The sequence below is a fragment of the Puma concolor genome, chromosome D1 (assembly GCF_028749965.1).
Source record: "Puma concolor isolate L17-30 chromosome D1, mPumCon1.1.hap2, whole genome shotgun sequence".
In the NCBI taxonomy this organism is placed as follows: Eukaryota; Metazoa; Chordata; class Mammalia; order Carnivora; family Felidae; genus Puma; species Puma concolor.
In genome coordinates, this window is record NC_141676.1 from 53821229 (window position 1) to 53891371 (window position 70143).

At 39.4% G+C, this 70143-nt stretch overlaps 4 protein-coding genes and 1 pseudogene across 4 annotated transcripts; 1 reads left to right on the plus strand and 4 right to left on the minus strand.

Annotated features, from left to right (window-relative positions):
• Positions 1-18307: 18307 nt before the first annotated feature.
• Positions 18308-19242, plus strand: LOC112865687 (olfactory receptor 52P1-like; annotated as a pseudogene).
• Positions 19243-25811: 6569 nt separating this feature from the next.
• Positions 25812-26816, minus strand: LOC112866120 (olfactory receptor 52P1-like). Its single transcript, XM_025929158.2, has one exon. The coding sequence runs from the start codon at positions 26814-26816 to the stop codon at positions 25839-25841; it is 978 nt and encodes a 325-aa protein (XP_025784943.2). The 3' UTR covers positions 25812-25838.
• A 13590-nt stretch (positions 26817-40406) lies between these two features.
• On the minus strand, positions 40407-41428 carry LOC147576699 (olfactory receptor 52P1-like). The gene has a single exon (XM_086679414.1). It carries the CDS (start codon positions 41409-41411, stop codon positions 40434-40436), a length of 978 nt encoding a protein of 325 aa, XP_086535540.1. The 5' UTR covers positions 41412-41428; the 3' UTR covers positions 40407-40433.
• Positions 41429-51869: 10441 nt separating this feature from the next.
• LOC112865347 (olfactory receptor 52D1-like) lies at positions 51870-52826 on the minus strand. The gene has a single exon (XM_025928411.2). It carries the CDS (start codon positions 52818-52820, stop codon positions 51870-51872), a length of 951 nt encoding a protein of 316 aa, XP_025784196.2. The 5' UTR covers positions 52821-52826.
• Positions 52827-66349: 13523 nt separating this feature from the next.
• LOC112865119 (olfactory receptor 52H1-like) lies at positions 66350-67303 on the minus strand. Its single transcript, XM_025928161.2, has one exon. It carries the CDS (start codon positions 67295-67297, stop codon positions 66350-66352), a length of 948 nt encoding a protein of 315 aa, XP_025783946.1. The 5' UTR covers positions 67298-67303.
• Positions 67304-70143: the final 2840 nt, after the last annotated feature.

Here is a 70143-nt window from a genome sequence, read left to right on the forward strand (position 1 = left end):
GATACAGTGTCTATTTCACACACATTTCCCTCATATGCTTAGTGGGTAATTATTTCCTGTTAGTAATTTCAGGAATATCACAGTAAATGTCTTGAACTTTCTTCACAATGCCTCTCATTTCCCTGGTCTGGCTAACATATCACTTGCTTCTTCCTTCGCTGGCAGCTCCCCCACTCTGTTTCTCATTCCAGCTATTTGGCCTAATGCCAAACTAAAACTTCTGTTGTAGGAATCCCATTAACTGAATCTCTAAATCAGACCACACAAGGATGTTATTCAGCAAAATCCCCTTTCCCAGTCTCTAAATATTCTCCCTGCTTTGAAGCAAACTTCTCATCACCAGTTGTATAGATAAACTTCTCTTAAGGGCTAAGAAATGTCTTTTCTAGACTCTTTCCTTAGCCCAGACTCACATGACTCCAGGAGAGCTGAAATGAAAAGGTATTTGGAAGGTGGTTTGGAAGCATCCTCAGAAGATTTAAAGAACATTACTTGTCTCCCACCCTCAACTATCTGAATGCTGGGCTGAGAGGCTGTTATAATGATGAAACCTATCTTAAAGCACCCCCAGAGATTTCAGTAGCTTGCACTGGGTTTATGCCTGGAACCATCTAGGGAATTTCTATGTTCCATAGGAAATTGAGTATCTAAGCTTTTGTCTTTTGGTTGACCAGATGAGAATATGGAAGTGAAGGCAGAGGCTTTTGTTAAAGAGGCAAGGAAGGAGTATTTGTAGTCTACTCTCTTGGGATTCTTTCTCTATTTTTGTTTTGTTTTGGTTTTAATTCAACACATATTAGTGTTGGCACTATTTATCTAAGGGCACCTAACATTTTAGAGGCACTGAGGCTACAGGGACTGTGGGTATCTGATCTGGATCCCTCTCTGTTGCCAATGTGGACCCATTCCCCAAGGATCACAGGACATGCTTTTTTTCCTGTTCCCCTCAGTGATTATCCCTGGCCCATTCTCTATGTTTACTCCTTCCTGGGACTCCACTATCAGAAAAAGTTTACTGTGTATGTCGCAGACTAGCCATTGTCACACAGCTGCAAAGCAACTGGCTTTGTGAGATGTCTTGTCATATATATGTATATATATATATAAAACCCGTGCAAAATGTAGCAAGCTGGTAATGGAACTCAGTAGGAAATTACACTCATATGTAGAAGATATGAAGGCAGTTTCTTACCATATGAAGCGATTTTATTGAGAAGATTTATACATGAAACATTCCCAAACCTCTGTCTCCTGGTGTCCTTTGCTGAGAATCTACATTCATTGTGTTTATCTCAGTAAACTGTGTTGTCAAAGAGCTTCTTTGCATCAAATCCACAATCCAGTTTTCTCTGTGTCTAATTCATTCTTGGCCAGGACTTCCATACACAGTGAATTTATCTGCTATAGCCTCACCACTCATATACTTTACTCCATCGTGCCTCACAAACTTCTTTTAGATCATAAACAAGTGTCTTAAACTCCTCTATCCAGAAAACCAGCCCAGCCATCATTTAGGACTCCAAATTATGGAGGGAGACTTCCAAAAATTGTCTTTGCAAAATTATGGTCTCTGTCCACAATTTACTGCAGGACTTGGCCTCTTCTTCATCTTTCCAAATACTCCCCTGGTTATTTTCTCCTCTAACCACACCATATTTAAATGGATCTATCTTTCCTATGGGCAGTTCCCACAACTGGACCAGATTTAAATTCTGGCCAGCTGCATACTATTGATCCTACCTCCTAAGACTCTCTAAGTCAGAAGCATTTGAACTTTAGTGTGCTTCAAAATTACCTGTAGCTCTTATTAAAATACAAGTTGCTATCCCACATTCCCCAGAATTTCTGATTCAGTTAATTTGGAGCAGAGCCCCCAAATTTGCCTTTCCAATGGCTTCCCAATAAATGCTGATACAGCTGGCTAAGAGATTCCATTTTAAGAACCACTGATCTAAGAAAAAGAATATTTACATTTTTTAAAAAAATCTCAGTTGGGTTTTTCTCCCCAAGTTGCTATGTGGTCTGTACTCCTGATGAGTTCCATCAGACAATATAGCTACCACAAACATCTTTAAATAAATCACCTTAAAAACCTAAAGCAGAGCAGGCTTGCAGCAACTTTCCTTTTACAGAAACCTTTCCTGAAACATCTTATTTGTCTACAACTAAAAGTGCCTCCAAGAGGCCTTCAATTCATTACACTCCTATTAGTAAAAGGAAAATAAAAATAAAGGAAGAAATAAACATTTGTAATGTCTTTATCATTCCCTCAAAGAAGTCAGCAAGTTCTGAGGAAAGTCCTGGGTGGTGCATTCTGTAGAGGCTATGATAGATCTGTGGTATATCAACTTGGGTAGGCTAAACTAATTCCCCAGATTTCCCATTCTGACATGTTTCTAGATGGAGTGGGCCACTAGACCTAGTCTCTAGTGAGCATAAGAAGATGGAAGGGAAGCAGCAGCCATGGTGTATACATGCATGTCCTAGCTATTCAAACACTCATACAAGTGCTACTGCAATGGAATTTCATAGATGTAGTAATACACCCCAATAAGTTGACTTTAAGTTAGGGGAAATTATCCTGAGTGGGCTTTTCTTAACCACTTGGAAGGTCTTAAGGGGGCTTAGGCCTTTCTACAAGGAAGAGAGATTTGTACCGTGGAAAATAGTTTCAGTCCACGCCTGACCATCTGCTTTATGGATTTCAAACTTGCTGGGCCAGGCCAAGCACTGAATAAGCCATTCTCCTGAAAAGAACTATATCTGCATCTGTATCTATCTATATCTATATCTATATCTATATCTATATATCTATATATCTATATTTATAATCTTACTAGTGCTTTTTCCTTGTTGAAACTTGGCTGATACAGAAACCAATGTTTATTTCATTGTATTATTGATGTATGTCTTCCAGGAAGTTAGGGTTTGGGAAAAGGAAAAGGACAAATTAAATATGTGATTAAAAAGAACATCACACCATGATCTTGGATGAAAGACTTGATACCCTAAAGATGTTTAATCTCTTCAAATGAATCTATAAATTAGATGTAAGCCCAGTTAAAATTCCAAAAGAAATTCTGTAGAAATTGTCAAACGTTGACATTTATATTGAAAAATAAAAATATAATAGCCAAGTTTACAGTAGCAAGCTGAGGACACTTGTCCTGCTAGATATTAAGAATTATTAAATAACAATTATAAAATAATGAAAAGCCCAGAAACAGACCCACACATTTGTTTAACATTTATTCCATTAATAATCAGAAAGGATAAGATGTACTAATCAGTAGTTAGAGTTGGCTATTAATATATTTTAAAACATAATGAATATGACCATTTCATGACCCATAGACAACAAAAATTCTAGGTGGATTAAATTCTTAAAATATTGCAGGCTTATATTTTGATGACCCTGGGTATTAAGAACAGTAAGACAAAAATGTATATATCATAAATGACACTGCAGGAGAGGAAGAAATTCCTTTGTCTTTCAAGATTGTGCTAGCTGAACTAAGAATCAAATCAACATGAGACAGGTTAATAGGAGAAATCAAATTTCATTTTGTGTGTATGGGAAATAGACATGAAATACCAAAGACAGTCAGGCAAAATGAGGTATATGTGTCATCGTGAACTAGAAGAGGATAGTGGTCTGGGACTTAAAAAGCAAAAGAATGCAACAGGAAGATGGAAAGTAAATATTTGATAAACAAAGATTTGCTAGACCATTCAGAAACAGCAGGACATAGAGAAAACTTTGATCAAACAGGCCTGGCTAGATTCCTCCCCATCTACTACACCTAGTTCATATTATTATTTAATTATAATCTACAGTGATAACTCTCTCTGGAGCAGGTCCTCTACCTAAATTCTTTTAAGCAGTTGTGGGGGGAGGTCAAAGTTTCTTCTTGAGTTTGCCAGGCTTTCATCATTTTTAGTTCAACATAATCTGCATGCTGAAGTGATACATCTTGGGGGCAGACAACCTTGGCTCCTACTAAGCAATTGAGACCCTTCTTTTCATAATTTATGTTAGCACAATACGGAATAATAGAATTTAATAGGTTAGGAGAAAACTACTGAAACAGATAAAAGTGACAATATATTTATAAACTTAAAATAAAAATAACTCTAGAGAAGCCTGAGTGTCTCAGTTGATTGAGCACCTGACTCTTGATTTCAGCTCAGGTTGTGGTCTCATGGTTGTGAGATTGGGCCCTGCATCAGGCTCTATGCTGACAGCAAGGAGCCTGCTTGAGATTCTCTCTCTCCCTCTCTTCCTGCCCCTCCCCGGCTCACTCTTTTAAAATTTTTTTTTATGTTTATTCATTTTTGAAAGACAGAGAGAGATAGAGCACAAGCAGGGGTGGGGCGGAGAGAGAGGGGGACACAGAATCTGAGGCAAACTCCAGGCTCTGAGCTGTCAGCACAGAGCCCGATGAAGGGTTCGAACTCACGAAGAGCGAGATCATGACCTGAGAGGAAGTCAGATGCTTAACCGACTGAGCCACCCAGGCGCCCCACCCCTGCTCCTTCTTGCTTTCTCTCTCTCTCTCTCTCTCTCTCTCTCTTTCAAAATAAATAAATAAACTTAAAAAATAAGTATAACTCTACATCAACTTTTAGAGACTAATAACCATTTAAGAAAATAGGAAAAATACACAAAAAGAAAGTTCATATAGTTAATAAGTTTAGAAGGAAAATGCAACTGTAAATAATAAATAGATGCCATTTCATATGCATCAGATTAGCAAAAATAAGCCACACCAAGTGCTAGTAAGAATACAGGGAAATGAGCACTCTCAAATGTTGTGTGTGGATGTGCAAAATAACAGAAATATTTTGGAGAAAAATTTGACAATATGTAGTAAAGGTGAAAGTATGCATACGATTGAGTAAAGCAACTCTGTTTCTTTGTACATATTATATTGTAAAATATTTCAACATTGTAATACCGTAGAACTTCAAAGAAAAGTTACAGCACTTTGGTTTAAAGGAATGAGGCCCCTCATAATTGGAAGCAGCCCAGCCTCCATAATAGTGTTCCATTCCTACCTCTGCCCCATGCCTAACCTCCTCACCCCACCCCCACTCTCACCCCACTCTCATTCCCACCCTACTCCCACCTCTACCCAATTCCCAGCTTCCATCAGGACTGAGGAGATCAATAGCTTGGCGTACCTGTAACTCATTTATTATCACAAAAGGCATATTATGGCAGATCAATTAGGACACCAATGGAGAAAATCTCTTATAAAAGGAGACATAAAATGTATGTTTTTTTATCTGTGATAGCAAGAGTTAAAACATTCCCATGAAAATTTAAGACAATTGCATTACTTTAAAAGGATGGCATACTATTTTTCAATTTTATTTTTAATTTTTTTTATTTTTTTTTATTCTCAAGTTAGTTAGCATACAGTGTAGTATTGGCTTCAGGAGTAGAACCCAGTGATTCATCTCTTACATATGTCACCCAGTGTTCATCCTGAAAAGTGCCCTCCTTAATGCCCATCACCCATTTAACCCACCCTCCATTCCCCAACCCCCATAAACTCTGTTTGTTCTCTTTATTTAAGAGCCTTTTATGGTTTGCCTCCCTCTCTGTTTTTATCTTATTTTTCCTTCCTTTTCCCTATGTTCATCTGTTAAGTTTTTCAAATTCCATATATGAGTGAAATCATATGATACCTATCTTTTCCTGACTTATTTCATGTAGCATAATATGCTTCAGTTCCATCCACACTGTTGCAAATGGCAAGATTTCATTCTTTTTCATCCCAGAGTAGTATTGGATGGAATGGTATGTTACAGATAGAATACAGAGCTACATTATGCAAAATACTGCATGAAAAAGGTTATACAGTAAGCCTTCTATGTTTAAACACACTTACAAAGCCAGACAATACATTTTAACAGCTCAGTTCATAATTATTAAAGAAACAAAGTGTGTGAGGAGAAAATATGCTAAAATTACATCATTAATTGAGTCTCAGTTGAGAAAGAGGACTGAAAGCAGAGATGATGAAGTTCTAACAGTGAGAAACTATAAAAATCCCTTGATTATTATCTAGAACAAAATTTAAATACTAAACAAACTATATTAGCTTTGGATGTCTTTTGTCATGATAATGCCGCATAACAAAGCAACCCAAAACTCAATGGTTTATGTGGTAGGCAGAATAATGCCCCACACCCCTAAAAATGTCCAAGTCCTAATCCCTGGAATCAGTTAGACTACATGTTAAAGGACAATTAAGGTTGTAGGTGGAGTTAAGTTTGGTCAATAGCTGACCTGGAGATGAGGAGATTATCCTGGATTATCCAGGTGAGCCCAGTGTAATCAAAAGCATCTTTGTAAATTAGAAAGAAGCCAGAGAGAGAGAGAGAGAGAGAGAGAGAGAGAGAGAGAGAGAACCAGAGAAATTACATGGTGAGAAGGATCTACTCTTGCTGGCTTTGAAACTGGAGGAATCAAACCTTAAAGGCAACCAATGGAATCGGAAAAGATATTTGCAAATGACATATCGGACAAAGGGCTAGTATCCAAAATCTATAAAGAACTCACCAAACTCCACACCTGAAAAACAATCCAGTGAAGAAATGGGCAGAAGACATGAATAAACACTTCTCTAAAAAGACATCCAGATGGCCAACAGGCACATGAAAAGATGCTCAACGTCACTCCTCATCAGGGAAATACATATCAAAACCACACTTAGATACCACCTCACACCAGATAGAGTGGCTAAAATGAACAAATCAGGAGACTACAGATGCTGGAGAGGATGTGGAGAAATAGGAACCCTCTTGCACTGTTGGTGGAAATGCAAACTGTTGCAGCCATTCTGGAAAACAGTGTGGAGGTTCCTCAAAAAATTAAAAATAGATCTACCCTATGACCTAGCAATAACACTGCTAGGAATTTACCCAAGGGATACAGGAGTGCTGATGCATAGGGGCATTTGTACCCCAATGTTTATAGCAGCACTTTCAACAATAGTCAAATTATGGAAGGAGACTAAATGTCCATCAACTGATGAATGGATACAGAAATTGTGGTTTATATACACAATGGAATACTATGTGGCAATGAGAAAGAATGAAATATGGCCTTTTGTAGCAACGTGGATGGAACTGGAGAGTGTTATGCTAAGGGAAGTAAGTTATACAGAGAAAGACAGATACCATATGTTTTCACTCTTATGCGGATCCTGAGAAACTTAACAAAAGACTATGGGAGAGAGGAAGGAAAAAAAAAGTTAGGGAGGGAGCCAAACCATAAGAGACTCTTAAAAACAGAATAAACTGGGGCGCCTGGGTGGCTCAGTCGGTTAAGCATCCGACTTGGGCTCAGGTCGTGATCTCGCGGACCGTGAGTTCGAGCCCCGCGTCGGGCTCTGTGCTGACAGCCCAGAGCCTGGAGCCTGCTTCAGATTCTGTCTCCCTCCCTCTCTCTCTGCCCCTTCCCCCGTTCGCTCTCTGTCTCTCTCTGCCTTTCAAAAATGAATAAATGGTGTAAAAAAAAAACTGTTAAAAAAAAACAGAATAAACTGAGGGTTGATGGGGGGGGAGTGGGTGATGGGCATTGAGTTGCGCACCTCTTCCTTGGGATGTTGGGATGAGCACTGGCTGTTGTATGGAAACCAATTCGACAATAAATTTCATATTTAAAAAAAAAGAATGAAAATGGAGGAAGAAGACTAAAAATGAAGAAATGAGAATGCTATCTAGGACCTGGAGAAATCAAGGAAACAAACTCTTTCTTAGATCTTCCAGAACAAATATAGACCTGCTGACATCTTGATTTTCACCCAGTGAGATCCTTTCAGATTCTTGACTGCTAGAATTGTAAAGTAACAGATTTGTGTTGTCCTGACTCTACATGTGTGTGATAATTTGTTACAGTAGCCACAGGAAACTAATACAGTTTATAACAACATGAATTTTATCTCAGTCTACTTCAGTTAGGCAAATTCTTAACTGGGCACAGTTGGATGGCTCGGTACATGAGGCAGACTGTGTTAGCTTAGTTCCAGGATTTGAACTGAATCATGGCAAGTCATGACAACTCCAAGTGTTTTCATCCTAGAGCCCAGGCTAAGGAGAGAGAGGCCAACTGGGTCATGTTCTTCTCAGCATATATCGGTAGCACATAAAGAGCCAAGCCCAACAGCACAAACACACTTAGGGTCTCTGTTCATATCACATCTTCCAATATTTCAATGTTCAAAGCAAGTCACTGTCAAGTCTCATGTCAATGGCTTGGGAAAGTAAATTACATCCAAATGGGTAAAGGAGTCTTAACTGCTGGCTAATAGCCCACACTGTCATGCATGTTTTAAATATTCACCAAATTAGGAATGCCTGGGTAGCTCAGTGGGTTGATCATCTGACGTCAGCTCAGGCCATGGTCTCGTGGTCAGTAAGTTCGAAGCCGGCATCGGGGTCTGTGCTGACAGCTCAGAGCCTGAAGCCTGCTTCAGATTCTGTGTCTCCCTCTCTCTCTGCTCGTCCCCCACTCACGCTCGGTCTCTCCCTGTCTCTCAAAAATGAATAAACTGAAAAAAAATTTAAATACTCACCAAATTTTTCTAAGAAGTAATTAAAAATTGGTTCTACCTTAATTTATTTAGGACTTTGCCAAGAACCATAGTCACTGATGGTAATAAAGTATATTGTATTTGGGTTCATTACACTACTGACCTCTATCCATCTGCGTTTGCAACTAAAGGGGAACAGAATTTGTCATTCCAAAATATCTTTGTCTTAAGAATTATTTTAGCCTAAGTACTTTTAAGAAACAGCAGACAGAAGGAAAGCTCTGAAAATTGAATAAAAAGTACCCTTTTGTAAGAGACATTTACACTTGTAAGGCAAATCTCCATTTGTTCTGATATCTCCCTCTCCCTTCTTAGAAGAGAAGGAGGAGCCTCAATCACTAGCAATTCCTATTATTGGAGAAGACAATGATTTAAATCTTCATTAAAAACTGTACCCTCCTAAAAAAAAAAACAAAAAAACAAAAAAACTGTACCCTCCTTGTGGCACCTGGCTGGCTCAGTCAGTAGAGCATGTGACTCTTGATCTTGGGGTTGTTAGAGCACCATGTTGGGTGCAGAGTTTACTTAAAAAACAAAAATATCTTGGGGTGCCTGGGTGTCTCAGTCAGTTAAGCATCTGACTCTTAGTTTCTGCTCAGGTCACGATCTCACATTTTGTGAGTTCGAGCCCTGCATAGGGCTCTATGCTGACACCACAGAGGCTGCTTGGGATTCTCTATTTCCCTCTGTCTCTGCCCCTCCCTCTGCTTGTGCTGTCTCTCTCTCTCTCTCTCTCTCTCTCTCTCTCTACATTTATGATGTAAAAATAAGCATTTTTAAACAGACAACAAACAAAAACTTACCTGTGTTACTGTGCTTTTCCTAATAACCTCCCATTGTGGCTTCTCCTCTTCCTCCCAACATCTTTTGTCTTTAGTTGGAGCTGTTATTTTTTTTTTTAATTTTTTTTTTCAACGTTTATTTATTTTTGGGACAGAGAGAGACAGAGCATGAACGGGGGAGGGGTAGAGAGAGAGGGAGACACAGAATCCGAAACAGGCTCCAGGCTCTGAGCCATCAGCCCAGAGCCCGACGCGGGGCTCGAACTCACGGACCGCGAGATCGTGACCTGGCTGAAGTCGGACGCCTAACCGACTGCGCCACCCAGGCGCCCCTAGAGCTGTTATTTTAAGACAGTGAGTTGTTTGGGCCATTTCAGGGAGTTACTCAGTTTCCTCTGTCTTTCCCATGTATAGAGGAGATATGTATGTTATCAAACTTCTGTTTTTCTTGTGTTAGTCTTTTTATTTCAGAGGTGGCTCAACAAGAACCAAGTACAGTGAAGGGAAAATTATTTTTCTCCCTCACACAACTGTCCTATTTACAGAGACTAACTTCTAACTTCACAAGATTTCTATTTCTTGTTATGCTTGAATATTGCATATTAAAAGACATATTATTTATCTCCATTACATATAATGGATTATACACACATGTATGTATTATACATATACCTATCGCATATATGTATGTATCACATAATATGTATACAGTTGTTATACCTATTGCAAATTATTTTTAACTATTGTATTACAGTTGGGATATTATATAGATTTTAGTGCTTTTCAGTGTATGCAGGTAATTTCATAATTAAGAATTGCTTAAAGTAATGTTGGGTTTGAGAGGGATAGAACCACTACCCTAGAGCAAAGTACACATTAATACAAAAAGAGCAACATTTTCTCCTTGCCATCTAGATTTCCCAAAGAATTAAAACCATGCCATCAACATCTCAGAATGAAAACCAATATTACTTAGCATCTTTATCTAAAAGGGAGATAGTTTAATTGAAAAAATCTAATTTTTCTAAGGGATCTAGGTTTTTAGGGTAAAAGCATCTCCAAAAGCTTTTCCTATTTTGATAGAAGTGGGAAGAAACACAACTAAACAAATGTGAAGACTTACATTTTTTTTTAAATTTTTTTTTCAACGTTTTTTATTTTTATTTTTGGGACAGAGAGAGACAGAGCATGAACGGGGGAGGGGCAGAGAGAGAGGGAGACACGGAATCGGAAACAGGCTCCAGGCTCCGAGCCATCAGCCCAGAGCCCGACGCGGGGCTCGAACTCCCGGACCGCGAGATCGTGACCTGGCTGAAGTCGGACGCTTAACCGACTGCGCCACCCAGGCGCCCCGAAGATTTACATTTTTGAAACGTGAAATCTTGAGTTTGCAAGAGAATCTATGATTAGCTGCAACTAACCATGAACGTGTTATCAGATAAAATTCATAAATATTCCCCATGTGCAATTCCTGGAACACAACTGACCATACATTAACCCAGTGCTTCTCAAGGTAAGGTTCTCAGGACAGTAGTATCAATATTACCTGGGGACTTGCTAGACAGGCAAATTATTGGGTACCACCCTGGACCTACTAAATCAGAAATATTAGTGATGAAACTCAGCTATCTATATTTTTTAAAGCCCTTTGAAAGCTTGAGAACAATTGCTGTATTCTTTTCGATGGTAGTTATACAGAGAAATTTATTATAGAGGCATTTGAATATAAAATGACTCTCTTTGTGTCTTCCAAAGTTAGTGTCCATTTAGAGAGAATTCTGTTCTCTCTTTTTTTTTTAATTTTTTTTAAAGTTTATTTATTTTTGAGAGAGAGAGAGAGAGCACGTGTAAGCAGGGGAGATGAAGACAGAGAGGGAAACACAGAATCCCAAGCAGTCTCCAGGCTCTGAGCAGTCAGCACAGAACCTGATGCAGGGCTTGAACTCATGAACAGTGAGATCATGACCTGAGCTAAAGTTGGATCCTTAATCGACTGAGCCACCCAGGCACCCCTATTCTCTTTGGATAGGAAATTATCATTGGCTAAATCAGTACTTTGTGCTCCTCTTATAATGGCCCAGGGGTACCTGAGTATTAATTGTTTTGCATGAGGAGTATAGACTATTATCTATTTGAAGCATGACTTTATTCAAAAGTCCCCATGACAGGATTAAAGCTATATCTATAGGCATCCACCAAACAGAGGGATATCACATAATACCATTATTACATGAAAACTGGGAGTGATCAAAATTGTCCCTTTTCCTCTGAGAACCACTCTTTAGGTCCTGTTGTTCTTCAAGTACCAGGCCCAATGGGATCCCCTAATGAGTTACTTCTTTTTCCTTTTCCTTTTTCCTTGACTTCTGGAGAGTCATATTTGTGCCCTGAGTTTTTGGGTGATGAAATCACACAGTCGAAAACTTCCCTTATATAGTGTAAGAGTGTTGGTCCACTGCAACAAGAAAGCTTATATGTGTTTCCTGGGAATAATTTCAAGGAGAGCCAGTGGGGGCAGGGAGATCCTTGCTAGTAGCTAAAATCAGCTCAGCAAAAAAGCAAAAGTAGTGTGCCATAAAACATGAAATAGGCAGATTTAATTTGTGACTTCAAATAATGAGGCTCTGGTTATCAGAAGAGAAGAGGGGTAAGAAGAATGTAGTAGAGCATTTCTAGGTAGGTTCTGATTTTAATCCTTTAAAGGTATCCCACCTCTTCTTTCAGTTGGATTCTTTTCCCTAAATGCTTTCTATCTGTAGCCCCCACTAATTCTATTTAACTGGCATTAATTTGTTAGCCACACAGCAACTTCTACCTCAGATATCTGAAAATACTGCCTCATTTCTGCAAATTGAGCAAGTTTACAGAGGATGTAGAAGATGAGGTACTAAAGATTCAAGAATTAGATGGTTTTGAAATAATGCAGAAACATTGTCAGATATGACAAAATAGAGCTGATATACAAGTCCTGGTTCATAGTGAGTACTTAATAAATGCACGTTAAATGAGCGGAGTTGCTTAAGGAAAGGAAACTTAGCTGAAGTGCTATGCAATAGAACACAGACATAGGCAGATTCATGCCACGGGCAAGAGCAGAGAAGTGAAGATAGGTGTTTTGTCAAGCAAAGAAGAAAGCAATGTGGAAAACATTTCAAGCAAAAGGAACTGTTACTCATGGGTCCGCTTCTGACATTGTCTCCAGAATTCCATGCACTTGACATAAAGGTCACACTGAATTTCCTGCTATCACTTAAATATACCTAAGCTTTCTAACTATTGGAAAATCTTAAACTCCTCAGGTGTTTCTAATATGCAGCCAGGACTGTGAACTACTCTTTTGACTATGGAGTATGAAGGTATCAGGGGGAGAAAGAAAAACTGGCTGTTTCAGGTAGTGGTATGTGGTTTCGTATGATCAAAAATAGAAGCTTAAGAAGCAATTATATTTTCACAGACACACATAAAGTTAGGAAGTGGGTCATTTGAAGGTGCGTGGGGAGATGGAACAGCAAGGGGAAACGCTCTAAGGCAGAAGCAAACTCAGCATGCTTAAAGAAGAGCAAAATGGCCAAGAGTGATGTGAGCGAAGGGAGAGAGTGGTAGAAGCTTAAAGGTAAAGAGGTGATATGAGGCTGAAGGACACTTTGTATATCATGAGTGTCATGAATAAGGCACAAGGCATGATGGGAGTACTTCAGAGTGCCTTGTACATCATGGCAAAGACTTTTGATTTTATTCTTTATATAGTAGGATGCTCTTCAGAATTGTAATATCATGTTTATATATTTTTAAAGATAATAGGTCCACTCTCTTAGGCAATTTATTAAACAATAAACAATATGTAGGTGAAAGGGAAGCAGAAAGACCAGTGAGTAGGTTATTTAAGTGGTCCAAAGGAAAACAGAATGTGTATTGGCTACAATGGTGGTGGTGTAAATGACAATAGTCAGAAGTCTCACTAGAAAAAGGGAAAGTCCATTGCCCAAAAGAGGAGTACAGTTGCAGGAACAAGTTTTTGCATGAGGGAAAGGAAGTATGATTCAGTTCAGAAGCAGATGAGTAAACTCTAAATAGGAATGAGGCAGACATCCACTGTAATAGGAAGGCACAACCTATGGGTACAAATGCAGTCTATTTTGTGGTGGGAAGATGAGTAAAGTATCATTGGGTTTCTTGTTTTTCTTACAAAAAAAAAAGATCATCTTCTGAATTTTGAGGAAGGAGGTATGCATATTGGGAGATTAATAATAAAAGCAATAAAATGTCTAACGGGATGAAGTATGAATAGAAATACATTATGGCTGCCTGGCTATACTGAGAACTCATCTAAGGACTGTGTAAACCAGAATCAATGATCATGCTGTGTGTTTTTTGGAAGTCATGTTCAGCTGCTCAGGTATAGATATAAAACCAAGTTGGATTATTTTTTTAATTTTTTTTAATGTCTATTCATTTTTGACAGAGAGAGAGAGAGAGACAGAGCATGAGTGGGGGAGGGGCAGAGAGAGAGGGAGACACAGAATCTGAAGCTCCAGGCTCCTGGCTGTCAGCACAGAGCCCGATGTGGGGCTTGAACTCACAGACGGCGAGATCATGACCTGAGCCAAAGCTGGACGCTCAACCGACTGAGCCACCCAGATGCCCCCAAACCAAGTTGGATTTAACAAGGATTAGTCTTTTATTATATTAGTACAATTAGGGGAATAAGCGCAAAGATGTGGAATATAAGCACAAGGAAGTGAGTATAGTGATAGAAAGTGTTTTCTAACCTGTGAGGAGGTAAGATGGCAATAAGAAAACATGGTAGCTTTGATGGATTAGAAAGCCTAATATCAGAGGATTATAGAAGTGGAAGGCACTAGGGAGGGTCAACAGGAAAAATGTAAGCTTAGGTATAAGAGAATGGATCCTTAGAACAAGATTTTAAAGATGGCTATTCTTGGGGCAGCTGGGTGGTCAGTTGGTTAACTATCTGACTCTTGATTTTAGCTAAGGTCATGATCTCAGGGTCATGGGATCAAACCCTGTGTCAGGCTCTATTCTGAGCATGGGGCCTGCTTAGGATTCTCTCCCTCTCTCTCTCTGCCCCTCCCTGCTTGCTCTCTCTCTCTCTCTCCCTCTCAAAAAAAATTAAAATATTAAAGATGGCTATTCTAGTGCTCTATTTATGATATTGTGAATGGCTGAAGTAGTGTAGACAAAACAACCATTGAGAATTGAGATCAAGAAATAAAAGACTAAGCTTTTTATCAGCTTGTCTATATGAACCAATTATAGGCAATCATTATGGCAGAAGTAGTAACAGAGGGAAAGGCAGTAAGAAAGGTACAAAACATAACTTGATAGGGAAGGAGGCTGAAGGTATAATAGGTAATTGCTAAGAGAGTAGGGAAAGGTAGTAGGGAAAGGCAGCCTGAATTTCAAAGGGGCCTGTATTTTTCAAGTGGAAGGACAAAGATCTAGAAAGTACAATGAGGAATAATAGGGCTCTAACACATTCCTCATTTTCAGACTCTATAGTCTGTGAACAACAAAACTTATAAAAACAGCTTCCATTTGATGTGGCTGCACAGAATGTAATGTGCTCAGAACATAGTCTGGTTTCTGTTAGAAGAAGAAACTAAAGTGAATTTTCAAAAAAAGGGAAGTTTTTGACAATAATCTATAAATTCCAAAAAGTACAGTGTAAAGATTTGGGAAGTGATGAGTAGGTAGGGAGCTGAATATAATTAGGAGATGTCATAACTATTTGGTAATTGAAATTCTGATCAACTGCGAAGGCTAAGTTGGCTTAAGATGACAATAGAAAACAGGAATGGGAACTATGATGAGATTTGTTCTGAAGGTATCTGAGGGGGAAATGAATGTTCAGATAGAATTTAATTATTTTGTTCAGATCTAATTAATTGTTTTAATGTTCATTTTGAGAGAGAAAGAAAGAGAGAGTAGAGGAGGGGCAGAGAGAGAGGGAAAGAGAGAATCCCAAGCAGACTTTGTGCTGTCAGTACAGAACCTTGCACGGGGTTTGATCCCACAAACTGTGAGATCATGACCTGAGCTGAAATCAAGAGTCAGACACTGAACCGACTGAGCCACTCAGGTGCTTCAGATTCTTCTGTCTCTTTAATGGTACCTCTCACCTCTCTCTTCATATTTCCATTCTCATTCTGCCTCTGGGTCTTATTAGCTCTGGAATACATAGACACTAGTTAATGCCCTGTTATTCTCTCTTTTGAATACTTAGAAAACCAAACCTAGTCAAGTTTCAAGAATGTGGAAGAATCTAGCAACATAAATTTTGTGGAGTCTTTTTGTAGCAAATTTAACAAATTGATTTTGAGTGTCACATTTTAATTGAACTAAGTATGACTAAGAATAATTTGTAAAGGGTGTTGTTCTCTGAGTTTTAACTGTCAGATCATAAACATTTTAACTGTAGTAGTCAGTTAGGGTCAGATACCTATATGAAAAGCAAAGGAAATTTTTAATCTTTTGTATTTGTTTGTATGAACCAATTTATAAAATTGTATAAATGTATGCAACTTGTATAAATTTGATTGTATAAAAACAATAGTGATAATATGAATGAACCAAATCCTAGGAGGAGAGTTAGAATGAGGCATGCCTATAGTTTTTTAAATCATGCACAAAATTCTTAGTATAAGCAAATTTAATTGTGTTCCTACTACATTTAGGGAAGTCCTGACGGTCCTGGTTTGTGGTACAGAGCTTAAGTGCAGAGTGCATTTCAACAACACTGCAGATAACCTGAGACGTGTATTTCTGGAATCATATGTTCTAAAGGAGTACCTTAAGTATCCAGGCATTCCCCTGAATTGTGTAATAAAAATAATAACCTGTGATAGTATTAGTGACACAAATAATTCTCAGGATTTATCCTCTACCATGGACTTCCAACTAAGAAGCTCCTAGCCTTATGACTAGATAAATGTCTCTGTTTTCATCTTGACCTCTTCTCCTTGAATTGTACAGGATCTACAGACTCTCTTCAGCAAACCCCATCTGGGATGTTGCTTGATTGTATCAGAACTAGCTGTTGTCAGGGTCTGCGCAGGCAAGAGTGCAAAGTCCTTTTAAGTTACACCCTCTATCACTACTTTCCAAGGAGGACTATTCCATCTAGTACATTCTACAAAATGCTAGTGACAGTGTTAACTTTATTTGGGCAAAGATTCTTCACTTTGTGTTATTGGTCCCGGTTGTCTTCCCCTCCCCCCACCACACACACACCTCTATTATAAAAATTAGCTTCTGGAGAGCCTAGATGGTTCAGTCAGTTGAGCGTTCGACTCTTGATTTGGGCTCAGGTCGTGATCCCAGGGTCATGGGATAGAGCCCCACATCAAACTCTGTGCTGAGCATGGAGGCTGCTTAATAGTGTCTTTCTCTCCCTCTGCCCCTCTCCCCAGCCTGTGCTCTCTCTATATATATATCTCTCTCTCTCAAAATAAAATAAAACGGTTTTTAAAAGTTAGCTTCCTTTTAGAAGGCTAAGTTTAAGACAAATTTCCACCATAATGCAAACATATGCATACCTACTTCTTTTTTTTTTTTTTTTTAACGTTTATTTATTTTTGGGACAGAGAGAGACAGAGCATGAACGGGGGGGGGGGGGGCGCAGAGAGAGAGGGAGACACAGAATCGGAAACAGGCTCCAGGCTCTGAGCCATCAGCCCAGAGCCTGACGCGGGGCTCGAACTCACGGACCGCGAGATCGTGACCTGGCTGAAGTCAGACGCTTAACCGACTGCGCCACCCAGGCGCCCCCATACCTACTTCTTATAGGAATCATAAATCATCTCCATGAGTGAAACTGCTATGAGGACTTTCTAAATATATTTTACATGATAATATTAAGTTCCCTAAAATGTGGGACTATGAGTAGTGGCTATAGGCACAAATTGGATTTGCATGACCTGAAAAATATATGAAATGGAAAACATGTGGAAGATGAAAAAAAATAGATACAGTACAGGCAGGTATTTGTGAAAGGGGTTCTTGCTTTATTGCTTAGAGTGTCTATGGAAGGTCTTTGGAAGGAAAGAGAAATTCAGCTAATTCATGATAGGAACTGAAGAATGAAAGAGGACAGTGGGTTGATTTGAAGTAAATCCCTCATGGTTAAAGGCAATTCAATCTATACATGAATGAGGGCTAGTTGAAAAGAAATAAATATGCACAATTCATACAAAAAAACTGCAAAGGACTGTCCATCAAGTGCATTGATGGGAGCTAGTGGGAAGCAACCATCTGATGGTGTTCTTATTTGAACAATATATCTTTCACATGTCTGAAAAGCAAAGAGACCCAGAAGGAGAAACAGGATCATAACCAGAGAGTGGATTCCTGGAAGATGGACAACACGTGAAAGCAAAGAAACTCAAAGGAAATTTCCCCCAACAGCTAAGCCCTTTTACAACAAGGGGTGAGTAAGTATATTTCTTCTCTAACTAGGAAGCTTCCCAATGATATGATCATGGGTCTTGTATCAAAAATGTTCATCCTTTAATCAAGAATAAAAATATTTTCTCCTTTTCTAACTCAGAAGTCCAGAAAAATTGTTTGAAGTGTAGAGTTGCTGAACTGGGACAGGTGAGAGGAAAGGTCCACTACAACATCCTCTATCCAGAAAAGAAGCCTGAGGCTCACCTCACAAAGAAATGAGTGTGAAAACAATATAGATGTTTAGAGATAGATCTGAAGCCAGAATGAAGACTCCATTTCCCCAGAGAGGTATTTTTCCATTTTTCCCATCTCAGCAAGTCATTAAAAGCCAAACTGGTAAAAAAAAAAAAAAAAAAAAAACAAAAAACAAAAAACAAAAAACAAAACAACCACCATGCACGTCTCATTGACAGATGTCTAAATTTCACTTAACAACCACCAACAGTATCTAGGATGCTAATCTTCAACCATTCCAGCATCCCAAACTTCACTTTGATGGGCATACCAGGCTTAGAGTCACAGCACTTGTGGTTATTTATTCCTTTCTCCTCCATGTTCTTGGCTGTCCTCATTGTCAATGGTGCTATTCTCTTTCTGGTGGCCACAGAGCCCACATTTCACATCCCAATGTACCTGCTCCTGGCCTTGCTGATGGTAGCTGACCTCATATCTACTCTGGCTCTATTGCCCAAGTTCCTTTGCCTCTTCTGGTTCAATGATGGGGATATAGCTGCCAATGCCTGTTTCACCCAGATGTTTTTCATCCATGGAACATCTGTGGTATGATCAGCCTTACTTGTCGCAATGGCCTTTGACCGCTTTGTGGCTGTATGTGAGCCGTTATGCTACAACACAATTCTGAGCCATTCCTTAGTTGGATGCCTGGGACTGATGGCTCTGGCAAGGGTGTGATTCTTATCCTACCCATGCCACTTCTACTTCAAAGGTTGACATTCTGCCACATGGTCATTCCTCATACCTACTGTGACCACATGGCTTTGGTGAAAATGGCTTGTAACCATACCAGACCTAACCATATCTATGGGCTCTTTGTGATTCTGCTAGTGGTGGGACTTGATCTGCTGCTCATTGGCTTCTCTTATGGCTTCATTCTTCAGGCTGTGGTATGTCTCAACTCTCAAGATGCTACCTATAAAGCTCTCAACACCTGTTCAGCTCACCTCTTTGTCATTCTTGTCACTTATATTCCTGCACTCTTTTCATCTCTCATGCACCGCATTGGTCACAATATCCCACCTCATGCTCGTGTTCTCCTTGCCAATCTCTATCTTCTTCTACCCTCAGTGCTCAACCCCATCATCTATGGTATAAAAATGAAGGAAATATGGCACAAGGTGACCAAATGCCTTTGCAGAGGACCTGCATAGACTATGAGTGCTGACAATATACCTGTGAGTAAACAAACAGTGAGAACAACTGACAGTGCTTTGCCCAACCATCCAAGACCCAGTTATATCTTTAAATGGGCTGTGGAACAAATAGATCAGAAGGAACATTTGTGTGTGGTGGTTTCCCACATTCTGGCTTGTTTGTTTGTTTGTTTGCTTTGTTTTGTTTTGGCTTGCATGAAGAACCGATGTTTGTCCTTTCATTGAGCTATGAACTAAAAAAGGAAGAGGCCAAGATGGCTCTTTCTATGTCTGTTTAAACAGAAGCGCTCTTATGGCACAGGTCTCCTGATGACTTTCACATCTGTGTTCACGTTCATCAGCTACACACAAGATTTTTCTGTAGATGAGCCAAGATCATCTTTCCTTGTCTTGCTGGAAAGTTTATACTTACTTTGGCTTTCTATTTTCTAATTTTTAAATTCTGTGTCTGTTTCCAAAGAATGTCTTACTACTGAAAGCACCTAACATACTCACTATCTTTGGATACCACTTTAACACGGAAATTTGTCTTTTCACCAGGATTATTTCTAATGCAACAGCAGTGCAACATGTTCACGATATTAATTAGATGATTGTGACGATTATAACAAAAATGGATGAACTTGAAGATGACATATAGACACAGGTTGTGGGATTATTGAAATACATATCACAGGTTTCGTTGCAAGGGAAAACATGTGTCTAGATGCCTAATTCGAAAGACTTCTGTGACCAGGAAATTTACCTTAAAAAAAAAAAAGATATATGTTAACAGGAAGCTACCTGTTCCTTAAGTGATATTCCAGGGTAACTCGGATCATGAACAAAGACCAACTTATGTGATGAAGCTTTGCCACTTTGAAATATTTGAATCATTGTAGTGCTTTCTATCTAATCATTTTAAGTACATAGTCATCATAGGGTCAATTGCATAATGTAATAAGGCAAATACAAGATTGGATATTTAAGCAGAAATGGCTCCATTTCCAAAAAAAAATTTAATGAATCCATGAAATATAAGAACTACTAAAAAATAGGATAGTTACAGTTTTAAAGTTAAATAATTGTTATTATCGTAAACATAGGAAAAAGAATCCTAAATTTTTAAATCCTTTTTAAATCTCTATCCTGTGCTTGAGATTCTTAAAAAGATAATGACACTGTGAGAAGGAGTTGTGCATGTACTTTTTCTCCCTAGCCAGGACTTCTGACCAATCCTGACCTCCTCTCTACTCTGTTCAGCTCACCAGTCTATAAACCTTAAGAACATCCTCAATTCATGTGACTTTGACAGAGAGCCCTCTGTACTAAATACCCCTTTTCCTTCAGTTTCCACTGGTCTTGCCTAGCTTTCAGTGTAGGGGGATGCCTATAAAACGGGAGTGAATCATATTATCCACACAAGAAAAGAAAGAAACCATTATCTCTAGCCTGTTCTGCTATTTGTCTCTCTTAGTAAAAAAATATCCTAATTCATTCTTAACTATGAAAGTATTTTTTTGTATAGAGTGTGTTGGGGAAGTTTGGACTGAGGGGAAGGAAAAAGGGGAGGGTCAGGTAACTAATCTATAAAGGCTTCCCTGGCCTTTTTGTACTTCATAACCCAGATTTCCCATCGAAGGTTGGAGCATAGAGAGAGGATTTATGCCTGATACTGACTTTCAGCCACCATCATGGTCAACATGTCAGAGTTTTAAAAAAGCAAGAAAATAAAGGACTGAGTATTCTACTGTCACCAATATAATATCAGTGATGGAGAAGAATGATAACATTCAAACCTTGGATAAACATGTGAGGATACTGGGTAATAAGAAACCATAAAGTTCAGGGCAATAGCTAAGGTTGAGGTAGTTCCATCCTAGAATAGGAGTGAATGGAAGAGGCCTATCTTATGTTTCTCACATTCTATCAATTTCAGCAGAAATACCATCTGTTTAAGTGGCTCTGTGCCACTAGGCTAGTTATGCTGGGTTTTTTAATATATAATAGCTTAGGGAACCATTTCAACTTTAACTCGTTATGTAATAATATCCATTTTGCAGGTAAATTTACAGAAGTTCAATTTCTTTGTAATTTTCCCATAATTAAACAGGTAGTAAGTGATTGATTCTAAATTCTCTTTTTGATGATAAAATGTCTTCCCATGCTATTATGCCCATGTTGTCTCTTTAAAGATAACCAAGAAGTTGTGCAGCAAGACTAAGTGTAACATTGATCAAGAATGGTTAATCAGGGGCGCCTGGGTGGCGCAGTCGGTTAAGCGTCCGACTTCAGCTCAGGTCACGATCTCGCGGTCCGTGAGTTCGAGCCCCGCGTCAGGCTCTGGGCTGATGGCTCGGAGCCTGGAGCCTGTTTCTGATTCTGTGTCTCCCTCTCTCTCTGCGCCCCCCCCCCCCGTTCATGCTCTGTCTCTCTCTGTCCCAAAATAAATAAAAAAACATTGAAAAAAATTAAAAAAAAAAAAAGAATGGTTAATCATAAAAACATGGCAACTATTATGTGCCTACCTCATTCCTAATACTCATAATTAAGTAAGAGTATTTACGTTGTAGAATAAACAGTTGTCACTATTTGGAAAGCTGAAAATATCTTCCTCTTCTAGTTACACTGTTTTTAATGCCCCACCTCACCTCCATCCAATCTCCACTGTTATGATACACGTTGTACCCCTAGAAGTTGGCTTTGATGGGGTGCATCAGCCAGTCACCATGACACCTGCCTTCTTTTTGGGTTTGCCCAAGAGAACTATGTTAGTCTGGGTCCTCAGAGAAGGAGACTCTATGACAAAATTAAACATGGAAGAATTTTATTAGTGGAAATACCTGTGTGGATGAAGCTAGGGAGACAGGGGAGACTGGGAAAATCATCAGACTACAATCCAAGTTTGACCATGAGTGAAGGAGGGAGAAAATATTGAGTGAAAGCAATCTGGATTTCTGTGCAGCAAAATCACTGGGAAGTCTTGAAGCTAAAGTCAGAAGACTTTTTTTTTCTTAACCTTCCAGGTGTGGCTCTGCCCTTAGTATCTCCAGGGTCAGTCCTAATCATTGCCTGGAAGCAATCTCTGGTAGGCATGACTTTGGCAAGCAGAGGGGCCCTCATCTGGTTACTTTTTCTGTAGGATGAAGTCTGCAATCTACCTTCTCCTGGCTGCCATAATTTACCCTTTATACAGCTGAGCTCTACTCCCCACGGGTTCAAGAAGTTCCCTTCTCCCCGGAGGGGAAACTCAGAAGACAATAGTGGGATGAATTCTGCAGTTGATCTCAGGGTTGCAACTAATGCTCATCATTGCCTTCCTCCACTCTCCAATCTGGATTTCCCTCACCATTGGCTATCTCCAAGGCAGGTGTTGTGACTTACCTGTGTGGCCCCAAACTTCATTCTGAAAGTGTCTAAACACTTGAGGGTCATATCTCCTTTTTAGTTCAGGATGTTTTCACATGTTCATTTAGTCTTATGATAGGGCAAGGGAGTACCAGTATGTACCCAAGTAAATCACCTGGTTTCACATGATTCCTTCCTGCTGACTTGAGAAAGAAGCCATACCTCTTCTTGCTAAAGTGGAAGGAAGCCCTGAACCTTCAAAATTCTACTGGCAAGAAACAGGCTAAAAATTACTCAGCTGCAAACGTATGTAACCATTCACGAAAAAGTAAGGATCACTAAGGGTGAAACCATGAACCGAGAAGATAGGACTAAGTTCCCCACAGGGTGGAGCCAAGAGTCCTAGAGAATTAGCTGTAAAACATAAAACCTAGTCAAGGAACTCCAGCTAGAGTTTGCTTGCTCAGCTTCTTCTGCCCCAATACCTGAGACTCCATTCAGATGTGTTTCCTCCCTCATAGTTTATGAGAAAATTGTTTATTTATAAGACCATTATTTATACGAACATTAGCATAGTTATCTATAATTTGTTTTGAGAGACTTAGGACATCTCAAGACAAAAATTCCTCAGTGAAGATAATGAAAATGAAGAGGACTTGGCATTAAATTAGCCTCCAAAGACTTGAAAGCCAAGCAGAGAGTGATTAAAGCTTGACCAGGATATCAATCATATGAACATTGTTCTAATTTTTGCATGGCTAGAAACAATTCTATAGGCATGAAGGGTAAACTAGTCAGTTAACATATTTGTCATTAACAGCACTGCAACCGGTTTCAAGGGTTAATTGCTGCAAGCTAATGCACACCTTGTGTGCTGACATAAGTCCTTTGGTTGCAGCAGAACTCATTTGCTTTCCTTGACAACTGCAGACCACTAGCCTTGAGGAGTAAAGGGCCAGAAATTTCCCACATAAGGCCTAACTATACTCAAAACAGCCACCAGGGATGCCAGCAGGTCTGTTCAGGGTCATGTCTGCATACAACTAAATACCTGGGCACCTGTTTCTCTTGCACGTAACTCCCCTACCTGCCCTATGCCTTCCTTTAAATCCCTCTAGTTATGCCTGGACAGGAAAGACAGGCTCTGAGACATTAGTCCACCATCTTCCAGGGTTGCTTGCTTCTGGAATAAAGCAATCTTTCCTCACCCACCATCATTTATCTCTCCAGTGTTGATTTTTCAAGCAGCATGCAGCTGAACCGGAGTTCGGAACCAGTTCGTTGTCCAGTAATATCAACTGTCACATTTTCAGCAAGGCCACAGGAGAGAAGTCAAGGCCACAGGAGAGAAGTCATGCTGCAGTAAACACAATCAACCATAGATTAATAACACTTGTGAAGAAAGAAAAATACCAGTGAGAAAAGAAACACAGTCAGGCTTCCTTTCCATGCCTTCTCTGATTTTCAGTTTCCCAAGTTTTCACAGAACCAGGTGCTGCTGCCAATTTCCCAGTACATTTTCCCAAGGTGTGCTGTGTTCAGACCTTAATAAATCTTTAGCCCATAATTTCAGCAAAACAAAAACAAAAACAAAAACAAAACAAAATAAGGCTACTCATGTTTAAAGAATATCTCACCAAAACAGAACAAAAAAATATTTACAGCATGTGGATTCCCTTCTGTATCTCAAATCCTTTCAAATAAGATTAAAAGAAAATCACTCTCAGATCTCAACAAAAACTAAGCCTCCTGTTATCACAGCTCTTCAGGCTAATGAATGCCTCAGTCCCCTTCACTCCTGACATATATAGGTCATTTAAATCATAAGCCATTGAGCTGAATAGTTTGGCTTTGGTTTGAATTTGGTCTGTTTTGTGGAGGATTAACTATCTGACCTTGGTCCTCTAACCAGACAGGCAGGACTCTTCCTCAAACCTACTGCTCCTATTTCTTCCATTCATAGAAAAGGCACTTCCTGTTCAATCCTCATTTTTTTTCCGCCTCAAGCCTGTGCCCTTTATTTCAAGTTCTGAAATGTCCTAGCCCTTGGTATCCAACGGTTCAGCATACTGGAAACATTTGTTATTATTTCTTACCGCAGGCACAACACTCTGGAGAAGTTTCATTTCTTTCCCTCCTGGTAAACTATTGTAAGAGACTCACTTAAATGGTGGTCATGTGGCTTTAACCATAGGCATCATTTTTACTGAATTCTGCCTCATATATTAGTTATACAATATGATGAACAACACTAGAATCTTTCTGGTTTCAGCTTCATGAAATTTACAATATTCACCATTATATCTACAATAACCTTCTAGAATGACAAACGATATCCTCTGAATTAATGAATTCCCACACGTGGGCACAAGACCTGAACTGCACAGCTGCCATGAGTACCTGTTCAGGACGTCCTCCTGGGCACCCATAGAAATTGCCTTACAGAGGTCTGCATTCAAAGGTTTCCAGTACAAAATCAATTTTTGTAGCTATAACTATTAGCAGGGCATTCTCAGACATTTTCTTTGTGAGACATTCTTGTCAAACAGTGAATTCATTCAGAGGAGCAGAACAGTTGACTCTGGGAGTTTCTACAAGTAGGAAATTAGGTCCAATGCTTGTAAACCTTTACGGTCAGGAGCTTCTCCTTTTTCCTTTTCCTCTGAGAGCTGTCTGAGACTGGCAGCTCATGTCTCCTGTGCATATTCCTTTGTTCTTCATGGAAATAACCAGTCTCTTACCCAAACGTAGGGTGAACTAGCAGAGAAAATAAAGCAGTGACTGTACATGTTAATTTACTCTTCCTTGTCCTTTCTCATTGCCCCCAATCTCCACCCCCCCCGTTTCCCCTGAAGCAAACAAATACAAATGCATGCCCACACCCACATAATTCTTGCTCTCATATGGTAAAGTGGTGGGCCAGTTATTTTTGCTCAATGTTGTCTCCATATGGAAACATCCTAACTTATTTTCTATGCACTCTGTGTGTTTTGTTGAAAGTGCTTTTAAAAACATGATCAATATAACTTTCCCAACTGGCATGTCAAGAAAGGAGAGAATATGTCATTATTCTAACTTCATAGGCAACGATTCTTCCTTTAGACCTTTAGAGTTACTGAGAGCAAGGAGGTCTCCTGTGACATAGCCTCTCTGTCCAAGAGTGGGACAGTCAATCTGCCCAATACGACATATCTCATCACCAGTCAATACTCCCAGGAACTGCCTCCACTAAACATTTTTTCCTCATACCCACTACTGCTGGATGATCAGACAGGCTTCTGACCATGGGTTATGGTTCCAGGGTCCTTCTTCCAGCACCCGTATTTGGTCAATTTGTCCCGAAACTCTTTGGTTTTCACTGCATAAATAATAGGATTGAGCATTGGAGGAACAAGGAAGTAGAGGTTCCCAAGAATGGTGTGCACATGGGGTGCAATTCCCCTACCAAAGCGGTGAGTGAGAAAAGAGAACAGCGAGGGAGTGTATGAGATAAGCATGACACAAATGTGTGTGGTGCAGGTGTTGACTGCTTTGTGGTGGGCTTCCGTAGAAGATAGTCGCAGTACAGCCCGGATGATAAGCACATACGATGAAGCAATAGCTGAGATGTCCAGCCCAATAACCAACAAGGCCACCACGAGACCATATATCCTGTTGACTGTGGTGTCCACACACACCATCTTCACCACAGCCATGTGCTCACAGTAGGTGGTGGGGATGACGTGATTTACATGAAAGGGCATCTTCTGGAGGAGGACAGGCATGGGCAGAATGAAAAGGATGGCTCTCACTAAACTCACCAGGCCAATGAGCCCAATGCGACTATTGGAAAGGATGGTGGCATAACGCAGAGGTTCACAGATGGCTACATAGCGGTCAAAGGCCATGGTCATCAGGATGGCTGACTGCAACACAGATATGAAGTGGATGAAGAACATTTGGACCAGGCATCCCACATAGCTGATCTCACTGTGGCCAAACCAGAAGATGCACAGCACCTTAGGAATGGTGGTAGTGGACATGCCCAGGTCTGTGAGGGCCAACATGCAGAGGAGCAGGAACATGGGTTTGTGCAGGGAGCGCTCTGTGCAGATGGTGAAGATGATGGTGCAGTTCCCAAGGATGGTGATGAAGTACATGGAAGAGAAGGGGACAGAGATCCATCTGTGCTTGTCCTCCATCCCAGGAATGCCTTGGAAAATGAAGAAAGGTGGGTGACCCAGGGACGCATTGCAAACGGTCATGGTGATTCTTTGGGGAAATACCTGAGAAGAACAATAAAAAAAACTTCATGAGCCTCAAACTCCAAAAGAATCAATGTTTTCAAAATGGAAAACTAAAAAGGTGGAATGTGTAGACACTCAAAAATGATTCTGGAATCAAGCTAACATATGTCATGTAGTATAGTAGAATGCTGTCATGTTAGAGTTATAATAATGTGGTGTAACATCTGACAAATACATATTTCATTTTGAATGTGTTATTCATGATGAACTGAATCATTATTCACACAAGACATCATTTTCACAAAAATTATTATGTGTAATTTTGAATGTGTATCCATTTAGAGAATGTCACTTGAAGCCTGTGAGGCAAATGTGGATAGAAATACCAGCCACTGTGACAGAGTATTCAAAACCACTCTCAGTCCACTTAAGATGAAATAAGTCCACAAAAGAGCTGTTCAGTGAGGATCAAGAATGAAGCAAGTGACAGGGCTCTGGGAACCTGAGACCAGGATATCAGGATGGAAGTGCGAAGCCACCTCACCTGAACCACTTACCGGAATAGGAGGCAGGCAGAGTGTGGGAAGCTGGTCCTGGACACCTTCTTCAAATGTGTGTGTGTGAGTGTGTGTGGCTGTATGTTGCTATATCTACACATACACCCGTGTGGCTCATGGGGAACACACTCTGTGCCCGGCATGTCTCCACTCGTCACTCTCGGCACCCACAATCCATGGTATGGCCCTTTAAGTAACCTAAGCAAAGTCCCCCTAGGTGCCCAGAATTAGCTCTTTGCTACTCCCTCCTTCCCAAATGCATACTCTCAAGGCACCACTGCTATTTTGGATAAACTTGACCCTGGAGGTTTCCCTAAGCTCCCAGGGGATGAGGCTGGTTGACCCTAGCAGTTCTGGGCATGTTCCAGTCTTTGGCAGTCCTGGAGGAGCCTGAGAGGAGACAGTGAAATTAAAGCTAAATCTGGAAGTAGAGGAGTTCCTGGCCGCTTGTATTCCAAAGGCTCTCTTTCCCAGCTATGTATAAGTGTGGGAAGCCGGTAGGACCTTACTCCATGACTGGGGTAGTCATGCTCCTGAAGGCGTCAGAGATACAGCCCCTGTTGTTGGATACCCTGGTAAAATGTTGTTAGCAGCTCTAGCTCCATCTATCCTTATTGTCTTCCAGGTTTTTTACTCTAACGTGTTTCCTAGGCCAATGGCTTTACCATAGACGTTCCCTCAGGGTATGTTCTGCAATCCCACTTCTCATATCCCAGCATCCCCTCAGCTTCTGGGTCAAGATATAGCATATTTGTTTTTCGTTAGGTCAGAGGAAGAAAATTTGCCCAAAATAGTCTAGCACATCCATTGCATAATGCAAAGGACAGGTCCAACTACTCTCAAAATCATACAAAGACAATTCAGAAGTAAGACTCAAAGGGCTAGATTCTAAATTGTAATCTGTTGGGGCACCTGGCTGGCTCAGTCAGTTAAGCATTGGACTTCAGCTTAGCTCATGATCTCGTGGTTCATGAGTTTGATCCCCACATGGGGCTCAATGTTGGCAGTTCAGAGCCTAGAGACTGTTTGGATTCTGTGTCTCCCTCTCTCTCTGCCCCTCCCCTGCTCATGCAATTTTTCTCTCTCTCTCTCAAAAATAAATAACATTAAAATAGAATTTTAAATTGAGATATCTAAATTGTAGTGCAAGTTCTGCCTTAGCCTAGCCCTGTAGGGAAACTTGGTCAAAGTCAGGTGTCAGCAGGAGTAAAGCAGGGGCTGAGGGAAGGAGTGGCAGAATGAAGAGCCTGGAACAATCAATACATCAACAGAAAGAATCATCAACAAATGTAGATAAGCATGGGGTACCTGCTCATAGTCATATCCACACAGCCTTCCCTGCAGAAAGCTGTGCTCTGGTACCACATCAGAATCCTGCATCAGTCATTCTTTCTTCTCTGTCCCAGCGAGATCCTGATGGATGACAATGACAGGTAGCAACCAGAAAGAATCCTTTCTTCCTAGACTTGCTTTCTCACTTTTACATCCATGGTCCGGTGAATTCCCTGCATAGAACCTCTAAAGAATCTCTTCTTGTAGAGTGTCCCCAAAGTCCTATCAAGTGCTGACATAGTACTGCATCCTTGACCTCTCTTTCACAACTTTTAATCTTGTTCTTTGGATAATCACACTACCCAGGGAGAATAGCCCTGGTCTGATTTCTTCCAAAAACCTGTATCCCAGTCACTAGCATCATGCTTGGCATTAGTGGGCAGATTAGAAGAGTCAAATAAATGAGTAAGTTAGTGAATAAGAAAACAAAATAATTTATTTTAAATATGAACTAATTATGTGTCATAATTTATGAGATCTTACATGGTTTTGTTTTCTAGTGTCATAAAAACCAAAAACAGAACTATATTTGAAGGCTATGCCTTCTCCTTCAAATGAATTCATAAATCAGTGCCAATCCAAACAAATTTCAATTATTCACTTTCCTTGTAATCTTGACAAAATAATTCTGAAATCCAACTGGAATAACAAATATCTGAAAATAATAATGATATAACACAGGGACTATTGTCCTACTAGATATTAAAATGTATCATAACATGGTTGTACTTTAAATAATTTATGGTACAGGCAGCATACCATAAATAAGGTATGGTACAGGCACAGGCAGATTATTTGAGCAGAATAGCATCAATACAAATGCCTAAATCCATATACCATATGTTACATAATAAAGACAGTATCTCCAAACCATGGAGAAAATATGGATTATAGATAATATAACTATATAGAAATAACTCTGTATATTTCATATAACTCATGATATTTTCAAGCCTGTCAATGATAATATGGGTTACTCTTATTTTCATCTGTTAGAAACAGAAAGCTTATACAGAATAATATAGGATGTATCCATATATTCACAATACAGATTAAGAAATGTTACATGGCAACACAAACAGACACTCAGATCAATGGAACAGAGTAGACAACCCAGAAATGGACCCACAAAAGTATGGCCAACTAATCTTCGACAAAGCATGAAAGAATATCCAGTGGAATAAAGGTAGTCTCTTCAGCAAGTGGTGCTGGGAAAACTGGACAGCAACATGCAGAAGAATGAACCTAGACCACTTTCTCACACCATACACAAAAATAAACTCAAAATGGATAAAAGACCTAAATGCAAGACAAGAATCCATCAAAATCCTAGAGGAGAAAGCAGGTAAAAACCTCTTTGAATTTGACCACAGCAACTTCTTACTCAACACGTCTCTGGAAGCAAGGGAAACAAAGGCAAAAAGGAACTTTGGGGACGTCATCAAAATAAAAAGCTTCTGCACAGCAAAAGAAACAATCAACAAAACTAAAAGGCAACTGACAGCATGGGAGAAGATATTGCAAATGACATATCAGATAAAGGGTTAGTATCCAAAATCTATAAAGAACTTATCAAACTTATCAAACTCAACAACCAAAAAACAAATAATCCAGTGAAGAAATGGGCAAAAGAAATGAATAGACAGTTTTCCAAAGAAGACATCCAGATCGCAACAGACACATGAAAAAATTCTCAACGTCACTCATCATCAGGGAAATACAAATCAAAACCACAATGAGATACCACCTCACACCTGTTAGAATGGCTAACATTAACAACTCAGGCAACAACAGATGTTGGCAAGGATGTGGAGAAAGAGGATCTCTTTTGCACTGCTGGTGGGAATGCAAACTGGTGCAGCCTCTCTGGAAAACAGGATGGAGTTTCCTCAAAAAATTAAAAATAGAACTACCTTACAACCCAGCAATTGCAGTACTAGGTATTTATCTAAGGGATACAGGTATGCTGTTTTGAAGGGGCACATGCCCTCCAATGTTTATAGCAGCACTATCAACAAGAGCCAAAGTATGGAAAAAGTCCAAATGTCCATCGATGGAAGAATGGATAAAGATGTGATATATATATCTATATATATAATGAAGTATTACTTGGCAATCAAAAAGAATGAAATCTTGTCATTTGCAACTATGTGGATGGAACTAGAGTGAATTATGCTAAGCAAAATTAGTCAGAGAAAGACAAATACCATATGACTTTACTTACATGAGGAATTTAAGATACAACACAGATGAACATAAAAGAAAGGAAGCAAAAATAATATAAAAACAGGGAGGGGAACAACACATAAGAGTCTCTCAAATATAGAGAACAAACAGAGGGTTACTGAGGGGTTGTAGAAGGGGGGATGGGCATTAAAGAATCTACTCCCGAAATCATTGTTGCACTATATGCTAACTAACTTGGATGTAAATTAAACATTTAATTAATTAATTAATTTAAAAAATAAGAAATGTTACAAAAAGAGTAAGAGACTTGGGGCTCTTTACTTGTGGGGCAAGTAGTTTACTTGTGGAGTTTTTTTTTTTTTATCTTTGAAAGATGAATTGTATCATTATAACTCCTTCAACATTTTATACTTCTTAAAAATATTTTTACCACATAAATGTGAATCCTAATTTAATGAATAACATTGTAACATATATTTTTGGAACATATATTTTTAAGCTCTTTGTAAATGGTGTTATGCCATGCCAGTTTACAAATCTTTATTTTTCTCAACGTTATATTTATGAGATACACTCATGTTTTGCATGTAGGTCTGGTGAAGTACTTATTACTTCTAAAATTGTATATTTATTATTACTCAATAGAGGTACTATGAGACATATACATTTTAATGAGTGAAGATACCACAATTAATTAAATTATTTGAATGCAGATATTATACTTTATTCATTGATTCTTCTTTGCTGAATATTTAATTGGTTTACAATTATTTATAATTATGGTTTACAATTATTTATAATTATAATGTTGTTATTAATATTCTCATATAAACCTGTCTTCCTGCTTTATTGATTGGCCACATCCTTTAGTTGAATTATAAAACTTAGCCATCTCAGTCTATTTTGTCTGCTTTAAATTATGACCAGTCAGGCCAAGAGTATGAAGTCTCTAAGTGAAGCGTGCCATGGGAATAGAAGAAAGCCATAGATCAGGGGTTTACAAGTGAGTAAACCAGGGGAGATTTCTGGGAGTGACTGGGCCAGAGATTGAGATTATGCCAATAGCAAAAGAGAAAAGAGTAAAAGAGGCATCTCTTCCTGGAGCCATCTTACCTTGAGAGATCCTTATGAGTGAGGTCAGATTCATCATTCTTAACTTACTGAAGTCCAGTCTTGAGGACTCACAGACCCTCCTTTTTATTTATTTATTTTTTAATGTTTATTTATTTTTTTTTAAAGAGAGAGACAACGTGAGCAGGGAAGGAGCAGAGAGAGAGGGAGACACAGAATCCGAAGCAGCCTCTGAGCTGTCAGCACAAAGCCCAACGCAGGGCTTAAACTCATGAACAATGAGATCATGACCTTAGCCAAAGTCCGATGCTTTACTGACTGAGCCACACAGGTGCCCCACAGACCCTCCTTTTTAGAGGGGACTTGAAGTTCACCCAATTGTTCTCACTTCAAAAGAATTTTAGAATTCTTACCTGAGATAAGATCCAAAAGTTCTGTAAAAATTCTGTAAAGACACCTAAGAATCAACCCAACTAAAGAGGTTTACTCTGAAAACTATAGAACACTTATGAAAGAAATTAAAGAGGTCACAAAAAAAAAGGAAAAACATTTCATGCTCATGGATTAGAAGAACAAACATTGTTTAATGTCTATACTTCCCAAAACAACCTATACATTTAATGCAATCCCTATCAAAATACCACCAAGATTTTTCACAGGGCTAGAACAAATAATCCTAAAATTTGTATGGAACCACAAAAGATCCCAAACGCCCAAAGCAATCCTGAAAAAGAAAAAAGAAAACTGGAAGCATCAAGATTCCGAATTTTAAGCTATATTACAAAGATGTAATCACCAAGACAGTGTAGTACTGGCATAAAAACAGACACATAGATCAATGGAACAGAATAGAAAACCCAGAAATGGTCAACGCATCTTCAACAAAGCAGGAAAAAATATCCAATAGAGAAAAAACTGTTTCTTCAACAAATGGTATTGGGAAAACTGGATGGTGACATGGAGAAGAATGAAACTGCACCACTTTCTTACAGTGTACAGAAAAATAAATTCAAAATGGATGAAAGACCTAAATTTAAGACAGAAAATAATCAAAATCCTACAGAACAAAAGGAGCCATCTCTTTGACCTTGGTGGTAGCAACTTACTATTAGACACATCAAGGAAAGCAAAAGAAACAAAAGCAAACATCAACTATAAAGACCTCCTCAAGATAAAAACTTCTGCACAGGGAAGGAAACAATCAACAAAACTAAAAGACAGTCTACAGAATGGGAGAAGATATTTTCAAATGACATATCAGATAAAGGGTTACTATCAAAAATCTATAAAGAACTTATCAAACTCAATACCCCAAAAATAACCCAGTTAAGAAATGGGCAGAAGATATGAATAGACACTTTTCCAAAGAAGACATCCAGATGGCCAACAGACACATGAAAAATGCTCAACATCACTCGTCATCGGGGAAAAACAAATCGAAACCACAATGAGATACCACTTTACACCAGTCAGAATGTCTAAAATTAACAACACAAGAAACAACAGGTATTGGTGAGAATGCAGAGAAAGGGGAACCCTCTTGCACTGCTGGTGGGAATGCAAACTGGTGCAGCCACTCTGGAGAACAGTGTAGAGGCTCTGCAAGAAACTAAAACTAGAACTACCCTATCATCCAGGAATTGCACTACTAAGTATTTACCCAAAGGATACAACATTACAGATTTGAAGGGGTACAAGCACCCCAGTGTTTATAGTAGCATTATCAACAATAGCCAATCTCTCTCTATGAATATATATATATATACACATATGCACACATATATATGCATATATATAATATTCCATTATATATAATAGAATATTACTCAGCCATCAAAAGAATGAAATCTTGCCATTCACAATGACGTGGATGGAGTTAGAATGAATTATGCTAAGTGAAATAAGTCAATCAGAGAAACACAAATTCCATATAATTTCACTCATATGTAAAATGTAAGAGACAAAATAGATGAACACATGGAAAAGGGGGAAAAGACAAGAGAGAGAAACAAACCACAAGAGACTCTTAATGATGGAGAAAAAACTATGGGTTGATGAAAGGAGGTAGGTGGGAGATGGGCTACATGGGTGATGAGTATTAAGGAAGCACTTGCGATGAGCACTGTGTTTTGTATGTAAGTGATGAGCCACTGAATTCTACTCCTAAAACCAATATTGTACTGTATATTAACTAACTAAAAATTTAAAAACATATAAAAAGAAAAAAAAGAAAAGAAAAAATAAAATAGTCTGACAAGTGAATTCAGTAAGGTCATAGGCTACAAAATTAACGTTATAGAAATCTGTTGCATTTCTATACACAAATAATGAAGCAGCAGAAAAAGAATTTAAGAAAACAATCCCATTTACAGTTGCACCAAAAATAATAAAATACCTTGGAATAAACCTGACCAAGGAGATTAAAGACCTGTACTCCAAAAGTTATAAAACATTGGTGAAAGAAATTGAGGATGACACAAAAAATGGAAAGACATTCCATGTGCATGAATTGGAAGAATAATTGAGTTATTGAGTTCATAATGTTTGTGCTATTAAAATAATTTTAAAATAACCTTTTAGATTATCTAAATCCACAATTTATTGATTTTGCCCTAAATATTGGATTTAAGAAATTGGCAGACCCTTTGGCAGACCATTCAATAAAATGGGATCAAAGGAAGACTTGATACAAATTGAAATCATTTACTTGTCACCTGAAAAACATTGCTTAAACTTTCTCTCACCAAATTCTAGGCAGGTAGCTCTGTAATCCAAAGTGGAACTTCCCTGGAATCAGACCACTTCTGAGACAGCTCTGCTACACATGATGGGTACCAACAGCCCACAGTTCCCATCGAAATCTACTGAGGTCGGATGCAGTTTCCTTCCATTGCAGTCAGCATGGTTTTGCATGACCTGCTTGACTGTATTTCCATTCTTTTATTAACTATTTGAATGAATATTTAAATACTCAATGTCTGTCCTTTGTCCTGTACACATTTGACAAAGTATCAAATCCGTAGCTTCTTCCATAGAACAATAACATATAAGCGCTAAGAACTTCCTAATAATCCCTAAAACAGTAAAAGCACTTTTTTTTTTGGCATTGAGCTTTCTTAGTTTAAATAAACATGCAAGCAGTATCTGTCAAAAGCTGAAGAACTGACAACAGGAACACAAGACCCTCAGTTGGTGGCACATATTCAAGCTATTGTCTCAAATTTAAACACACACACACACACACACACGTGTGTGTGTGTGTGTGTGTATCTGTGTGCACATATATATAAATGTCTAAATCTCTTTCTCTGTCTCTGTCTGTCTCTCTCTCTCTCTCTCTCTCTCTCTATATATATATATATATACAGACATCATTGCCACAGAATCGAGTATTGACATGTTTGATACAGTTACTGGCATGTAAGACTCCAAGACCCAAGAACGTGATATTTTAAAAACACTAAGGCAAAATGCAACAAAGGATAATTAGTGAATAAGTATCTTTGGTTTGCCGATGTGAATTCAATAAAACTAAGAAGTTGTAAAGATGCTAGCATATTCTCAGGTGTATTGGTCTATTAAAACACCCACATGACTGAAGTTTTAAGAACAGAACCTCAAAGCAGTGGTATTTTAAGTAGAGGAAGAAAAAACACTCCTGAAAACCCATTTTAAACACTGATAGTAGGTATGTTTGGAAAAAGCATTTTCAGCCTCAGAGTACCGAATTTTGTATCACACAAGCAGAAAGAAACTATTTAAAAATACAAACTAAATAAGCTCACAAAGCCACATTTGGCACTACAGATAAGAAGAAAAGAATACCACCAAGTTCCCCCCAGTGTCCACTCTTGTGCACACATGCAAGACTCTGAGGAGAGGGGTGTGCTTTCACTTCTATCAAAATGGAGCATGAGCTCAACATGGGAAGTGTTCACAACCAAAGGAAAATGTAGAAAGCACTTTAGGAAAAGGAGTCTGCAGTGAGAGAAGAAACATGGTCTTTCCCAGAACTACAAGACAGTGACTTGGGGACATAGTGAGCAAAGGGAGGGACACCACCAGCTTCATTTGTCTCTATTTTTCACTTCTCCTAGGTCTGTTTTGTTACATTTGCATTGGAGAAGACTGCCCATGGGGAAGAAAGTGTGATTTACCAAAGAAATAAAGGAGAAACGTCCAGGACTGAATGAGTCAAAAAAGAAAATATGGGGAGCCTGGGTGGCTTGGTTGGTTGAGCGTCTGACTCTTGGTCTAGGCTCAGGTCATGAGTTTAAGTTGGTGGGTTCGAGCCTCACGACAGGCTCTGTGCTGAGAGCATGCAGCCTGCTTGGGATTCTGTCTCCCTCTCTCTCTCTGCCCCTCCCCTACTCATTCTCTCTCTCCCTCCCTCTCTCTCTGTCTCTTTCTCCCTGTCTATCTCTCAAAATAAATAAATAAACTTTAAAAATAATAATAAAAACAAAAGAAAAGAAAGAAAATGTCCCTTGGCCCATGTCAAGGAACAGGAAAGAGAATTCATAACTGGCAACAGGGAGAAATTAAGAAAAAAAATTGTTGCAAGTAAAAGATCAAAGCTAAATAAGTGTCTAGGAATATGGATAGGAGAGTACAAATTGTGAGAGAGGGACTTATACCCACATGTTTGTTTACATGCACTAATATTTTAAATATATAAGACAATTATGAGTACACCTAATACATGTTTAAGGGGTTGACTTCATGGACTGGGATCACTTAGAAGTAGAAAAACGATTTTTGTATATCCTACCACATTTGATTACTTTCCAAGTGCATGTATTATTTTAGCAGCAACAACAGAAAATACAATACCAAACATAAATAATATTCTCATTCACTTCTCTGTGAAAAAGAAAACTGAGAGAAAAATAAGGATGAAGGAGAACCATGCACATCTATAGGAGCTCTTTCTAGGAGCTCTTTTAAATATTTTTAATATTTTTATTTTTTATTTTATTCATTTTTAAGTTTTTATTTTAATTCCATTTAGTTAACATACATTTGAGAATATCTTTATTTTTTATTTTTTTTAATGCTTATTTATCTTTGAAAGAGAGAGAGAGCACGCGCGAGTGAGCATGTGTGGGGGAAGGGCAGAGAGAGAGAGGGAAACACAGAATCCGAAGCAGGCTCCAGGCTCTGAGCTGTCAGTGCAGAGCCCTACATGGGGATCGAACTCGTGACTGCAAGATCATGACCTGAGCTGAAGTCAGATGCTTAACTGACTGAGCTACTCAGGCACCCCGAGAATATTTTTAGACAATACCTGCCAAGGTTACCTGAGTTAGCTATAATTGTGGACATTGAATTATCATAATAAAGATAGAAAATTTTGTTATGAAAAGTTGGAAAATTAAAATAATAATTCTGTTGGATGGGCTCAAGGTATGAGCTCCCTGTTAATCTCAAAACAAGCCCACAGCCTACTGTGAGGCCTCTGTCATGTGGACTGTTTCAGTAGGTAATCCCATGCCACTTCCTAATGCCCTGGGTCACACTTTCAATTCAGGCACTGGTGCTGTGACCATTTCCAGGCGGGTGTAATCAGATAGTGGACATCAGGTCATACTCAATACCTGGAGCTCCTTGCCATGGGCTTCCCCAGCTTCATGGCATGGAACACCCAGGTACCAGCTATGCTGTCATGGGTACACAACCCAGAAGTAAAGGGGTTGAGGACAGGCACCCCACAGGAGCCACTGGGCAGAATCTTCTCTCTCAGGGAGGACACTTCTGAAATGCATTTTCTAAGGCTCTTCAACTGGTCCACACAGGGTGGAAACCAGTCTGTGCTAGCCCTGTACAACTGGATAGAAAATCCCTGTGCTGTCTTTTCTTCTTTCTTCGTTTTACTCCACCTGTTTTGTGCACGCAGTCCCTGTGATCACTTTTCTAAATAAACTCCAATATGCAAGCTTTTATCATAGGCCCTGCTTTCTGGGGACACCAGGGTTACCTTCCCCAATGCTGAAAATTCTTCTGCCCCAATATCTGAGACTCCACTCAGAGATATTGCCTCCCTCATAGTTTCGGAGATACATTTTATTTATAAAACCATTATATAATCATTCATACAAATATTTATAATTTATTTATTTGACAGGACATCTCAAACCTCATGTTCTCTAAAACTTGAGATAAGGATAGTTAAGTGAAGTGGCCTATATTCAAATTCCAAATGCCTGATAGAAAGAAGAAAATGCTTTATACTGAACTAACATATCAAACGTATAAACATTTTTCTAGTTTTTCATGACTAGGTATGATTCTATAGATGTGAAAGGAAAACTAGGCAATTAACAAGTGTGTCTCTGTCCCATTTACAGCAAGTCTACAAGAGACAAATCAAGGTCATCCTTCAGTAAAAACAATCAACCATAAATTAATACATTTGTGAAAAAGGAAAAAAGCCCAATGAGAAAGGCAGACACATTCAGGCATCCTTCTGGTGGCTTCTCTGACTTCCAGTTCCCCAAGTTTTCCTATTTTCAGCTGCTGCTGCCAGTGTCCCCTGCACATTCTCCCAAGATGTCTTGTGTTAAGGTGTTAGTAAATTTTTAGCCTATTATTTCATTAAAGAGACCACTCAGGGAACCTGAGTGGCTAAGTTGGTTAAGCAGCCAAATCTTAATTTTGGCTCACGTCATGATCTCACAGTTCATGAGACTGAGTTCCACATCAAGCTCTGTTCTGAGAATGTGGACCCTGCTTGGGATTCTCTCTCTCTCTCTCTCTCTCTCTCTCTCTCTCTCTCTCTCTCCTCTCTCTCTCTCTCTCTCAATAAATAAATAAACTAAAAAAAGTCTTTTCATGTTTACAGAACATTTCACCAAAACACAAAAGGAAAAATATTACATCATGTAGACACCTTTCTATACCTCACATCCATTCAAATCAGATTGAAGAAAATCAATCTCAGAACCCAGCAAAAACGAAGCCTCCTACTACCACAGCTCCTCAGGCTAATGGGCCCCTCGGACTTGTTCACTCTCTGCTACTTATTTGTCAGTTAGAATACTAATAATAAGACATTGTGCTGAGTCATTTAGTTTTGGTTTGAATTTTGTCTATGTTTTGTGGAGGATTAACTATCTGACCTTGGTCCTCTAACCAGACAGGCAGGACTCTTCCTCAAACCTACTGCTCCTATTTCTTCCATTCATAGAAAAGGCACTTCCTGTTCAATCCTCATTTTTTTTCCGCCTCAAGCCTGTGCCCTTTATTTCAAGTTCTGAAATGTCCTAGCCCTTGGTATCCAACGGTTCAGCATACTGGAAACATTTGTTATTATTTCTTACCGCAGGCACAACACTCTGGAGAAGGTTCATTTCTTTCCCTCCTGGTAAACTATTGTAAGAGACTCACTTAAATGGTGGTCATGTGGCTTTAACCATAGGCATCATTTTTACTGAATTCTGCCTCATATATTAGTTATACAATATGATGAACAACACTAGAATCTTTCTGGTTTCAGCTTCATGAAATTTACAATATTCACCATTATATCTACAATAACCTTCTAGAATGACAAACGATATCCTCTGAATTAATGAATTCCCACATGTGGGCACAAGACCTGAACTGCACAGCTGCCATGAGTACCTGTTCAGGACGTCCTCCTGGGCACCCATAGAAATTGCCTTACAGAGGTCTGCATTCAAAGGTTTCCAGTACAAAATCGATTTTTGTAGCTATAACTATTAGCAGGGCATTCTCAGACATTTTCTTTGTGAGACATTCTTGTCAAACAGTGAATTCATTCAGAGGAGCAGAACAGTTGACTCTGGGAGTTTCTACAAGTAGGAAATTAGGTCCAATGCTTGTAAACCTTTACGGTCAGGAGCTTCTCCTTTTTCCTTTTCCTCTGAGAGCTGTCTGAGACTGGCAGCTCATGTCTCCTGTGCATATTCCTTTGTTCTTCATGGAAATAACCAGTCTCTTACCCAAACGTAGGGTGAACTAGCAGAGAAAATAAAGCAGTGACTGTAAATGTTAATTTACTCTTCCTTGTCCTTTCTCATTGCCCCCTATCTCCACCCCCCCGTTTCCCCTGAAGCAAACAAATACAAATGCATGCCCACACCCACATAATTCTTGCTCTCATATGGTAAAGTGGTGGGCCAGTTATTTTTGCTCAATGTTGTCTCCATATGGAAACATCCTAACTTATTTTCTATGCACTCTGTGTGTTTTGTTGAAAGTGCTTTTAAAAACATGATCAATATAACTTTCCCAACTGGCATGTCAAGAAAGGAGAGAATATGTCATTATTCTAACTTCATAGGCAACGATTCTTCCTTTAGACCTTTAGAGTTACTGAGAGCAAGGAGGTCTCCTGTGACATAGCCTCTCTGTCCAAGAGTGGGACAGTCAATCTGCCCAATACGACATATCTCATCACCAGTCAATACTCCCAGGAACTGCCTCCACTAAACATTTTTTCCTCATACCCACTACTGCTGGATGATCAGACAGGCTTCTGACCATGGGTTATGGTTCCAGGGTCCTTCTTCCAGCACCCGTATTTGGTCAATTTGTCCCGAAACTCTTTGGTTTTCACTGCATAAATAATAGGATTGAGCATTGGAGGAACAAGGAAGTAGAGGTTCCCAAGAATGGTGTGCACATGGGGTGCAATTCCCCTACCAAAGCGGTGAGTGAGAAAAGAGAACAGCGAGGGAGTGTATGAGATAAGCATGACACAAATGTGTGTGGTGCAGGTGTTGACTGCTTTGTGGTGGGCTTCCTTAGAAGATAGTCGCAGTACAGCCCGGATGATAAGCACATATGATGAAGCAATAGCTGAGATGTCCAGCCCAGCAACCAACAAGGCCACCACGAGACCATATATCCTGTTGACTGTGGTGTCCACACACACCATCTTCACCACAGCCATGTGCTCACAGTAGGTGGTGGGGATGACGTGATTTACATGAAAGGGCATCTTCTGGAGGAGGACAGGCATGGGCAGAATGAAAAGAATGGCTCTCACTAAACTTACCAGGCCAATGAGCCCAATGCGACTATTGGAAAGGATGGTGGCATAACGCAGAGGTTCACAGATGGCTACATAGCGGTCAAAGGCCATGGTCATCAGGATGGCTGACTGCAACGCTGATATGGAGTGGATGAAGAACATTTGGACCAGGCATCCCACATAGCTGATCTCACTCTGGCCAAACCAGAAGATGCACAGCACCTTAGGAATGGTGGTAGTGGACATGCCCAGGTCTGTGAGGGCCAACATGCAGAGGAGCAGGAACATGGGTTTGTGCAGGGAGCGCTCTGTGCAGATGGTGAAGATGATGGTGCAGTTCCCAAGGATGGTGATGAAGTACATGGAAGAGAAGGGGACAGAGATCCATCTGTGCTTGTCCTCCATCCCAGGAATGCCTTGGAGAATGAAGAAAGGTGGGTGACCCAGGGACGCATTGCAAACGGTCATGGTGATTCTTTGGGGAAATACCTGAGAAGAACAATAAAAAAAACTTCATGAGCCTCAAATTTCAAAAGAATCAATGTTTTCAAAATGGAAAACTAAAAAGGTGGAATGTGTAGACACTCAAAAATGATTCTGGAATCAAGCTAACATATGTCATGTAGTATAGTAGAATGCTGTCATGTTAGAGTTATAATAATGTGGTGTAACATCTGACAAATACATATTTCATTTTGAATGTGTTATTCATGATGAACTGAGTCATTACTCACACAAGACATCATTTTCACAAAAATTATTATGTGTAATTTTGAATGTGTATCCATTTAGAGAATGTCACTTGAAGCCTGTGAGGCAAATGTGGATAGAAATACCAGCCACTGTGACAGAGTATTCAAAACCACTCTCAGTCCACTTAAGATGAAATAAGTCCACAAAAGAGCTGTTCAGTGAGGATCAAGAATGAAGCAAGTGACAGGGCTCTGGGAACCTGAGACCAGGATATCAGGATGGAAGTGCGAAGCCACCTCACCTGAACCACTTACCGGAATAGGAGGCAGGCAGAGTGTGGGAAGCTGGTCCTGGACACCTTCTTCAAATGTGTGTGTGTGAGTGTGTGTGGCTGTATGTTGCTATATCTACACATACACCCGTGTGGCTCATGGGGAACACACTCTGTGCCCGGCATGTCTCCACTCGTCACTCTCGGCACCCACAATCCATGGTATGGCCCTTTAAGTAACCTAAGGAAAGTCCCCCTAGGTGCCCAGAATTAGCTCTTTGCTACTCCCTCCTTCCCAAACGCATACTCTCAAGGCACCACTGCTATTTTGGATAAACTTGACCCTGGAGGTTTCCCTAAGCTCCCAGGGGATGAGGCTGGTTGACCCTAGCAGTTCTGGGCATGTTCCAGTCTTTGGCAGTCCTGGAGGAGCCTGAGAGGAGACAGTGAAATTAAAGCTAAATCTGGAAGTAGAGGAGTTCCTGGCCGCTTATATTCCAAAGGCTCTCTTTCCCAGCTATGTATAAGTGTGGGAAGCCGGTAGGACCTTACTCCATGACTGGGGTAGTCATGCTCCTGAAGGCGTCAGAGATACAGCCCCTGTTGTTGGATACCCTGGTAAAATGTTGTTAGCAGCTCTAGCTCCATCTATCCTTATTGTCTTCCAGGTTTTTTACTCTAACGTGTTTCCTAGGCCAATGGCTTTACCATAGACGTTCCCTCAGGGTATGTTCTGCAATCCCACTTCTCATATCCCAGCATCCCCTCAGCTTCTGGGTCAAGATATAGCATATTTGTTTTTCGTTAGGTCAGAGGAAGAAAATTTGCCCAAAATAGTCTAGCACATCCATTGCATAATGCAAAGGACAGGTCCAACTACTCTCAAAATCATACAAAGACAATTCAGAAGTAAGACTCAAAGGGCTAGATTCTAAATTGTAATCTGTTGGGACACCTGGCTGGCTCAGTCAGTTAAGCATTGGACTTCAGCTTAGCTCATGATCTCGTGGTTCATGAGTTTGATCCCCACATGGGGCTCAATGCTGGCAGTTCAGAGCCTAGAGACTGTTTGGATTCTGTGTCTCCCTCTCTCTCTGCCCCTCCCCTGCTCATGCAATTTTTCTCTCTCTCTCTCAAAAATAAATAAACATTAAAATAGAATTTTAAATTGAGATATCTAAATTGTAGTGCAAGTTCTGCCTTAGCCTAGCCCTGTAGGGAAACTTGGTCAAAGTCAGGTGTCAGCAGGAGTAAAGCAGGGGCTGAGGGAAGGAGTGGCAGAATGAAGAGCCTGGAACAATCAATACATCAACAGAAAGAATCATCAACAAATGTAGATAAGCATGGGGGTACCTGCTCATAGTCATATCCACACAGCCTTCCCTGCAGAAGCTGTGCTCTGGTACCACATCAGAATCCTGCATCAGTCATTCTTTTTTTTTCTGTCCCTGCGAGATCCTGATGGATGACAATGACAGGTAGCAACCAGAAAGAATCCTTTCTTCCTAGACTTGTTTTCTCACTTTTACATCTATGGTCCGGTGAATTCCCTGCATAGAACTTCTTTTTTTTTAATTATTATTTTTTTTAATTTTTTAAAATATTTATTTATTTTTGACAGAGAGAGAGAGACAGAGCATGATGGGGCAGGGGCAGAGAGAGAGAGAGGGAGACACAGATCTGAAGCAGGCTCCAGGCTGTGAGCTGTCAGCACAGAGCCTGAAATGGGGCTCAGACTCACAGACCATGAGATCATGACCTGAGCCGAAGTGGGACGCTCAACCCACTGAGCCACCCAGGCACCCTCTGCATAGAACTTCTAAAGAATCTCTTCTTGTAGAGTGTCCCCAAAGTCCTATCAAGTGCTGCCATAGTACTGCACAGAATCCTCGACCTATCACAACTTTTAAGCTTGTTGTTTGGCTAATCACACTACTCATGGAGAATGGTGCTGGTCGGAATTCTCCACAAATCCTGTATCCCGATCACTAGCACCATGTTTGGCATTAGTGGTCGGATTAGAAGAGTCAAATAAATGAATAAGTTAATGATAAATGAACCAAATAAGTTCTTTCTTGGGATTCCTGGGTGCTTTGTCGTTTCAGCATCCAACTTCAGTTCAGGTCATGATCTCACGGTTCATGAGTTCAAGCCCCCGCGTTGGGCCCTGTGCTGAGAGTCCAGAGTCTAGAGCCTGTTTCAGATTCTGTGTCTCCCTCTCTCTCTCTCTCTCTGCCCCTCCCCTGCTCATGCTCTCTCTCTCTGAAAAAAGGAATAAACAATAAAAAAAATTTTAAGTTCTTTTAAATAGGAACTAATTATGTATCCTAGCTTATGAGATCTTACATGGTTTTGCTTTCTTGCATTAATAAAAACCAATAACCAACAATATTTGAAGGCCATTCTTTTTCCATCAATGAATTCATAAAATCAAGGCCAATCCAAACAAATTTCAATGATTCATTATTAGAATCTTGACAAAATAATTCTGAAATTTAAGTGGAAGAACAAATCATTGAAAATGATATAACCAGGGACCCCTGCCCTACTAAAATTAAAATATATTATAAAATGTTGCAAAAAATGAAGCTAATTGCAGGAAAAGACAGCTTATTTGAGCAGAATAGCATCATTACAAATGCCCAAGTATATATGCCATATATTATACAATAAAGACAATAACTTAAAACAGTGGAGAAAAGAGAAATATTAAATAATTTAATTATACAAAAATAAATAAATCTATATCTCACGTCACTCAGGATGCATAATACATAACCAGAAGCCTTCAGTTCCTGGATGGTGATCTCTAGACCTCTGGAATGTCCTGTCTTACAAAATTGTCTCCAATTTGCCTGGTGGCTTTGGCCACTGGACAGTCTATCAGTATGATTTACGATGAGGGTTTTGGGTCACATCATATCAGTTCTGACCTCAACAATAGCTGAAGACTAGAGGTATAGCTTGACTTCCTGGAGGGACAGGAGAATAAAAGCCACCACATGAGCAATATGTAATCAAGCCCCAACAACAATTCTGGACACCAAATACTCAAATGAGCATCCCTGGTTGGCAGTAACACTGTGTAGTCACATATGGTGACCAAGAGGAGCTAACACCCATCCATGACTCCACAGGGAAAGGACAACCAGAAACTTCACACTTTGAACCCTTACTGGACTCTGCTCAATGCATCTCCTACTTCTGCTATTTTAATCTGTATCTTTTTGTTATAATAAAACTTTAATTCTGAGTATAGTGCTTTTCTGAATTTTGTAAATTTGTCTAATACATCATTGAACACAATGGTGATTGTGATGACCCCCCCAAGTTTATAGCCAGCTATAAAATGGTGGAGGTCCTGGGACCCCTGAGTTCATTGGAAGCATCTGAAGTAAGGGTGGTCTCCTGGGGACTTTTCTCTCAGACCTTACAGTTTGACCAACGGAAGGTAATTCTAAGCATTGGGTAGAGATGGATTTTCTGAGTTTTATTAGATTGCTATTAATCATATAGAAAATTAAGTTAGACATTGTTCCAGCTTGATTAGGCTGTTGTATAGCAAATCACTCCAGACTTAGTAGCTTAAACCAACATTATTTTGCTCACAAATGTGGAATTTTAGTCAGTGCTCAGTAAAGACAGCTTGTTTCTCTTCTTCTAGGAGCTGGTGAGGACATCTTGACTACTGGCTCTACTTAACATCAGAGAAGGGGCTGGAATCATCTGGTACTGGCTTACTCCAAGGTGTGGGGCTGGGCCAGGAGAATTTAATAGCTAAAGGCTGGAACAGCCAGGAATCCTCATTAATCTCTCTTCATCTCTAGATGATATCATGGCAATTTCAAGAAAATTGGAATACTTACATGTGAATGAAAGAAAAGAAATAACCAGAAGGAGGGGAGGAGGGCAAAGGTGAAAGGGCAGTGGAAAGGAGAGAGACAAGTCTGTATTTCTTTCCACAACCTGGCTTCAGAAGTAAGTCATATTCTATCACTTCCAACATATTCTTGTCACTGGAAGTGAGTCACTAAAGCCAGCTTTATGTGAAGGGAACATAGCTTGTATCTTTTATTGGAGTGTCAATATCATTTCATAAGAAGAGCATGCAGAATGGGATACATTGGTGTAATTATGTTTTTATCATATGCCATGGACATCATTAAATTTAAATTTTTTTTCTAAGGTGAATTGGATACATAGTTATGAATATTTAGATATATATACACAGAGATTATGATATTCCCAATCCTGATTCAAACCATCTCCCTGATTCTTTGGTTTATTAAAGTATAATTCACATAAAAAACTGAGGGTTGATGGGGGGGCCATGGGGGAGAAGGGAAAATGGGTGATGGGCTTTGAGGAGGTCACTTGTTGGGATTAGCAATGGGTATTGTATGCAAGCGATGAATCACAGTAATCCAAAACCAAGAGCACACTATATACACTGTATGCTAGCCAACTTGACAATAAATTATATTTTTTAAAAAGTATAACTAACATACAATGTTATATATATTCCTTTCAGGTGTACAATATAATGATTCAACAATTCTATATATTTCTCAGTGCTCATCAAGATAAGTGTACTCTTAATCCTCTTTAGCTGCTTCACCCTTCCCCCACCACCTCCCCTCTAGAAACCAGCAGGTTGTTCTCTGTATTTAAGAGCATGTTTTTTTTTATGTCACCTTGTTCATTTATTTTTGTTTCTTAAATTCCACATATGAATAAAACAATGTGGTATTTGTCTTTCTCTTATTGACTTATTTCATTTAACATAATACCCTCTAGGTCCATCCATGTTGTTGCAAATGGCAAGATTTCATTCTTTTTTATGACTGAGTAATATTTCATTATATACATATCTATATATATCTATATCTATCTATCTATCTGTCTATCTATATATACACACACACATCTTCTTTATCCATTCATCTATGGGTGGATATTTGGGTTGCTCCCATATCTTGGCTAAAGTAAATAATGTTGCAATAAACATTTTCAAATTACTGTGTCTGCTTTTTAGGGGGTAAGTATCCAATAGTAGAATTATTGAATTGTATAGTACTTCTATTTTTAATTTTTGAGGAATGTCTATACTGTATTCCACTGTGCTACACCAATTTGCATTCCCACCAATAGAGCAAGAGGGTTCTTTTTTGTCCACATCCTGGCCAAAACTTGATATTTCTTCTTCTTCTTTTTTTTTTTTTTTATTTTAGCCATTCTGACAGTTGTGAGCGAATATCTCATTGTAGCTTTGATTTGCATTTCCCTGATGATAGTGATGTTGAACATCTTTTCATGTATCTGTTTGCTATGTGGACGTCTTTGACAAAAGTCCTATTCAGGTCCTCTGCTTATTTTAATTGAATTATTTGCTTTTTTGGTATTGAGCTGTTGTGAGAAATAATCCTACTGGCCCAATGAAAGAAGGGATGAAGAAACTCCGAGCACAGTGAAGCGAGGCTCTAATTAACATTCTTGCAAGAGTGGGTGTCTGATGGAAAGGCACACTCAGGAAGGTTACAGCAGGCAATTAATCTTCTAGCGTGAAGTCCCTCCCCTGATTCCTCTTTGGCTGAGTACTACAGAGGTTACAGTGTTACTCAGAAGTCACCTATGCCCATGTATGGCCAAAAAGTAGTCTGATTGGAACAAATATACATTCCTTGAGGTGACACAGAGACTTCAGTTCTTTGGTGCATGCTCATTGCAAAGCCCACAAAAAGGAGAGGGGAAGAAGAATCAGGAAGTGAAGTGTCTAAAGGTTTGGGACTCCATTGTGGGAAGAGGAGGGGTTCATACGTATTTCCAATAGTTTGTAAACCTATTGTTAACTAGATAGCACAGCTTTTATTTGGTATTTCTGAGAATCATCTCACTTACTTTTCACAACTCTATAAGTTCTTTACATAATCAAGGAAGTGAAAGACCTTTCCTCTGAAAACTATAAAAAACTGATGAAAGGAATTGATAACACAAACAAATGGAAAAATATTCCATACTCATGGGTTAGAAGAATTAATATTGTTAAACTGTCCATAAGACCCCAAGCATTCTACAATTTAATGCAATCCATATCCAAACACCAACATTTTTTTCACAGAACTAGAATAAGTAATCCTAAAACTTGCATGGAACTACAAAAGACCCTAAATCACTAAAGCAATCTTTAAAAAGAACAAAAGCTGGAGGTATCACAATCCGATTTCAAGCTAGATTACAAATCTGTAGTAATCAAAACAGTATGGTACTGGCACAAAAACAGACATATAGATCAATAGAACATAAGAGAGAGTCCAGAAATAAACCCATGATTATATTGTGATAGAGGTAGAGCCCCTCCCTAAGGAATGTGATGGAGGCCTTCTCAGAACAAAGAAAGGCAAAGTGGCCCAATCAACTCCTATACACATATGCATAACTCTAACACAACTCTGTAACTTGGACTGTATTCAATCAGACTATATGTGTCACCATATATGGGAGACAAAGAAGTAGAAATTGCATAAAAGCCTATACCCTGCTCTGCTCAGCGCTCAGCCTTTTGAGTTTTAGCCCACTGAATCCCTGCTAGCGTGAATAAAGCTGCTTCCTGGGAAGAAAGGCCTCAATGTCCCGTCCCTCTGTGCGAGAATCCTTCTACAATATGGCCAATCTACAACAATGGAAGCAAGAATATACAATGGGTAAAGATGGTATCTTCAACAAATGTTGCTGGGAAAACTGGATAGCTACATGCAAAAGAATGAAACTAGGACCATCCTCTTACACCATAGACAAACTAAACTCAAGATGGTTTAAAGACCTAAATAGGAGACCTGAAACCATAAAACTCCTAGAAGATCACATATGATGAGGTTTTGGGGTGATGGTGAGGTTCATGGGTTTTGGAACTGATGGCCAAAAAAGAATTCTTGAAGACATCTTTGGTGCAAAAAGGTGATTTTATTAAAACACAGGGACAGGACCTAGGGCAGGAAGAGCTGCACTGGGGTTGTGCAGAATGACTGGTTATATACTCTGAACTTGGAGAGAAGTTTCCAAAGAGGCTTTTATATGCTAAAGACTCACAGATTACTGAAGGCCTGACTATTATCAAGCTAAGTTTGTTTTTCCCTCTAGCAAAGCATTAACATTAAGACAGTGGAGAGTTCCTGGAGAAATGTTAAACTCTGTATTTGCCTTAAGTATTTGTCAATGGGCTACAGGTTATAAGGAAATTTAATTTTACCTGCCATTTCCTTCTTGCCTTTGTTCCCCATATCACTATGGAGAGGTGATGTGGGGCTCCAGGAAATAGAGTCTATAGGTTTTTGGAGATTAGACTATTGATAAGATTTTCTTTTTCTTGTAATTTACTAAGATATTTGTAAACTGATGGAGACTCTATCAGTTTAACCATTTATTTTCTGTCCTTTCTTTTGTCCTTGGGCAGCCAGGAGTGCCTGAGGAATGTCACACATATCCCACACATATCCCACCTGGGATGGGGGGTATGCTAGGTTGTATTTTGCCCTCGGCTTGCCTTATGGTCCCCCATCACATCAGTAATTTCTCTGACATAGAGAGTAGAAACATTTTTCTAGACAGGTTTCCTCAGTCAAGGGAAGCAAATGCAAAAAAAAAAAAAAAAGTGGGACTTCTGTGGAGTTATTTCTAGAGAGTGTATTGTAAGCCCCTGGGAAGGAGAATGGGGTAATTGCTGAAACATCAGCCATGTTCTGGTCTCAAGGCTGTCGAATGTGATAGCATTATGAGAACAGAGCTCCATGATCCCCCGGGAGCCAGTTAAGAAACAGACCTGCCTGGTAGTCTTTGAAACTGCACATCTTCCCTCCACGCTTTCACGTAAACACCAGATGTGTGTCTGGTTGATATCTGGAGGCTCTTTGTGTTTTCTTTCCATGCTTTGACATTCTTTGATATCTATATCTTATGCAACATAAAATAAAGACTGTGCAGACCCCCGTTGCTGCTGCTCTGTTGCAGAGGCAGCCCTGTATGTCCGCTTAGTCTGGTGTCTGAGAACTTTTTCTTGAGCGCATGGCAACAGACGACATCAATCCAAAATCTTCTGCACAGCAAAGGAAACCATCAACAAAACAAAAAGGCAACCTGCTGAATAGGGGAAGATATTTGCAAATGATATACCCAGTAAGGAGTTAATACCCTTGATTCTTTTAAAAAATAATGTAACACAAGCATAATTTACAAACCCAATAAGAATTTGTGATGGTTAATTTTATATGTCAACTTGACTGGGATAAGGGATGCCTCAATAGCTAGTAAAACATTATCTGTGGGACGTCTGTGAGAGTGTTTCAGAGGTGGGGGTGAGATTATCATTTGAACCAGTGGACTAAGTAAGGATAATAGTCACCAATGTGGGTGGGTAACATCCAATCCATTGAGGGACTGAACAGAACAAAAAGTCAGAGAAAAGGTGAATTTGCTCTCTTTGCTTGAGTTTGGACATCGGTTTTCTTCCCTTGAACATCAGCATCCCTAGTTCTCAGGTCTCAGATCTCATACTGACCCTCACACCATTGGCTCCTTGGTTTTCAAGCCTTCATTCTCAGGCTGAATTACACCACTGGCTTTCCCAGGTCTCCACTTTACAGACAGAAGATTGTGGGACTTCACAGTCTCTAAAATTGTAGGAACAAATTTTTTTTAAGTAGACTTCATGCCCAGCATAGAACCTAACACAGGACTTGAACTTATGACCCCGAGATCAAGATCTGAGCTGAGGTCAAGAGTCAGATGCTCAACTGCCTGAATCACCCAGGTGCCCCAATTTTTTTTAACTTAACTTCTTCTCTCCCTACAGCATGAGTTTCCTAAAGTCACACACTGTGCCTTATTCGCCTGTGAAATTCAATGCCCATTATACCTAGTACATAATTTATTCCACAATAAATCTCCTCTTTTATCATCTATGTATCTATCTATGTATCTATGTATCTATCTATCTACCTCTGTTATCATCTATCATCTATCTACCTCCTATCAGTCCTATTTCCCTGGAAAACCTGACTAATACAAAATTCTGTAGAGAAGCCTTGCTCAATGCTCTAATATAAGCTGCACAAAAGTTAGCCATTGGAGGAAATTTTGATGTGCACAAGATTTTTCATTTATAATGCACCTTAAAAAAAAGGTAACAAACCTCAGCTCCTAGGGAAGGTAAGCCTGTGCTAGGGCATGAAGGCCAGCTATTTGGAGAAAGATACTTGTCAAGCCTGAGTAACCTGGGTTACCCTGGTGAGGATCAGCAGGAAACTCTGTGTCCTGGGAATTCGTATATACCCAAAGCATTATTGACTAAATGAGGTTAAACAAAAGGTCAGGCTACCTCTCCATAGTAGTCCACAAAATAATTTACATAGCAGTCATCTCCATCTGTTTAAATCTGATGCCAGATACAGAGGAACCTGGGCTACCATGGCCATCTTTGGTCTCGCATTGACACTCTAATTACAAACACTCTTGGTCTAAGAAAGTGCTGACAATCAATCAATTAATCAATCAGTGGTGTGTGTGTGTGTGTGTGTGATTCTCAATTTCTTGAAGCTATAAGTAAGTGGATCTTTTTTTATCACTTTTCCTCTTTCCAGCCCTGAGTTTTCTGTACATAGAGTAATTTACTGGTTCTTACTATCAAAAGTACTACAATGCTTCCTGACCTTTTCCTAGGAAGATTCAAAACCTACAGGCCAATTAGTGAGCCACATAATAGCCTTACAGGAAAATAGTCTTCTGTAGATTGAGCAAGTATAAATGTGTTGTTCTAAATACTTCAGAAACTTTCAGATAATACATGATACTGGTTTGCTAGAATTAGCAGAAACAGAAACCTCTAGTCCAAGGATAAGATGTACTAGAGAAGATGAAAGATTAATTATAAAACTTTTCCCATTGGTCCTTGGGGTATATAGAGAGTCTAGCTACCTCCTTCCCATAAAAAAGCCAAATATTCTTAGGCGGATTTGTTTGGTATTGATGCCATAGACCAGGGGGTTAAGAACAGGGGGCACGAGGAGATAGAGATTTGCAAGTACAATGTGGACATGAGGAGGTACTTGGTGGCCAAAGCGGTGGGTGAAAAATGAAAAGAAGGCAGGTACATAGAAAACCAGAATCACACAAATATGGGCTCCACAAGTGCTAAATGCTCGGAATTGGGCATCCTTGGAGGGCAGACGCAGCACTGCCCGCAGGATCAAGCCATAGGAGGTGGTGATGAGGACCACATCCATGCCAGTGACTGAAAGTGCCACAGTGAGTCCATAAATGGTGTTGGGCTTGATGCTGGCACAGGCGAGCTTGGCAATGCCCATGTGCTCACAGTAAGTGTGGGGGATGATGTGGTGTCCACAGAAGGGTAAACGTTTGATGAGGATGACAAAGGGGAAAACAAAGAGAAGGCCACGGACCACACATGCCAGACCAATCTTCCCAATCACTGTGGCATTGAGGATGGATGTATAATGAAGTGGATGGCAGATAGCCACATAGCGGTCAAAAGCCATGGCCAGTAGAACAGCCGACTCTGTGGCAAAAATAGTGTGAACAAAAAACATCTGGGTGAGGCAGCCATGGTAGGAAATTATGTGGGACTTAAACCAAAATATTGTTAACATTTTGGGCAATGTGGTCGAACAGAGAACCAGGTCAGTGATAGAAAGCAGGCACAGGAAGAGGTACATTGGCTCATGTAGAGTTCTATTTGTCATGACGATGTAGAGGATGGTGCCATTGCCAACCAGAGCAAGGATATACATGGAGCAGAAAGGGATGGCAGCCCACACATGCTGATCTTGCATTCCAGGGATTCCAAGTAGAATAAATGTGGAAGGATGAAAGGCAGTGTTATTGATGACAGATGTGGACAGCATAATGATGAAGAGAACACAAGGCTTTATCTTCCTAAAAGTGGTTAGAAAATGAAATCAAGTCATCTTCGATGTCATTTATTCCCCCCACATATCCATTCAGTTTCTTGCCTCTCTTTCATTCCTATCAATTCGACTCCACTTCATGCTTTTCTCATTTCTTTCCTGGGGTATTAAAATAGCTCTGTAACTAATATGCCTACTTCTAGAATTTGCATCTTCCAGTGAAACCTCTACATTGCTGTACAAATATTCTATCATGTGAAAATAATCAACAATAATACAAATATAACCTTTCTTAGTGTATGCTGTTCAGAATATCTTGTATTACCTTCCTCTGGTCTACCCTCCACCACTTTCCATCATATTCTTGTTCCTGGGACACTGGACTACATCCAGAGACTTCCCTGCTCTCTCACTTCTGGTTGGATTTGACTATAGGAAACAGCAACAAAAGATTAAAGGCAGGTCAGGACTTTTTTTTCCTTTAGCTCCCTCCCAGCAGGGTTGCTGCAAACTGGCTTTATCTCCCTCTGGATTTGGTTTCTTCTTCTAACCGTGTCCTCCTCTTAACCCTTCAGTACAAAGGACTGTAATAGTGCCCGTGGTCACTAATCCAGGACCTTCACAAGACTTTGTGATTTCCCTACACTTGCCCACATCTTTGAAAATGCCCACATATTTCACTGTCTTGAGATGTCCTAATGTAGGTGTGTGCTGCATTTCCTGCTAGGATCTTGATATGATGTGCTAAGCTCTTCTTCCGTTCTTGCTCTTGCTCACCTATCTCATATTATTTACCATCACACTCCATCACGTATTTCATGTTCCAGCCATATCTGAGTGTTTCGAAATGTCCAAAAGCATGCTTAATCACATCTGCATGCTTTTTCATACACTGCTTTCTTGGGGGCACAGAATAGTTATTCCCATTGGTCACCTGGAAAGCTACTAATAGTCATTCAAAACCCACATGAGGGGTCCCTGGATGGCTCAGTCATTTAAGCGTCCAACTTCGGCTCAGGTCAGGATCTCACGGATAATGAGTTCGAGCCCCACATCGGGCTCTGTGCTGACAGCTCAGAGCCTGAAGCCTGCTTTGGATTCCATGTCTCCCTCCCTCTCTCTGCGCCTTCCCCACTTGTGCTCTGTCTCTCTGTCTCTCTCTCTCAAAAATAAATATTGAAAAATTTTTTTAAAAAACATGATATGTTGAAGCCCTTCTAGGGTCCTTGCTGCTGTGTTAAGGGCATCATACATCTTCAGCATACCTCCCTTAGGAAATATAAACTGTTCTATAATTATGTGTATGTCTCTTGCCCCATTACGCTATGAAAATTGCATCTCATTTTTTCCTCTACAACCAGCATTAATGCTTTATATACACAGGACCAATAAATAATGTTTGATAGGCAAATAGATAAAGGATTAAACCCAGCCAATGAATTTTTTAACAGACTTTTATAAGTGACCATGTCTGAAGAATGGCATATCTTCTTGCAAGTCGTCCTTACGGATCAGACGAGATCTTCCCTCACCAGATCTATGATCCCCATCATGTTCTTTTCACTCAATATACTGCAAGACATGATCTTATTTAGCTCTTCAGTACATATGTAGTCTAACCTAATGTATCTATATAATAAATTTTTATCTCTTTTCTTGATTGGCCACGTGATTTAGTTGGATTATAAAATATATTGCCTTAGTCTGTTTTGTCTGCTTTACAGTATGAGCTCTGATATGATCAGTCAGACCAGAAGCACACAAGTATGTGTTCCCCTAAGTCTCCAAGTGAAGCATGCCATGGGAAGGGAAGTAGCAAGTCAGAGACCAGGGGTTTACAGGTGAGGTAAATCAGGGAAGGTTTCTGGCAGTGACTGGGCCATAGATTGAGATTATGCCAATAGGTAAGGAGAAAAGAGTAAAAGAGGCATCTTTCACTGGAGACATCTGACCATGAGAGATCCTTGTAGGTGAAGTCAAAGTCATCATTCTTACCTTATTGAATTCGAGTCTCAAAGACCCTCTTTTTTAGAAGGGACATTAACATTAATTTCATCCAATTGTTCTCACCTCAAAAGAATTTTAGAATGTGGAAACACCTAAGATAAGATAAAAAAGTTTTGTAATAATTAAAAAGAATATCCTTCCTTCAATCCCCTATTCACATCCACCTGTATTATTAAAAGACCAACTAATTTTGTTTGTTTTATTAATTGCAATATGCATTTCTCATATGCTACTGCAAGTTATTACTTCGTGCTAACAATTACTACAGCTATAAATTGTATAGGTTATGATGTTATTATAAGTTTTAATTACTAATGAAATTGTTATTTTGCTTAAATTTTTAAGCCATAAAAGAGAATTTACCACAATTCTATTGTAATTTTTTGTACCCTTAAAAATTCAATAATTGAGGGGCGCCTGGGTGGCGCAGTCGGTTAAGCGTCCGACTTCAGCCAGGTCACGATCTCGCGGTCCGGGAGTTCGAGCCCCGCGTCAGGCTCTGGGCTGATGGCTCGGCGCCTGGAGCCTGTTTCCGATTCTGTGTCTCCCTCTCTATCTGCCCCTCCCCCGTTCATGCTCTGTCTCTCTCTGTCCCAAAAATAAATAAACGTTGAAAAAAAAAAATTCAATAATCGAATTATAATGGCAAGTGACTATAAATATTTCAAAGTCCATCTTAGAAGGTATAAATATTTTATTTTTTTTACTTCTATCCTGGAAATACCTGTGGTTTTTAAACCATAGGAATATAATCTTATCATCTATTTGAGAAATTAGTTACAAAGCATGTATAATTTAATAATGCTATGATGCTTGGCTCCCAAATGTAATATCCTGAAATGTGGTCACTTAGAAGTGCTTGTCCAAGTCTAGTGACAGAAAGCCTATACTCTCTTGAGGAAACCATTTTCCATTTCAGACCTTCCAAGTCTGAGACTACTTATCCTTTCCTTAGGTCAATGTCTGTAAACACAATCCACATCACACAAGCGTTATTCCTCTGCAGTGTCTTAGGTTTTCAACTTTATGAAGTTAATATATCTTCTAAGTCTGCTCCTTCATCTTATTACTTTCTCAAAAAATACATTACTGACTGTCTGCTATGTACCAAGCCGTCATCTGGATGTCTTATATACACCAAAGAGTAAGAATATGCATGCTCCATGATATATGAAGCTAATGAGAAGTGCTAATGAAAAGACATGATCAATCAAATAACCTCCCATATATGTGTGGAAATGATATGTTGATGTATGCTATAAGGAAAAGGTATATAACCAGTTCTTACTCAGAGAGAGAGCTTTCCTAAGGAAATAAAATTTAGTTTCCAAATCTAAGTCTTCCTCAAATGCTCCAAACATCTCTTGTACAACTCACTTCCTAGGATTGTCACCTTCTCTGTGTGGTCTGGAAAGTAAGACATCAGAAACTAAATCAGACTGCCTGGGTTCCAAATCTGGCCTGATTGCAGTTACTTGCTAATTGTCTTATTCCTCTCTCCTCAGTTTCCTAATATAAGATTGATGATAATTCTTACTTTGTAAGGTTGTCAGAGAATTGAGAAAAATCATGCAAAGTACATAATACAGTCTCTGTAATTCAATAAGCATTGGTTACAATACTCACAGATATTTCTCATGCTTTTGCACATCTCTGAGTGCATTGAAATAACTAGGTACCTGCCTCTCAGAAGAGGAAACTTCATTTAATTAGTCAAGTTGAAAGACATATTGGCTTTTCCTGAGTCTGTAATCCAAGGGTGAAGGCACTGAGTTTCATCCACTTTGAAATCAAGAACTATCTTCAGAGTTATCCAAGACCACTTCTCAGTTAGCTAGGTTAGGTGGTGTCTCACGAGACCTGAGATGGAATGGCTCCTCAATGATCTCAGTCTCATTGATTTCCCCTCATTCATCTTCCTTGGGATTGAGAAACAGTTGTGATATGGGGAGTCCTTCAATACAACAGGAACGAGCTGCCACCAAGAGACAATAAAGATGAAGAAAAATGTGTATCTGATTTGAGTTAAAGGAAGAAATTTGATTAGGCTGTTCAATAAGACAGTCTCCTGATTCTTCCCCAGAAAAGATAACAAAACCTGGGGATACTGCAGCAGAGATTCATGGTTTAATGGGCTTCTAAGTTCCCTGCATATGAAATTACAGGACGGAATTAGAGAATTTGATTGGGATGGTGCCAGCTGTACTAGAACCCCAGTGAGATTGGAAATTAGATGAGTTTGTTGATCTCCTAGGTTTTCTGGGGTCACTGTGAGGGTTTTAGGTATGTAAGAACAGGGTGACACTCTAATATATATGTATGTATATATATATACACACACATATATACACACACATATATATATATACACACATATATATACATATATATATATACACACACACATACTTATCCACACACTTCTTTATTTCTGCTTTACTGCTGTGAGTGAGAACAAGACACAGCTATTGTCAAGAGATTCTGAATTCATCATTGCTTTAAGAAAGGCTATTCCTAGAGTTCTATCTGACTGGTTTGTCTTGAGGCCATAAAGAACAGAGCAAGAGACTGAAATGTCTAACTGCAACAGAAAGGACTGAGGTGCAAAGAAAAAGACTTACTGAAAATATGTTTTTTTTAAATTTTTTTTAACATTTACTTATTTTTGAGACAGAGAGAGACAGAGGATGAACGGGGGAGGGCCAGAGAGAGAGGGAGACACAGAATCTGAAGCGAGCTCCAGGCTCTGAGCTGTCAGCACAGAGCCTGACCCGGGGCTGGAACACACAGAGCGCGAGATCATGACCTGAGCCCAAGTCAGACGCTTAACTGACTGAGCTACCCAGGGGCCCCTGAAAATACGTTTTGATATGCAATAAGGCTACGCAAACATCGGAGGGATTCAAAGAACTGCACCTCTCATAATGGAGAAGGGGACAATCTGATATGAACTCAAGAGTGGCCAAATACGTCAATATCTTGGTATGATTGTCATCCCTCTGTATCTTCCCCTACTTCTGCCCCTGCCTTTATAGAACTGTCCTCAACCTTATTTTCTGTCCATGTCATCCATTTAACACTCACCCCCACTTCAGTCAGTAGTCAGCCATACTAGAGAAATCTTGATCCAGCATAAGTAGCATAACTCCTGTATCTATGATTTGGTCTCATTTATTTCCACCCTCTGAAGGCTTTTTTGACCCAGTGAGGCTATGGTGTGGCTCAGAGCACCAGTGGTCACAGCTGCTAAAAGGAAAAGTGAATTTGCAAATAAGATCCCTGAGGGGACACACCAGTCATATCAGAGTCTTCTCTTAAAGCCTAAAGATTTTTTTTAAGGCAGGAGAAGAGTCATCACTATTCTACAGTAAGTTACTGCCTGCTCATCTCTCAAGACAAAAAAATAAAATAAAATAAAATAAAATAAATGTAGCCAAACTGTGTCAAATAGTTAGGAAGAGAAATTCAGGGAAAAAGGTGACACGGAATGATAGACTGGGAAAAGATATACTTTGAGTTGGAATTTGCATGGCTTCCTTTGGTTGCCTAATTCAATACAATATATTACCTATTCTCAAGAAAATAATCTTTCTGCTTAATCTGAATTTCTGCACATTGACCTTGAGCTCAAGCCTTTATAGCCCTTTAACAGTCTGTGTCTTCATTAGGGTAATTCTTTGTCTTTTTTCCTTCAACTAGTTAGACCAGACTATAAACTTCTTTTTTTTTAAATTTTTTTTAACGTTTATTTTATTTTTGAAGGAGAGAGAGACAGAGTGTGAGTGGGGGAGGGGCAGAGAGAGAGGGAGACACAGAATCTGAAGCAGGCTCCAGGCTCTGAGCTGTCAGCACAGAGCCCTACCCGGGGCTGGAACTCATGACCTGAGCCGAAGTCGGACGCTTAACCGACTGAGCCACTCAGGCGCCCCAGACTATAAACTTCTGATTCAAAGAACTGCTAGTTACAGTCCGGTGTAAGATACATTCTTCTCCTATAACGCACTGAGGGAATGACAGAGTGGTCCTTTGAAATATTTCTCTTTATTCACCCATCAAAGTCTCACTCGGGCCAAGTATCTAGGTCACCTGGAATGAAGATACAAAATTATATGTTGAATTGATTGGGTCAGGAGAGATTCCCATAAATTAAGGCAACATGGAAAGTGTGTACTTGGGAAAGATGTGAAAGGGGATGATAGCATTTCCTCCCAGAACTGGATGTCATCTGGAATTATCCAAGACTAGGGTATATCTGAGCCATGGGAAGATACCTTTCCAAGGAAGAAGAATGGACAAGGTGGATTCAGACTCATTTCAACTATACTCACCAGGCAGATCTCACAGAATTGTAAACATCTTAGTTATGTCTCTTCTTCCTCCCTCACTCCAGACCTAAGCATCTGACACATTGGTATTGAACTATAGATACATACAATACATACATACAATAATATTTACAATTTGTCTATGACTTCTTTCATACAAGTTGGTGTGTAAATTGGCTCAAGATTTTTAGAAAGTGATTTGAAAGTATAAAGAGACGTAAAAAGTGATTTCCCTTAATCAAGTACTACCACACAGAGGAATCTACTTTATAGGAAATAAAGCAAAATAAAATGAAAGAGATGTAGATTTGAATCCCAGCTCTGGCATATACTAGCTGAGAAATTCTGAATAGATTGTTTAATTTTTAGGAACTCGGTGTCTCATGTGTAAAATAGAGCTATTAATTACACCATAAGTCTTCTGGTTCCAAAACTTTATTGTACACTGGAACTTCCTGGGCCTTTTGAAAAATTCTGATGCTTTCATCTTACCCACAGTCATGCCAATTTAACTGATACAGCATGAAACCTGGGCATGACATAAGGTGGATTATCAAGGCCCTGAGGAGGAATGTACTTAGTGTAGATGAGAAGATTCAAGAGGACAAGTATGGCGAGAAGCAAATCAGTCAGGGAAATGTAGTAGTAGATGAGACCAGAATAGATGACAATAAGTCAAGGTTATGTTGGATTCTGTAATAGATTTCTCATTCTCATATCTATCTTGTTTTTCTCTCCTTTCTATATATAAAAGTATTCCTGTTGTTTTTAGACCAGGGCCATGTGGCATTTTATGGCCAACAGTGAAAATAGAAGTGGCAAATGTCATGTCAGGCTAAAATATTTAAGAACAAATGTGTAGACTCTATGTTTTTTCTTCATCTGCTGTAGTGACAAGGAGGCCATGCTGCCATTGCTGAGTGGCAAGTTATAAGCAGCCTAGGTCCCCAAGTCACTGTATGGAGAAAAACTACCCTTGAGAATTATCAACTGTTGTAAGACTTTGTGGACATAAGAAATAAAACAACTTAAGTGTCCGTGGATAGATGAATGGACAAAGAAATTGTGGTGTATATATAATAGAATATTATTCAGCAATAAAAAAGAATGAAATCTTGCCATTTGCAACAACATGGATAGAACAAGAGTGCATTATGCCAAATGAAATAACTCAGAGAAAGACAAATACCATATGATCTTTCTCTCTCTTATATGTGGAATCAAAACAAAAAAAAAGCTCATGGACACAGAGAACAGATGATTGGTGGTGGTTGGTGAGGGGGTGAAAAATGAGTAAAGAGGGTGAAAATGTGACATAGCTAAAATTTTCGGATACTTTATCTGAGCAGCTACTAGGCACGGTCCTTGCAGTTTTTCCTTCATCTCCATTTACAGATAACAATTATAAGATTCAGAGGACCTCTGTCTGAGGCGACTTCAATGGTTTAAGTGTCTGGAGAACCCAGGAGGCCTCTCCTTCTAGCACCCCCACATCCTAAACCAATCTTCATGTTATATGCCCACATTTTGCAAATATTTTTTTTAATTTAGAAGTTCAGTCTGATCTATTAACTCTTGGTTAAGAATGTCTATTCCAGCCTGCCCTGCCCATTTCTCAGATGAGATACCAAAGCTCAGAAAATGAATAGCCAGCTAGCAGGGTGGCAGAAATTTCATGACGTCACTGGTCGTTTGGCAAAGGTACCAGAGCTTTCTGGAGGTGGCTGCAGGCCCTACCACGCACCATCACCAGCCCCTCTCCTGTCTCATAGGGCCCTTGGATGGGCAAAGGGTAGGGGAGCTTGCAGGAGGCCATGGCCAGAGGCATGGACACTGAGGCAGCAAGCATGCTTCATGAATTGGTAGTGTGACAGCCACAGGGCTCTGGGTTGGTGGGGATCTGTAGGTGTGGGTGGCCATGGCCTCAGGGTGTTCAGGTGGGCGGTCCTTTGTTACTGGGAGGTGGAAAATCCCAAAGGCCATGCCAAGGAAAGCTAATGAGATCCACCTTACCACACCTACCCACACACACACACACGTGCGCGCGCGCACACACACACACACACCAGTGGCCAGGAAATATTTTTTCCAAGAAACTAAATTTAGTAAAGGTAAGAGAATGCATATTTAAACTTAATCACACTCCTCCCTGTGCCTTTCCCAGGCATTAAGGTGTAGTAGTTAAGAATGTGGACTTTGAGATTAGATTATGTGGGTTAAAATCCCAACTCCTCCATTTTCTAGCTTTGTGAATTTAGGCAAAGTGATATGCTCTCTGGGTCTCAGTTTCCTCATCTATAAAATGAGGATAATAATAGCCCCTCATTCATAGTTTCCTTAGGAGAATTAAATAGGACAGTTGTGTTTGACACTGGGCCTGGGAGGCCCTGGAGCATGAGGACACCATAACTCCAGGCAGTGAAAGGTGGCAACACCAAGCAGTATAGAGAGTCAGAAAACTGCCCAAGGCACTCACACAGCCCAGAGAAGCAGCTACCTGCCCCAAGGGACTGTAGAGTCTGAGGGGGAAAAAACCCAACAACCCTAAAACAAAACCAAAAAATAAAAAAAAACAGTATGAGAAGAAATAGAGAAATGTGATATAATTGCCATGAATTACAAAATTTAGGTGGCTATATATCCCAGCTTACTCAAGAAAGTCTCAATTTAGGTCTGTTGTTGTCTAAGTGAAATTATGAATAGTTTCCCTGTCGTTATCAAATTATTCATGGTCCCTTTATAACTAAAAACATTCTTAGTTTAGCAATGCTAAATTTAAAATATGGTGAATCAGCATATTTACAATTTTTATCCCACAGTCACAGGCATAGAGTAGACAGTTAGATTTAGAAAAAAACTTACTAGAAAAGCATAATAAAGTGTGTGTGTTTGTGTGTGTGGGTGTGTACGTGTGTTACAAAGGGAAGGAGAGTGAAAGAGGAGAACTAATTTGTATTCAACAGTAATCCTAAGAATGAATCAGAAAATTAAAGCTGGTGACAAGGAAGAAAAAATGAGGAAAATGAGAAAATGTGAAAAGGTAATAAGATGAAGTTATGATAAACTCATTAAAGAAGTTGAGAGATTATTTTCTGGGATTCAAGAGAAAGTGAATTGGAAAAACAGAAGGTGATGGATCAGGAACCGAATGCCTAAAATTTGGATTATTAACAATTTGCATATATTTATGGAAATACAAATTCTAAGGTGTTTCTAAGGAATTCAGTAGATGAGATAGGGTGGTCAAGATCTTTAGAGAAAAATTCAGAGTACTATAAATCTAATTGTTCCAAATACTTATTATTGTATAACAAACCACCCCCAAAAGTACTGGTTTAAAACAATTTTATTAATCCATGATTCTGCAGATCTCCAAGGATGATGTGGGCAGTTGTCATTTGAGGTCTCTCTTTCTTTCTCTTTCTCTCATGGCTGCCATAAGATTTTGGATGGGGTTGGGGCGCCTGGGTGGCTCAGTCGGTTAAGCGGCCGACTTTGGCTCAGGTCATGATCTCACGGTCCGTGAGTTTGAGCCCCGCGTCGGGCTCTGTGCTGACAGCTCAGAGCCTGGAGCTTGTTTCAGATTCTGTGTCTCCCTTTCTCTGACCCTCCCCTGTTCATGCTCTGTCTCTCTCTGTCTCAAAAATAAATAAACGTTAAAAAAATTTTTAAAAATAAAGTAAAATGAAAGATTTTGGATGGGGTTATCTCTAAGTTTCATAAAAAGTGACAAAATTGATTCTGGCTATTAACTAGTAGTTCAGCTAGGCTGTTAACCACATGAGCTCTCCATGTGGTCTGGGATTCTCACAGTACTGTGGCTGTGTTCTACGGAGAGTGTCCAAAAATGAAAATATCTATCTAAAGACACCAATGAGGAAGAGTTAAGGGTTCTTATAATCTAGACTTGGATATCCTGAAATGTCACATCCATTACATTATTTTTTCAGGGAAGTCACTACGGCCACCCCAGATAAGAGGGGAGTGGAATTACACTACACCTCTTGGAAGACTGGCAAGATCATATAGCAGAAAAGTAAATGATATTGTTTTGTATATAAAGATGTTGTTTTGGTAATCTTTGGAAAATAAAACCTGCACTAATGCACCCTAGGCCATAATATCACAGATCTCCCTTTACATACCAAATACATTCACAAAACAAAACAAAACAAAAACAAAATACATTCACCTCTTCCCTAGTTCAAAGTCTAGGATCTCAGCCTCTAAATCAGGACATAATGTGAATAGAGCTCCTTCGGTTCAGTTCCTTGTATACAGATCCTTGAATGCAGTTCCTTTCAATCTGAAGTTGTGTGAAGAAATGAGAAGGAAATCTATTTATACAGCCAACACACTATGGTGATACAGAGATGGGTAACTGTAATAGATACTCATATGCAAAATATTGGGAGAGTCATAATACAGTCACTAGGCCATTATAGTTTCTAAAATCCAGCCAGAGATTAGTATAACCAGTTTCTTAATAAGGATAAGATCCTTCTCCCTGGGAATAATTCTCCATGGCTTTTGTCTAACCTCTAAGCAATTGTTTCTGCATTCTGTGTCATCTTTGCTTTTTATTGAGTAGTAACCTGTGTTTACATCTCAGTTTTTTTCTTCATCTGTTTCCTGCCTAATAAACTTGGAGACCTAAAGGCCTCTTTTCATTTTGCACTAACTCTGTCCCTTTTAGTCCAAGCTGATGGTGCTTACATCTATTCATTTCTCTTAAAAATTGTGGAATTGTGGTTCTTGGGACACCTGGTGAATCAGTTGGTTGATCTTCTGGCTGTTGATTTTGTCTCAGGTCATGGTCCCAGGGTTGTGGGAGCAAGCCCCACATGAGGCTCTGTGCTGAGTGTGGAGTCTGCTTAGGATTCTCCCTTTCTCTCTCTCTCTCTCTCTCTCCCCCCCCCCCTCTGTCCCTCTGTCCCTCTGCCTCTCTCCCTTGTTGGTGCTCTCTCTCTCTCTCTCTCTTTAAAATAAAAAAAAATGTGGTTCTCTGTGAATCTTTTAGGGTTTACTCCATTAGACAAAAATCATACCCACAAATATCTTCCAGTTTGCTCTCTGTCTGATTTTGCTTGAGAGTTAATGATTCTCTGGGGAAATATCCTTGAGATTCCTAGAAGATTCTTTGCCTAATTGAAAAGATTAATTACACATACCCTTAAGTATTTCTTAGCAAAAGATTTTATAGTCTCATCCTAGAGATAATATTACACCCTAAGGACATTTTTTTTTCCTTTGAGAGTCTTTTGTAATTTGGAGAGGCTGGAAGGAAATTTCTTTTTTATTTGAATTCAGCCAGCCATGATTCCTTCGTATTTACTCTAAGTTATGCTTGAACACTGAATAATTTCATTTTGGCTTACATCTCTCTGTACCTTATGTGGCATAAAAATATGTGGCATAAAAATAATGTTGATATTTTCAGTGTTCTGCTTAAAAAATATCCTTGGCCAAACACATCAGTTATTTAGGTATATTTTATACTTTCTAAGTTATGGTATCTCTGAACTCTCTACAGCTGCATAGCACTTATACCTTTTTCTCCAGCCCCCAATAATAATTCTCTCACTGTCTTTCAGGCCTCCATTAACAGTTCCTTCAAGGCACTTGCAGCTTCTATGTGCTGCCTGTTCCAAAACTAATGCTACATGTTTTAGGTTTTTGCTACATCAAGAAAGACCCCACTTCCTGTTACCAATTTCTGCATCATTTATCTATTGCTGCATAACTAACCATCCCCAAGTTTATTAGCTTAAAACAGCAAATTATTACTTCTTGTGGTTCTATGACTTGGCTTCAATCAGTTGAGTAGTTCTCTCTTGAGTCTCTTATACATTATAGAGAGATGTCAGTTGAGCCTACAAATACCTAAAGTCTCAACTAGACTGGATGTTTAAGATGGCTTACCAACATGACTGGTAGTTGCTGCTGACTCAGCTGGGATCTCAACTGGGGCTGTGCACCAGAATATTTAGACATGGCTTCTCCATTTGCTTGGGATACTCGTAGCTCAGTGTTTCAGCTTGAAGAAGGAGCATACCTAGATAAAGCATTTCAAGAGACCCAGGTGGAAACTGCAAAGATTTTTGTGGCCTAACCTCAGAAACCTCACAATATCACTTACCTTGAATTCCGTTGATTAAGCAATCCCTATGTTTAGCGCCAATTCAAGAGAAATAGAATTAAACTCCAACTATAATGTAGGAATTGCAAGTTCACACTGCAGAAAAGCATGGGAGATGGAATATAGTATTGTGGCTATCTTTAGAGAATAAACCTATCACACCAAGTTATAAATGGGTCATCTCTGTGTTCATTAAGATCACCAATAATCATCACAAAAATTCTTTGTGCCAGAAGTGAACTCCTTAAAAGACTATAATAAGTAGAGATAATTGATAATATTTTTTGAAGATATGAGACTTAGAGTTGTGGAATTTTAAGGTGGATCAATAATACCTGAGCAAGAAGAAGTTATGGGGAGTATAAAAGAGAGCTATGTTACTTCCAAGCCAGGAAATTACTATAAGAATCAAGTCTATGGGTTTTTCAAAGGAGCAGGACTTTTCTGATTTGGAAGGATCCAAGATTTCTTAGGTCTCAGAATCACTTAGAGAACTGTTAAAGAACACTGAGTCCCATTAAAGTAGGATAGAGCCTGGGACTTCGCATTTTTACCAAATTGCCTAGGTGATTCTGATACTCACTAATGTTTGAGAACCCTGTTTGTAGATGACTAATTTTCCTTGGTGATTCTTAAAGGAAGGTAATCATTTGCTGTTAGCTTTGCCAACTGTCATCTGGAAAATATCCAACAGAGGTATCTTAAATTATTAGACCCTTAGTCATCTCTTTTAACCTTTTTATTAAGAATAATATCTATCCACATTATATATGATCAGTATCTTATCCCATAAGTCTTGGAAATCTATCTCAAAATAAGACAGAAATTACCCTCTGATCTATTGTCTCAGGAAGACATATCTTCTTCAACTTTTTTTGTCTTTCTTGATATCTACCTCCTTACTTTGTCTTATTGATTCCTATAACACATGGAAGACTTTTAAAATTTCATATGTATTTAAATCACCATTGTAGATATTTTAGCTGTAAAAAAATAAAATGCATTCCAAAATAAATATGGTTACCTGTTTCCTTTCCCAAGCTCTCAGTCTCATGTCAATAGTTCCCTTTAGGGAAGAAGGGTAGGATGATTTTTTCCCGAATCTGCTTGGTCTTCACCCCATAGATGATTGGATTGAGTGCAGGAGGGATGGCCACGTAGAGGTTGGCAGTCAGTATGTGGAAGGAGTGAGGAATATTGTGACCAAAACGGTGGGTGAGGACAGAGAACATAGCTGGTGTGTAGAATATAAGAATGACACAAACATGAGAACCACACGTGTTGAGGGCTTTCTGGCGGGCATCTCGGGATGGAAGATTAAAGATGGCACGAAGGATGAGAGTGTAGGAGATGCCAATGAGGATCAGGTCTGATGTAACAGTCATTACAGGCACAGCAAAGCCATACCAGATGTTGATGGAGATGTCCGCACAGGCAAGCTGGGCTATGCCTATGTGCTCACAGTACGTGTGGGGGATGATGAGTGTTCGGCAAAAAGGTAGTCGTTTTAATAGGAACACACATGGGAAGATGATGCAAAAGCTCCTGCTAACAATAGCCATTACAATTTTAGTAATAATCTGACGGGTAAGAATAGTGGTATATCTTAGGGGGAAGCAAACAGCAACATAGCGATCAAATGCCATGGCTAACAGGATGGCAGAATTCATGGCAAAGCTATAGTGGAGAAAGAACATTTGAGTAAGGCATCCAGAAAAGGTGATTTCCTGAGGACCTAGCCAGAAGATGCTGAATGTTTTGGGTACACATGTATTAGATAGGATGAGATCTGTAGCAGCCAGCATGGAGAGGAAAAAGAACATGGGCTGATGAAGGCTGCGTTCCATGGAAATAAGGTAGAGAAGGACGCTGTTGCCTGCAAGGGCCACAAGGTAGATAATGAAAAAAGGAATCCCGATCCAGACATGGAACTCCTCCAGCCCTGGGATTCCCAGTAGGATGAAAGGGCCTGAATTGAAGCTGCTCAAGTTGAATGTGGTCATTATGGTCTTGGACTGGATGTGTCTCATAGACTGAAAATAAAAATTTTGTGGCTGATTGTTACGATGATCTACAGACATCCACCTCTGAGTCTTCTTCAATATTATCCCCTCACTTTCAGCTCTGAAAAGGGATAAGCTATCCTTTGCCTCTTCTCTTGACTAAAAATACTTGCCAAACTTTCAGTTACAATTTTAAGTCATAATATAAGTGGGATCAAAATAATGTTTTCACAGAGACACAAGTCACATAACTCCAGTCATACAATTTTAGTCCTGCCTCCTTACAGGAACCCAGGAAGGTTTCTAGGAAAATATGTACACAAAACACTATTAGGCAGAGAAACAATGACTAGTTAGGAATTTGCAACAAAGTTCAATGTGAAGTTCCCACCCTAGTGAACTGGAATAATAACTGTAGGGTCCCAAGGGGCTAAACAAAGGCAAGCCCAATGTCCAACACCAAAATAGACCATTCAGTCTCTTTTCTTTTTTGCTCTTTCTCTGCAGTGGAGCATCTGCCCTCGTTCTCATCAATATTGTAGCAAAGTTCACCAACATAAAGAGGAGACAAAGAATATTCTTCCCTAGAATCTAAGGCTTAAGTGGTTTACTCTGCCTTCAGATATTACCAGGTTGGGAAAGTTTCCAAGAAAAGGTATTCTCCAATAAGACAGAGGTATTCTCTCTCTGTCACACTGGTATCAAGGAAAGAATGGAACCCTGCTCTGAACCTTCACAGAAGACATCCCAGCAGAGGGAGCCCAGTCTCCGGGTAGAGTTATGCCACAGCATTCATGCCCCTGTCTAATCTATACAATGACTCATTCTTGTGAGACTTAATTGAAACCGCTGGGCCTTTCTTCCAAAACTCTTCTGTTTGTGACATGATATACAAATCTTTTCTCCAACTTCAGTATTCACTCATTTTTCTTTCTACCTGGTCTTAAGTAGTTAGCATTCTGTAGTGCTCTATATATGTCTGCTGCTTTCTAGGTCCACCTGGCTGATAACCCCAAATGCCATGACTTTGTGACTCCTATGTTGAAGATCCTGAATTTTTTAATTTTGAAGACAATCCTCTCTCCTTAGCTTTGGAATTAGTTACCCAATGTCTGCCATGTTAGAAATCCCATGCTCATCCAACTCAGCATGTTCAAATCTGTTTCTCCTATAATGTTTTCCAATTTAGCAAATGATAGTATAATACAGTTTCTCAATCTAGAAGCCTTGAAATTATCTTAATCATATCCTCTCACACACAATCATCTTATTCATCTTCCAAACAAGTATCATGTTACAGGTTTGTTCCCTAAGTATCTCTGTATTACATCCACTTATTGCTACCCTTGTATTGGCTGTTCCATCCCATGTGCCGTCATCTGTCAGCAAGACCTCTGCATTCTAACTCAAATGTACCAGTTTTCCTTGAGCAATTAAAGGTACATGTGATGTAGAGTCTATCCCAACTAGAGAGGGGGAAAAAAGATGGAAAGACTGCAATTCCAGATAGGAAGAAATAGCAAGTCCGGCAGTCAGCAGCAGTAAATATCTTCGGTACTCAAATCTAAGTGCAGTTCATTTCTTTAAAAATAGATTCAGTTACAGCAGAGGCTAATGCATAGACAAGACTGAGCTAGGTTTCAGGAGCTAAGATTTCAGTTCCCTATTCACTGCCACAAAATTATGTATAAGCCACCTTGCCTACATCCCACATCCCCTACCATATTGGAAACTGGAAGGACAAACTATTACAGAGAAATAATAAACAGAAGGCAAAAAATTCCATGACAAATGCACTAATTCAAATGAAAAATATATAATTCCATTTAATACATTTATTTAAAGTATTCTTAGAGTCACTAAAGCAAAGCCTTTTAATCAAGTGGAAAAAGTGGCAATGGATATGAATAATCAAGTCACATGAGAAGAAACTCTAATGTTTAATAAATATGTAGAAGATTTTCAGTCTCATAAGTAATTAAGTTCAATATAAAACATGAATGATGAGGTATATTATTTACCATTAATAAAGACTTAAAAAGATTGATGGTATGAGTGATAACAGCCAATTCTGTAAAGGGTCTGAGGAAATAAGAGCTGTTATAACTCTTTTAGAAGGGTTTACTGTGTAACATTCTTAGATACTAATTTGCCAGTATGAATCAAAACATAAAGTGCACATATTCATTGTCCCAAAAGTTCAAAATATATGAATGCTTCCACAGATACAGTTATATAAATAAATAAGTGGCCTAATGATAGTCACAGCAGCAGCATTTATAATACAAAATTTGAGTGAAATTAAAATATCAAAAAATAAAAATTGAAAAGCTGGCACCATTTTAATTTTTAACGTGGGAATGATTTTAACATTTACTGTATATAACTTCTAAAAAGAATGAGGTAGAGCCCTGTGTATAGGAATCAAAAGACACCAAAATACTGCTGGCTTCCTTAGCACACATACTGAAGTTGGAAAGATACAGAGAAGATCAGCTGGTAATATAATTAATGGGTAACAAAACTTCAGAATATTTTTTTAAAAAGTAAAAAATACGTAGCGGCACCTGGGTGGCTGAGTTGGTTAAGCATCTGACTCTTGATTTCGGCTCAGGTCATGAACCCAGGATCATGGGTTCAAGCTCCACATAGGGCCATAAAGCTCTTTCCCATGTCAAAAGTGAGATACCTTTAGTCCACGGAATGTGTCACCCCCCCAATTTAAACTTCAGCTTTGGGGAATACTCTTGTCTGATTTCTTTTCCACCTACATTTGTTCTTGGAAGTTTTGTTAGCTTGGTCCATTTCTCTCTTTCTCTAGCTAACTTTCCCTGAACAATATCCAA

Bases quoted from the DNA above. Each gene is read 5' to 3' on its own strand.
- LOC147576699 (XM_086679414.1), bottom strand. From the start codon at position 41,411: ATGACCGTTTGCAATGCGTCCCTGGGTCACCCACCTTTCTTCATTCTC.
- LOC112865119 (XM_025928161.2), bottom strand. From the start codon at position 67,297: ATGACCACATTCAACTTGAGCAGCTTCAATTCAGGCCCTTTCATCCTA.
- LOC112866120 (XM_025929158.2), bottom strand. From the start codon at position 26,816: ATGACCGTTTGCAATGCGTCCCTGGGTCACCCACCTTTCTTCATTTTC.
- LOC112865347 (XM_025928411.2), bottom strand. From the start codon at position 52,820: ATGCTGTCCACATCTGTCATCAATAACACTGCCTTTCATCCTTCCACA.